The 72,089-nt window shown below is 32.0% G+C and overlaps 2 protein-coding genes across 2 annotated transcripts in view; both read left to right on the top strand.

The window, feature by feature from the left end:
* The first annotated feature begins 23,424 nt into the window (after positions 1-23,424).
* Positions 23,425-41,037, top strand: LOC124355675 (cuticle protein). The gene is made up of 5 exons (XM_046806837.1): positions 23,425-23,489; positions 26,204-26,720; positions 32,132-32,220; positions 33,928-33,987; positions 40,395-41,037. Exons 1-5 carry the CDS (start codon positions 23,478-23,480, stop codon positions 40,896-40,898), a joined length of 1,182 nt encoding a protein of 393 aa, XP_046662793.1. The 5' UTR covers positions 23,425-23,477; the 3' UTR covers positions 40,899-41,037.
* A 29,636-nt stretch (positions 41,038-70,673) lies between these two features.
* The window catches only part of LOC124356276 (holotricin-3-like), a 2,956-nt gene continuing 1,540 nt past the window's right edge, over positions 70,674-72,089 (top strand). Inside the window, exon 1 of the mRNA XM_046807460.1 lies at positions 70,674-70,817. Within this exon, the coding sequence (XP_046663416.1) occupies positions 70,689-70,817 (129 nt within the window). The 5' untranslated portion in view covers positions 70,674-70,688. The remainder of the gene's footprint in view (positions 70,818-72,089) is intronic.

Below are 72,089 nucleotides of genomic sequence, written 5' to 3'. Positions count from 1 at the left end.
GTTTTTACACTTTATTCTACTGAAACAATGACAATGTTTGAGGTTGGCAAAAACCTTTAATTTTTCAGATTTGTTAAGGTAATGAAAAACTACTTACTTACGGATGAATTGAAGTATAGCAACTTTATTTTGTGCAGTATAACAAAAAATATTTTTAGTTTGTAGTAAGATTTAATTATTTGAGTTTATGGATACAATGGTTCATGGATTATGAAGTTAGTAAGCTACATTTATTTACAAAAAAAGCACATGTAAGGGTTATTAAAGTCGGATATGATTAATGCGAATTTGAAGTTTTTTTTATTTGTTGGAGGGGAGTGTACATGATATATACTCTTATCTAAATCGATACACCAGATGATTGACCAGCTAAGCGGTTACCGGTATTACCACCTAAGGACAGGAAAAGATGTTAGCCTTCATCTACAAGTTAGCGTATCAGTTTCCTGATGGGGTCATTATTAGTCTACCCAACATCCTATGTATGAAGAGGGAAGTGCCAGGATGTAAAGGACCAGGATTTAGAAGCTGTATGTGAAATTTGCGGAGCTTTATTTAAATTTTTTACAGATGTCCACAGTAACTCAAATTGTGCTACACTATTTCATTGAATATAGCAATATTCGTTCGTAGTGATATTCCTCAAGGTAAAATTATTAATGGTTATTTTTTCTAAACTTACTGCACGACATACTAAAGGTTGAGATACTAACTTTGTCTTTGGTATTTGCATTACAGAATAATATTTGCTAAAGATTTCAGTTAAAGGTATATATTTACTAATACCTATAATTTTTTATTTTCCTAGTCAGTGCTGAACACCAGTCGCAGAAAAGGTTGAACTGTTGTAACATCAAGCTTACTATTTGATTTCAAAATTATAAATTTAACAAATTGAAACTACTGATTAAATGAATTAAACATATTGTTGTTCTGTCATAAAACTATGTTTTCACAGAACAGTTTATTATATTTAAGAAGCTGTTTTAATTAATAGTTTGGTGTGATGCACCAAGATGACATTTTCCGCGGGGGTTGGAATTTAGAGTACTATAGGGGCGTTGCCCGGAGGGATTTTCGTAATAGGAATAGGCTTATATGTTAACCAGGGACCCTAAAAATGTCCATGTAAAATTCCAGTACAGTCAGTCAAGCAGTTTTTATGTGATTGAGTAACACAAACACGAACACAGACAGATGGAATTGATTTGCAAAGTGCATAGGCGTGTTGTCTTTACCGGTCTTAAGGTGAAATTACATTTCCAGACGAAGAGATGGAGGACTGAAGCGAGCGAGCTGATTAGGAGTTCGCCTGTACATGTCTAAACACGTTCACTTATTGAGAGTAATTAGAGGGAATACACACGTCTGTGTTGTTAGAACTGCAAGGGAAGCCCTATGTACTCACTGCCCTAGTTACCACCCCGCCTCCTCTCTAGTACATCAGATTGTTGCAAGGTGGACAACTGAACGGCCTGGATATTTCAACCTTGATGTGACCTCTACTCTCTAGTCTCTGCCCGCAGTCTAACCGCACTGAACAGCCTATGACACTTGATATCTCACCCCACCTTGGTGAATTACTAGGGGAACACTCATTCTTCCTGTCATAGGTTGAGTGTCCTTATTAATTATACACTGGAACTTCATAAGAGAGATCCATGTAAAACTGTACAGGTTTAAATACTTTTGTTACGGTAGTCAAAACTTTAATTTTTTGTTATCAATTTGATAAAAAAAACACACATTTAAACGGTTAAAACGGTTTATATCCAGTAGTGAATTTTGCATAGATCGTGTAGTATGGACCCTATTAACACGAAAAATAAAAAAATAAATAAATAAATAAATATATATATATATATATATATATATATATGAAATATGTATAATATTAATTTTATCCTTCTATGGAAATTTTATCAAAGGCATGAATATAGTGATTATTTTAATTAGGAACAAATGTTATTAAATTAATATATTTATGAATCTTTGGGTATCATCAATGTAATAATAACACAAAAACAAAATCTAGAAGTCACAGTTTCAAATAAATTATCATCTTTAGATTTTTGTATTATACATGCACATCCTTTTACCAAATAGATATCCATAATTTTGTATTTTTTCCTTCATCTAATAACATCATGAGATGGAAAATCCCAGTTGGTAGATATTTACGACGTTGAAGTTTTAGTAAATTTAGTGCAAAAAGTATATTTATAGTACAATTACTAGAAATAAGCATAGTTCCGTCAGGTAAATAATTTACAAAAATACAAATATAGCTATGTACAATTTAGAAAGGATTTAAGAAGTAATAATTTTACTGTGCATATTTCATAGAAATATCATTTAGGCATATTATGTATATTTATATATATATTAAAAAAGGATATACTGTATATTAGGATGTTTTGAATTTTCCTTAACCAAAATTACATTCGATTTATTTATAACTTATCTTTAGAAATATGCCCCAAAATTCAGGATAATTAAAAGTTTTTGGTACAACCCCTGGTCAAATTTTGAAAAATCATCATTTGGATTAACGAACACTTTCAATCCCAAAAATATGCCATGTTATACCTTAAATATAACGTATTTTTACACTGGATAACTTTTAAATTTAATGGTTTCCATACCCCAAACAGTTTCAAAATGGAGACCAGTAACTATTCTTTTCTGCCAAACAGAATTTTTAAGATTGGTAGTAATTTTCCAACTGCAAAGCTTTTCAGTTTAATCTGTTCTTTAATTTTTGGAGGAAACAGAAAAAACTATTAACCTTTGTTTACCTTTAACTTTTGCGAGATTCGAACCCGTGACCCTCTATTTCAAGAACTTGATAGCTTATCCTGTTTGTTTAAAAAATATCTTGGTGGTTCTAGCTCATACCGTTCTGCTGAATAAATATTGAACGGGTGGTCTGGGACACTCTGTACGACACGTTTGGAAATGTTACACAGAAAGTTAGGAGAATTGACCAATTATCTAGTCAGTTGCCCATTAGCAACACAGTTCATTACCTAGTGAATCATATAAAAAAAATGTCGTGTACGCGTCAGCCTTGAGTGCCTGTAAAATAGCCGATTACTGTTGTCCTTTCCTACTGCTGTGTGAGAAATTTTCCTGTAGTTCTGAAAATTGTAGAGTAGAAATTACATTGGAGCCCGTTATTGACTCACAACCCGTTGAAGTTCCGGACTAGACGACCTCGTACTGGTGCGTTGGCTGTGTTTATCTCTATCAGTGAGCCCACTCACACCTTTGTTGTATATAAACTGCTAAGTTTATAAAAGGCTAACGTAATTCCGTTCTTGATTTTACCACCCCCAACTATATTAAAAGCTATATTTGAACTGGAGCGGATTTAGGATTTTACTTAAATTCAATGGCATTACGTCTACATGTCATGTCTGTTCCATAATTCCGGCCGAATTAGTTAGCTATTTCCGCTATTTCCTTAACAAGAATATATCCAACAAAATATCTGTACTTTATACCGCTTAAAATAAACTGGAATATGTAAAAGAAATTATACCGAACGACTCCTCTAACCCTTGAATTGAAGGTCTACTTCTAGTATACGGTGTACTTTTTACAATGTGGACTGCCTCAGCCACTTGATGACCTAATCACGTGAACTTTGTACATAATCATTTAATTTTTATCAGTTATGATAGATACTAAGCCGAGAACTTGTATAACACATTGTAACTTACCAATTATTTAAATAATTCTGTTGGATATTACAAGCGGAATCAATAGAACGTTAAGTTGCTCCCAATTTTTAATAGAGCAAATTATTATATGAGATGGAAACAGTCGCTCACTTTTAATAGATACATACAAAATTATTTGAGGTCCTGTTGCTATATTTAGTTCAATGAGGTTTTAATTAACAATATTTAATAAACAATCTCGAATAATTTTAAACACTCTTTAAAACTAAATAAATACGTAGGCTACGTATGAATGAAGGAAAGAGATCACACCACGAAAAGTTATTTATTTCGGTTTAAAATAAACTGTAACGTTCTTAAAAACTATGCAATCGTTTAGTGAGAATTTTCGTTTTTTCGTTCTTATTATAAATTTAATTCAGTTCAACAAAAATGTATTTGAAGGATCCTTAAACATTTCAGCTTTCAGAATCTGTTCGCTTACGAAAGCTATCATTACAGAGTGGCTAGGGTGAGAAGGATTTATTCTATGTGGATGCTGAGTTTAGCTTCAGTTCACCTTCCCATTAGTGCAGCGTCTTCTGTATGATAAGACGGTGACGAAGAAGTTACCTTACCTTACAGCCTTACCTTTTGTTTGTTATGTCTTTCCTTACATCCAAACAAAAAATACATTGAGTTCTTACCTTTTTATTTTTAATGATTAATGATGTTTGCACGTTCTTAACTCTTCTGGTGAAAAAGTTTTAATTTGATTTATTTTATGTATCGGCTAAAACTAATTATTGTGGAGTTACTCAGATGGATTCATATGTCAAGAATTTGTGGTCCAAACTTTATAAAATTTCAGCTATAACTTCTTCGTAGAACCAAATACTTAAGTAGCATATGATGCTCTGCGATGCTTAGGAAGGTCAGTAATCGTCCAGTTAATGGGGATGTTTTATTTCGAAATAACTGGGAGAAGTTTTTGATACCAGAGAAAAAGTGTTTAGGTTACGATTGTGTATTTATATATAAGAATGTAAGTTACTATTTCTTCCAGGAAAAGTGTCAGTATCAGGTATCAGTGTGTATAAATTACTAGTATAAGCCCTGAGAGCCTAAGATTTCTTTATTAGTGCACGCCCACTGTATAACGTTTTCCTGTTTACAAGCATTTTTAAAATCATGCAATATTTGATTGTAGTATACCTCTCTTTAAAAACGGTGATCTCCATCACTCGCTTCCCAGCTACTTATACTCCACCTAAATATTTAATGTATGTACTTAGCGTAGGTCGCAATCGTAATCAGTTATTATAAAAACTGACCAATTGGCAACAGATACTGCCATTTTCAATTATACCTGGAGTTCTCCGTACTTTAAACAAGTTATATATGATTTTGGTCTCTTGTGAATGTTATCATATACATAATGTTAAAAAATATAAGGATATATTTTGTAAAATGTTTAATTTGTGAAAAAGATTGTTTAACACTATGGTATGTTCCACTTTCTTTAGCGTATGTCTTTATATACTTCAAATAAAAACATTATAAGTATGAAACTGTTTGGGTTACGGAGTTGTAATTTTTCATTTCCTCACATTTTTTAATAGTCTGAATGTGGGAATGTTGTAATTAGTTCCAGTTCACCTTCCACTTAAAGCAGCGTCTGAAGTCTAATTACACTTAATTTCGTAATTCAGGTATCTCTGATGCCTTAACTATACAAATAGTTTGATTACTTCTTCGTCGCCGTCATATCATACTTGAGACGCTGCTCATAAGGAAGATAAACTAGAGGTAAACTCAACATTCACTTACAATCAACCCTTCCTACCATACCTACTCTGCAATGATAGCTTCCATAAGAGACCAGCAAATTTTTAAAGACCCTTTAAACAAATTTTCTTTGAACTTCAATACATTTAATATTAACTTATCTGAAAACATGTAGAGAGGTATAGTTTATTTTAAACCAAAATAAATGATATTTCGATGTCCAATTTGAAGTTTTCGGTGTTTTTTGGATTACACAACCAGATCCAATGTAAATATTCACAGAAAAGTCAAAACATGGCTGAGACGTCAGCGTAGGTTTAGAACCAGCAAGAAGAGCAAAGAACCAATGTGCAATGTTTAAGCACTAAGAATGGTTTTTACTTTTCTAAAAATTTGTAGATGTCAAAATGGAAGAGAGTTTAAAGTGTAATTTAAAAAAAAGATGACTTTGTTACGGACTATATATATCTTTTCTAGCTTATACATTTAGAATTGACAATCAAGCACATAAATAAAAATTATACTATTTCCAGAGAACTAGTTAACGAGTGTGAAAGTCGCTACATCAACTGTCCTCATATGGTTAGTTAAGGCTGATTCAATACGTAACACATTAGACGGTACGATTTAAGTGCGTTAAGCTAGGGAAAATTAGCGCGGCTGACGATATATTTCTTTCTTATAAAGAAGTCCTCCACCCATTTTACGAAAGAAAAACCAAATAGGTTGTGAGCTGATAAAATGCTAATTGCCTCTCGTTCCTGGACTAATAGCAATGACCTTAACATGATTATATGTTTATATTTAATGTTCAGTAGTGCATAAGGATCTTAATTTAGAATAATACCTCTTACAGATCGAGTCCACTGTCTAAATGACATCCGCAGTTATCAATTAAAATGTTGACATTTGGCATAAGCGAATTCAGGTCGACTCTAAGCCGGTTGCCAAGGCTGAGAGTTGACGGCTTGGGATTCAGAATTTAAACCTTATAATCAATGTCACAAAAACACTGGTTGATAATCATCTTGAGTTACAAAATTGAAAAGGTATTAGGGACTAGCAGTTAGTCGTAGACAATTTCGTAGGTTTTGTACGTGTGTAAGGACTTCTGATTTGGGTGAATTAATTTAAAACGCCATTTTTTAGTTTGCCTCGTTGCCACGATAAAGATAGTATAACAAAAATATGTAAGAATGTATATTTATGTATACACACAATCATACATAGGGTTTTATTAGACCACTTTTGTCAAAAGACAGCTAAAACAAGTAATGAGTTGTGTTATATTGATTTTTAATAACTTTAAAGTTATGTGTAATAAACTACTTCTACTTCTACAAAAATACGTTAGTGTCTACTTTATAACCGTACAAATCAGTTTGTAGCCCTTGCAAAGGTTTTCTCTTGAGTTTAGAATACATTTAATTATAATTTATAGTCACCATCCGTGATTAATATTAAATGCTATTACGAATTGCACTTTTTAGTAGATTGCGAGATTTGAAAGTGGCAAAGTATATATCTAGTTATCAGGTAGTTTCGTTAACGGATGAAAGAGGGGTCAATTATTTGGTATTACAGTCTGTTCTATAGGTCCTCTTTTATTGATATCATTACCCTCTTTCATTTCCGTTTAAGATGGTTGCAGAGGATAAGCGCATAAATGGTAACGTATGCGCAATAACATTAAGATCTGCAGGTTCATACCACGTTGAAACATTGCTTATTCAATTACAAATATTTCAAAATTACAATTACAATATGTCGCAATGTAAACCACAAAAACTTGTATGATAGTTGTTTATACCAGTCACGTAAGGCTAAAAACTAAGACTTACACAATCTTTGTATAATGGAATAACAATAAGGTACATTGTTCATCTATAAAAATACTTGTATACAATGTTATACGTATTACGCTGTGTAAAACTCCTACACCTTTGCACCCAATATTACTGTAACTCAATCCTCTTTACGCAATTTACCTCTCTATAATGTAATCAAAATATAACACTTTCCACAAAGTTCGACGTGTACAAATCTGTAAAAACTACCCGTAATTTTATTTAGGCTAGAATTCGTAGTTGTTTGAAAGATGAAGAATTTACTTCGCCATTACATGTTTGGAATCTTACACATTACAGTAACAGTATATTTATGAAATGCTTAAAGAGATTTTCGTTGAAAAGTGAGTTTGATTGATGTGGCAAAATAAGATGAACAAAAAATATTGAAAAGAGTAACTAAGGAAAAAAAGAAATATACTTTATATCCCTAGAATTGAATCCTTAAGTGTTCCGTTTCAGTTTTGAATGTAGGTAATATTGATTTATAAATATTTCATTTACATTTAACAATAAACGTATTGTGCAGCACTTTTACTTCCGTTGAGTCGAATATTATTTACGATACCCAATTTACTTTTCCATTACGCCCGTACATGGCTGCTTAGGTGGATTATTACGAAGAGGTAAGACCCGAGTAGTGAATGAATAATAGGATCACGTCAAGAATGATTTAATGTCAAAATATCACTGTGTAGTACGTATAACGCAATCGGTCACTCCAACGCCGCCCCGGCAAGGCTGAGGGCGTGGTGAGGCTGGGGCGTTTCTGGGTCATCTGCCGTAATATCCTCTTGGCTTAGCGACGACAGGATGCAATAGGACGGCAACTGTCAAATGTTAATCCACTTCGGTGTTACCTCATTTTTAGACATATAAGTAGGAATTATTTAGCACATTTCATTATAAACTGCAGTAAGTTTATGTTTCTATAACACACAGAAAACCCTGATTTTGTTTGACAATGTGATTGTGCATATCATGCAACTGAAGGAAACTTTGCATTAAGAATCCACAATGCATCTTGAATGGATACAACAATTAGCCAAATCCAACCAATCCAAGTATTTAGATCCCATTTTATAACCAATGTTTGCATATGTAACACAGCAATTAACCATGATAAAATTACAATTTCTTTGTGTTAGATCTCTAATTCTTTTGCGCCGTTAAACTAGAGATATAAAAAATACCTAAACCAAACACTAAGTCAAGTTAATTTCATAATTGTTACATTTAATGTTCAGTAGTGTATAAGGATCTTAGTGTCGAATAATACCTCATACAGATCGAGTCCACTGTCTAAATGACATCCGCAGTTATCAATTAAAATGTTGACATTGGCATAAACGAATTCAGGTCGCCTCTAACATTTGCCTAATTTAGATATGTTTCTTTAGATCTACACATCTACAACGATGCAAAATCTACTGATTGAAACTAAAAGGAAATTGTACAATATACTGGTAAGAATAGAACAGTTATTTATGTTATGACTATATATAATAAAACACATCTTTATGAACTATAATTTTCTGTACAACATTTATAAAAAAGAGAACGGATTTATTATTTTACAAGGTGAAAAATGTTTTACTTATGTGCTTTAATGTACACATATTGCGTATTATTTAAGGATGTTTGCCTTTAAAATATGTAAAACTATGAAAAAATAAATCTATAATGTAATATCGTAACATAACAGCCACATTTAGTAACCACCTGTTTTAAACTAACCATAAATATTCTCCATTATATTACAAGATCCATGCCAATTTGAGTTTAAAAAACGCGTAGTGGTCTGGCTTTTCTTGAAAACGATAGAAATACTTCCTCTAAGGAAGAAATTAATCGTCTGCCACACTAGATTTGGCGTTGGTTGAAATGAGATGGTATATCAAATTTTTAAAAATATGGAATGATATTTTTTTCTAAAATAATATTTTTCACAGTTTGATACACTTAAAAACATTGGTCAAAATAATAAATGTTAATTAACATCAGATAACCATATTCAGATCTTTAAGTGGTGAATTTTATTTTCTTGACTTACTGATTGTTAATATAGCTAATATTTATGTAGAACGGTAGGTCTAATTACATCAAGGTTAAAAAAATATAATTTGCTAAACAAGTTCTTGTTTAATATATTTACCTTTTTTATAACCTACCGTTTCGTCTTTTGCCCTATTTCGTGCTGCTCATTGTTGTTTTTCTCAGGAAAAATGTTTTTCTATCAATTAAAACACAGATTGTGTTTGTGTAAATTAGGTTTGTTTTGAAAACTACAAGATTAATATTGTAACTTAAGAGCCCGTGAGAAAGAGATTTATAGTCGGATACATTTCAAATCTAAAAAGGCACATATTTCACAGGGCAAATGTAAGAGCTTTCGAATGATACCGAATATAAGACAATAGTTTTTATAACTGAAATTATAGCACAAATTCAAGAATATTTTTAAAAAGAGTAGGTTATGATTTGACCTGTGTCTGTTTGTTCTTTATGCATATATTCCGATGTTTTTCTCAGAACGGAATCGATTTTCATGAGTCTTTTTTACGTAGCAAAAAAGGTTACTGTACATAAAATTTGATCTAAATAATTAAAATTGCAGCCTTACTAGGGAGATTTTGTGATTTATATCCCAGTTATGAACGTATTTATATGTTGAAAAAGACTTACTGTCGTGGACGATTGAATTCAGCAATGCAAGAAAAGAATTTAAGTTCCTCCATATTTCGAGATGACGCTTCAGTTATAGTGCATGTGGAGAATTTTCATGAAGCAATGTAACGGTATGAAGTACATATATGACGAGTCTCAATGACCACATACCTCAGGCATGGTATGGAATGTATTTCACTTTGTTATGGCTGAAAGCGCTGATCCATTAGAGATTCTGTTTGATATAACATGAAACTGCAGTATGAAACAAGGTTTATTGTCTTGGCGCATTTTCTTTAAAAATAGCATACAATTTGCTAAACAGTTATTAAAAGTTAAATTTGAGGATGATGTACACAAAATTAACAGGTAAAAATATAATTTAAATAAAAATATACCGACTTCTAAACCCAATGAACTGAAAAGTAAAATCTTGAAGAAAAATTTTAATCTGAGAAATCAAAATTGAATCAAAGCCAATACCACACTAGTTTTGAAAATGGTACGAAATATTAAACAGACTAAATGTAATAAAAAATATATATTCTATGAAATTTTAAGGTAGAATGCGTTTATGTAAAACAAGTTGAAAAGAGTAAAGTTTTCTTAGACAGTAGTTTTATGAATTACATGCTCTCAAAATTACTTCGCTGGTAAAGTAGATTAAATACCTGCATTTTGATTCTTACTTTCATAAATGGCACTACCTCTCATTTTATGTATACACATAGTGTAGTAGTGAATGCATTGGTTCATTCTCTACATAACGGCTAATGTTGTGTATCTATTTGTAGTATCAAATTCGATGGTGACTAGACACCTAGTCTAGACAAAATTTTCAGTATTTTTGATATATATTCTTTAATAATATTATGAACGGAATAAAAGAAAATTTACATATTCTAGGTTTAAACGAACATTGTGAACATTCTGGTTCTAGGTTAAAACATTCTGTGAAGATTGGTATTAGAGATAATGCCTCCATGCGTGAGTCAAGGACTTGGCTATAAAATAAAATCGTCCTAGTAGAATGGATTCCACCCAAGGTCATTAAGACAAGAAGTGAACAGCCGGCCTGAGTATCGGCTCAAGGACCTCGCCCTTTCTGGTTTTCTGCGTGTTTTAAAGCCAATTTGAGTAAACGCACTAATTACGGTAGGGACAAAGCTTAAATGCTTGCAATGAGAATTTAATTTGAACTTTTTATGCCTACATTTCCAAGGTTACTCTAATCTCTTCATAAGTAAAACGTGTTAGAGGAGAAACGCCAGCTAGTTCTAAGCCAATAGAGTGAGTGCTGTTATAATTAAATTAATTGTACCAACACACTCAACATCATTTTATAGTGACTTGGTGTTAGACCTTTATAATTTTAACGCAGATATAAAAGCCAATTTGGAGAAGAAATTTTGAATGCATCATGTGCCAAGATATTTTGAAAAAGATTTCATCCATAGATTTTAAATTTTACATAAAACTTCATTTTTACGTGGAAAAGAATAAAGCTTTGAAACTTTAGAACTTCTTGATATAGGGTTTCTTGTGCCTTCTGCAGCAAGCATCCAAATCACCTTTGGTTGGCGATTGCGTGGAATCAGTACTGGATACTGGAATCATACATGTCTACCATATAATGTAAGCTAGATCGGAGTCACCATGGTTGAAATCAACATAAAACTGTCTTTTCAGACGATTAACTCAAAAAAGTGAAAAATTATTAATTGGTTGATTGCTACCGAAGTCTATCACTCATGTGGCTAGAAACATCTGTTTCTGTCTCTCTATCTGTTCGTCTGTGCGCACGATATCTATACGACGAATTTATCTGTGGTATATCTATATAGACAACAATCAGTTTGATAATGGTGCGTGTTACTTAAAGACATTTAGCTGAGTATTAGCAAATATTTTCACATTGGAGTTATGAGTAACCACAAACACAACGAATAAATAACAGAATAAATAAATTTTTAAGCAATGTGAGAACACCAGGACAATTAGATTAGCTTGAAACATTAACGCATTAGCTTGTGTTAATGTAACAATTAACATTAACCTGTGAAACATTAACGCAAGTAGCTTATTCATGCAGTAAATGAAAAAAAATAATATAGTAGTGAATGTTATAAGTCGGTGATAAGATTTTATTTCAACGCACTCTTGCGTTATAGTATCCTCCCTACCGTTATAGTACCTCACTGGAACATTTATTATTTAAAAACTCGAATTGAACCTAAACCAAACAAAATTTGAATGTGTCATTTGGCAAGGTATCTCGATAAATATTACCTGTAGGCTGTATTTGTACATTTGATAAGAATGAGTTGGTGCATGTCAAACTAGGAATTCGGTTGAGTGTCATTAAAGAGTATAAATTATTAGAAAAAACACAATTTCCCTTTTGTCTGCCGGGAGATATTAAAACTTCTTTTCTCTATGATTTCTGCTTGTCTATCTGTCTGCAGGACATTTTGAATAAATGATGATTGAAAACTTGTTACGCGATACTTTATGTTGTACTACATTGTCTTAACAAATGGTAAATTATATTTTAATACTTCTTTCATTGTATTCACTACACTCATTCATATTCTCCTTAAGTAGCCTACTTTGCAAATGTAAGTAGCCAAGTTTAGGGTAGTGAATGTTGTATTTCCATTACCATCTCATAAAATAAAATATCTGGCTCAATACACCAAAATAGTTTTGATGGAGATATAGTATTGCAATATTAATTCTAATTATTGGTTGTCAGGGTAAGAACATAGTTAATTAATAGTAATATTTTACTTTTTTAAACCATGATTTGTTTATTTTTTATATCCGTTACTATGCGGCCCTCAAGGTCGAACAAAAACGGCCTTTTGACTTAAAAACTGTCGGCCTCTGGTCTAGTGGGACAGCGGACAACTGAGTTTATTACGTATCGACGAGCGTCGACTGCTCTAGGGATGAGTGACCGCTGGGAGATTCCGACAGGCAGGCTCCTAGACCTTTGTGATTGTTAGGATTTTATGAAATCTTTATGCCGTTGGTCAATATGTTAAATTTTAGCTAAAAAATATAGTTTTAGTTATCTCAGCTTCTTTTGCAGAAATTCACTTTAGTTCATTCGTCTTAAAAGTACTGTATTATTAAAATTGCAAGTAGAAATATTTTGAAGGTTTACGGTTGCATTTTGTTTAACAACATATATTTGAACATTTTTATCAAAATCTAGACAAAAGTAAGCGTCTAAAGGGTATACAAAGACTAATATTTTTACTGTGAAGTTTTTTAAATATTTATTTTAAATATTGAAGTTAAACCAAAATCACTGTTCACATGTGACTCCAGCCAAGATATGAGGCTAATCAACTATGCTAATAAATAATACACAACTAGGCCAAGGGCTGAGGCAGGTGTAGCTATTGCTACAATTGATAAGTGACTATAGCTGTGGGAAAGTTCCTCATGACTGTCAGTAGCTCGTATATTAACTTGTTACTGCTCCCGTAGAGCGTAGAGTCGAAGGTTGCAGCTACACCTTTCCGTCTTGTGCTGCTTAACTTCTCTCAAAATAGATTTACTGTTTAGATTATAACACTATGGTTTACCCGAAAATTTAGTCAAAAACTCAATTCATTTCAACCTGATTACGCTCTTTTGGGTTGAATCTCATTCGAAATATAATGAGAAAATTGAGTTGGAAAGTATTGGCCATTAAGATGATTGTGGCAACTCAGTTCTTGGAGAGGCTCAGATCTAGGACTGTCAGTAAACAGTGAACAGCCTTTGGCAGATTTTATCGCTGAGGAAGGCTGTCGCAGTATATCTCGAAAGTACGGTAATTATTGGGTGTGACTAGCACAGTCACGATTGTCCGGTGGCGACGTTTGTGGCGGCTATTATCTGGTAGTAACCGGCACGAAATGGTACCGGCACGTGTCTCCATGTCTGGTGCCCATTTTTGGTTCATGGAATCGGGTTAAAGTTAGTTTTTCCTTCAGAGAAAGTGAGAGCATCAGTGATTAAGATCTGTAGTTGTTTTTCATATGGACTACTACAAGGTTTATGCCCACACCCCGCCAATTTTCCTTCATGTCAAGGCTCTATGATCGTTTCTACCGATCGTTTTGTATCGATCGTTTCTACCCTACATGCATTTCATAAACCATTAAATATTTCTCGTTATATTCTTAATATGGTTAGTAATACTGTACGTTTTTTTTAAACCATCAGGAAAAATGAGTAAAAAAAATTTCGTTCAGCATTTCATATAGTCCATTGTAATAAACATGAATGTTTTAAGTATTATCTTGACACCTTTTGAAATCAGTAATATGTATGTATTAATGCGACTCATATATTATCAGCACTAGGGTCACTACGAAAAAAAAAATTATAATAAACCGTATAATTATTTTATGAAAAATAGTGGTATATAGCTGTGACTCTTCCCTCCACATAAAGTCCCATAATACAGTATACTGCGAAATTCCTCCTTCTGAAGAAAGGACATAATATTATATAAACTAAAATGTTAATAATATCACTAATGTATAGGCAAATAATATCAGGGGCACTTTTATTCCTGCATGGATATTGAATGTCATTCTTGCCCAAGACTAAGTAATGTCTTTCTTGTATGACTGTAAGTAAACTGATATTAGTCCAATAAGGAGTTTAATGACTCCTATCCCAATGTCTAACGCACAGCAGACAGTGGCGTAACGGCATTCAAAGAATCATAAACATATGGCAAGCCGTTATAAAGTAACCAATTACAGTAGAACTGGATCTAAGGCGGGCGACAAGCACGGGGTTGCCGATGTCGTAGCCTTGTATTGTCGGTTACTCAACAGCCGAAGGTAAGTAAGAACTGTGCAGTGTTGGAAACATTTCACACCTGGCTACACCGCGGCACCTCCCTATTCTACCGCCAATTAATTTACAGCATAGATAATGAATGGGTTTATTACTTGGCTGCGTAGTGATGGAAAATATGAAATAGAAAATATAAAAAATACAGTCGTGAGTTGGGGTTTTTTTAATAGATCAAATTAATGTTTTAAATACCAATGTCTTATTATACGTACTTTTCGGATGACCGATGAGTTTTATTTAATACAGATAGGCACTTGGAAAATTTAGATATCGAAAGGAAAAGATAAAAATTCAAACAAACAAGAAGAATTAAATATCTATCTAAATTATAATAAAGATCGACATACAATTTTAAATAGTAATTTGAAAAGTAAGACAAACCCAATAAAGAAATTCAAATATTAAATACAGGTTACTAATCAAAATTACAACTGTGTCATTTAAATTTTACATATTTTTTTATGATCCACATGTATATATTTAATTGCTTATTATTTATTTAAAGTTTAATGGACACTGATGATGGTTGAATACCGAAACACGTGTATGGCAATAAGAACATTAAAAAACTTTTAGTTAGGGTTTTAGTTAACTTTTCATTATCTATATATATAAAAATGAATGTTTGTATGTTTGTCCTTTATGGAATCGTGAACTATTGGACCGATCATGATGAAAATTTGTACGTATATGTATTTTTCCACGGAGAAGGTTTATAAGCTATGCCCATCCCTTTCCCGATTCAGGATTCCGCCCCACTGGTTACAGAAATACCCATAAGAAATGCATTTGCAGCAAACATATGTTAACGTCTTTTCAAATTTTTAATCAGCTGTTCTTTGTAAACATATATTACACTTATAGTTTTAAAGCATAGAGTAAGCTTAAGAGAAACGACAAATTTTGTTTAAACTGTTTTTGCAATCACTGTTAAACATAGACTTTACTATCCAGATAATACAATTCAAATTTGACGTAAAAATTCACCTTTAACTGCAATATTTATTTAATATAAACCATGCTCATGCTTGATCAGAAGAGTAATGCAGATATCATAATTACTATCTTACGTTGGCTACAAATATAAAGAATGTTATAAAATCAACCTTAGTTGTTTTTTTTTGGCAGAAGTATGGTTCTCAAAACTCCGTGTGTACATATTCTCTCGATCGAGACAACAAAGCAAGCTCAATCGTGGCATCGGAGATATAACTAATTTAATCTAAAATTTATTATAGTAAAAAAAAATTTACTAAGTAATATAAGGACTTCGGTTCTTAAGATTTGCGTGCGAAGCCGTGGGTAACAGCTAGATAGAGGCAGGAATATGGTACATACCTTCATAATACACCCAAGAGGCTCACGATGGAACGACTATCAATTATCTCAGCAATGTTTAGAATGTGATAGAAAAAGAATAAGTGAATATAGTGTACTGTTTTCAACGGGAAATTGCGTGCGAAGCCGCGGGCAACTTTTGCAAAAAATTATTGAAATGCGCAGCAAAGCGCGCCGGGCCCGCTAGTACTAATATAACGATAACCCTGTAATGTGGAGTTAATTACATAACAGATACCCACTGATATGGATATTTCTTTTCTTGACTTTACTTTTTGAACTCTATCGTGTGCTTATAGTTCTTTCATACGTGTAATAACAATACCAAAAAGTACCACAAATCTCACAGAGTATATATTTTATTTCGGAAATGTTTCAGAACACCAAAAATAAATATGTTTGTCAAAAAGTGAATCAAATATGATAACATCATGATACGTCATTGTATTAATGTCATATATTTTCCATTGTATTAATTCATATTAATACAATGGAAAATAGATAGAGCTTTTTTTATAAAACTAAATTTTTAGGCAAAAGTTTCATTTTTAGTATTGGTTACATTGTTTGTTGTCACAGAATGAATTTGTTAATTGTATTACATAAAGGTTGGATGTTATTTTCTTAAAATTCCATGTACATTGACACACAACAATATATTATCAAAACCCAATTTTTGGATTGATATTATATTAAGACAGATATTAAAAAGGGCTGTTTGTCATGTAATCCACACAACTAAATTACCCTTTCATAGTTGTTAATGGATTAAGATTGATATATATTTTATTTCGGAATTTTTTTACCATTAAGGTTTAATAACGCAATTTTTCAGTACACCAAAAATAAACATGTTTGTGCAAAGAGTGAACCAAATATAATAACCCCGTTAAGTTTGTAATTCATATTAATACAATGGAAAATAAATAAAGCCTTTTTATAAAACTCACTTTTTAGGCAAAAGCTTGGTTATTAGTATTGGTTACATTGTTTGTTGTTACAGAAGGAATTTGTTAAATGTAATGCATAACGGTTGAAAACAGAGGTTAAAAAGGGCTACATCTCATTTAATCCATACAATCTAAATTACTCTGTTATAATTGGAAATGGATTAAAATCTGCAAATCATGTTAAAAGCCAAAAAGGCATTTAAAGAGCAACACCTTGGAATATTCCTGACAGCACGGATCCGTTGATACTTACATGACACTGACGCTGACGTTGGCTAGGAAACAAAGTCTAGGCACAATCGAAGGCATTGCAACAGTCGGGCCAACATGGTTCTGTCCAGTACACTTACATCAGACTAGCTCTGACTTGCAAATGTTCGCAGAGAAATTCTCTTTCATGACAGGAATAACCAATCATTATTGCGCTCCGAATTTCTAAGGATAATTAGAAAAGCATTCCTCCCATCTATGCTAAAAGTTTATTTGCGAGAAATCGCTGAGATATTTAATATATTATCTTTATTTTATTTCTCTTTCAGTTCTTTCTCAGCCAGGTAGAGTATTCCTCATACTCTTTAGAAATAGGAACAAACTTTACGACTTATCTAGTTCCCATGAAGGGCACGTGTACTATAGTAGTCTAGGAGCGGAGAGCCAATTTCGACTGTATTAGCACATAACCTGGTTTTTCTTGAAATCGGCAGATAAAGTTTTTGAAAGAAAGAAATTTAAGCCACACTAGTTTTGGTGGATGTGAAAATGAGAGGGTGTCGAAGAGTTAAAACATAAAATGATAAATGTTTTCTCAGATTTATACATTTTGTAGCAGTTGTGTCACCGTCAAAAAGCTTGATGCAAATTTTGAAAGCAACCTCTGTACGAGTCTGTAGTTATCTGATGCTGATGTAACATTTATTTATGTTTTATACGGTTGGTGTTAAGTGTGGAAAGCTAAGAAAAATATGATCTTATAAAAAATTATCATTTCTACTATTGACCCTTTTAATATCCTTTCTATTTTGACCTTTTCACAAATTAGTGTGCCTGTCCTATTTATATATTTCTTACGGAGTTTTTCAACATTGGTTGAAAAATTGTTTAAAAAAACCCCGGCCTTTTGCTTATGAAATGAAAACTATCTCTCAGTTTCTTGAATATTACCTGTCATGTACTTGCGGTTTGTTGGTGTTTTTGCAAATTCTGATAAAAAAATATGGTCATACAAGTTAAGCCCATTATCAAGTTTAGAGTTAGTGGTTGTATTATTATTATCCACATACCTTTTAAGCTTAACCACATTGAAATCGTAACCATATGATTATTTTCACCTGAAGAAAAGATACCAATTTTTAAATACCGTCTTTATTGATTTTTTTTTCTACGTATCGATAGCTAATGTGCATTATTCTTTAAAATTATACACCAAATTAAGGATGAACTTAGTAAGTCTTGTTTATGTCTAGTGGTTATGGAATATGTGCGAACATTGATATAAACCCCGTATCTAAGCAGGTTTGATGGCCGGCTCAACCTACAGAGCGTTGCCCAGATAGAAGTAGCGTATCTTAGCCTTCACCCTGGCTATTGTTGTATCTGATAGACCATTGTCGGCTCAGCATGGTCTGGAGCCATGGGATTGTAGGCATATCCGTCACACTCAGACAATAGCGGTCATTCATCGACCTTTTGTTGCAGAAATTCTTGAACAATGCCACCTCAACTACACAGATTGTATCATAGTATTAGACGATCTTGATGAGCTTATGAGGAAAAGGTCCTCGCAGTAAATCAAAAGAATCAAGGAATGAAAACCATTACAGCAGAATAAACAAAAAAACCTAAAACTTCAACTTCCAAAATTTATGGCCAGTTTAGTAAAATATGAAATAAACAACTTGTCCGACAAGAATGTTATTCTTAAAAGATGTTTATTTTATTTTACCAAATCAAAAGAATTAAGGAATGATACCCATGAAAGGAAAATAAATGAAAACATAAAATTTGAGCTTCCGCAATTTTATTGCCTGTTTAGTAAAATGTAAAAAATTAAATAACCAACTTGACTGACAAGAATCTTATTATCATTCCTTACTCGATATTACTCAACGTGTTGTAAATGCATTAACACATTTGCTTCCAGAGCTTACGCAAGTTGACTATGGAACTCAGTTTAAGATTGGACACAATATCGCTTGGGAGCCGAAGTGAACATTGGATACTACAACCAGAATAGTGTTGATATTTAAAAACATTTCAAGGCTGTGTAATATATATTACACTAAGTGTAACTCTCTAAAGCAAATATACATTTGTAAAGAGCATTTACAAGTGATACGCTCGTACCACTGCATTCTTTGCCGTTTTTCTGTAAATAAATAATATAAGATTTTGAGTACTACCTCCTTATTAGTTCTATAATTGAAATAGGATATATATATATATATATGGGGAAAATCTGTACAGTTTTTCACATGTGTCAATACAATATCCTTTGAATTCTGACACCAATACGACTGTCTCTGTCGCAATTTTGCAAATCTTAGAACTGCTTAATTTTTAGAATAAACATTCTTGAAAGGTTTGCGTTTGAGCAATCTTCCTACAAAGCAAATCAATAGGACGTTAGATTGCTTGTTAGTACGCCGTTATCATCACTTCAGTCGGACATCACATTAGATAATCTCCTCAAAACCTGCCTGAGGATAACTTAAAAGAAACACTGTCTAAGTGACAATCCCAAGTTAATCCTCGATCGAGGTGTATTCCGAGAAACTTTATTGAGGCTCCTTCGATCTTAGTTTCATCTAACATTACTGTTCGACTATAGTCTGAATACGTGAGTCGCTACAAAATTTAATGATTGTTGACTCATTGATTCATTGTAGTTGTCTTGACATTGAACTCATTAAAATGTTAAATTGAATTCTTGAGCTCCACGAGTCATCTTTTCGAGTTCCCTTTATAATTACACATTCAAACAGAGAGTCGTATCATCAACGTGATGGACATGTCACCCTTTGTCTACTGATGAATCAACGTTGTTGACGTCTATTAGAAAGAGTAGAGGACTATGTATGCAGCCCTAGTGGACCCCATAATTCATCCCCCCCCCGAGTTAACTTCCGAAAATCTGTGCAAATTTTATTCTACTCGTATTTCAAAGGTACGATTTGAAAACCACCTGATTGGTACTGTTTGTATCCCTAATATTATAGTTTTAAAATTAAAATTTGGTATTACCCAATCCAAAAATGCTTTAAGTGTATCTTCAGCCTTCGATACTTTCTACTATTGTATAGACCAGCCACACGACTGCATCAATTTTTGACTTTCCACTTAAGAATCAAAATTGGTTTGTTGATAGTAGACTATATTTTCCTAAAAAAAGTCTCATATAGACTGGTAAGAAAAGTAGTTATTTGGGGATCAATAAATATATTAAATACAAACCAGAGAAATAATTACTGTATATTAATATTATATAGTTTGGCATGACAGCGTATTGTTAGGAAGAGGGCATATCAGTAATCATAGTTAGTATTTTGGATAGTTTTCATGACAATACCTTAGTGCACCTTAATAATGTAGGAATATCCCAATATCCCAATCGGAATGTATTTACATTCAACGGTACAGATTTCCACTATCCTGTAACATGGCGATAGCCCGAAGTATAAGATAGTAAAGGCTACTTTTTATTTGCTGCTCTTCTCCTTACATGTTATAATGATAATCTCTACAAGGAGAACATCATTATTTTGTTTGATTGCAATTTTCGACCACGTAACCAATTATATCTGGCACCTGTATAACCTCACTAGCTCCTTTATCCTAACAGCTCTGCTATTCAATGTAAAGGTTTTCGTTAGCTGAAATTGCATTTATGACATACGGAACATTCCATCATTAGATGTAAGTTCGTTACCCCTGACATCCTTATACTTGAGCTTAGTTTTAATTCGTTTTTATTGCTTTCATTTCCTTTTATATTCTCTTATAGACTTCCTCAGATCTAAACTGACATCGTATGACAGTACAACAATTATTAGTTTCTTCCTCACAAACCTCAATGCTATAAAACCAGCTTCCTTGAGAGAATTACTTCTTACCCTCTTGTCTGCCCATCTTCGTTTTCCTCTTTAAGTATTATTCCGTTCCTGATGGTATTTATTCCCTTTAGCTTCAGTCACACATCTGTAATGGCTGTATCGATCTCTTTAACATCCATGTGCAAACAGACTGGGATTTGCCAGTGGCTTAAGGTAGCTAAAAGTCCGGTCTAACAAGGGCCTGACACAGGATCAAACCTTTTAGAGGTCTAGAACTGCTGGAGGCCTATCTGAAGTACGTGATATGCTGTCCGGGAGTCACCAAAAACTGGTATCTGTGCCAGAAACTGCGAGTACTTATTGACTGGGACCTACCAAAACCCAAGACCTACCTAAAATTAAGATTTTATAAGGAGCCCGGAGCTACAGCAGACCAGGAATTGCTGGAGACTCCTAGTGACTGACAGCTCTTAGGTTATGGGGTATATTGTACATGAAAACAAAGCATAATGATTTCCTTAAGTACATTACTAAACATATAATACATAAACACATAATCAAAGATAATATTTAATTAAAAAATAAGCACATTCTGCAGTTAAAGCTCCTGAAAAGCTTCGTGTTCTGTGGGTTTTTTCGAAAAAAATCATACCTATAAAGTTATAGCTTTAAAATAGTGCCTGTTTCTGTAACAAAAGAACATAATTCAGCCATACTATTTCATTAAAATACGAAAATACGTATAGACAAATTTAAATATTCACCATTTATACATGAGCAACCTTTCTTATTTTAGGGAAAAGGGGGAAAATCTTAAAAAGTATAATGTAAATATTTTTAATTTAAGTATTGTATAAATATTCATTCGTGTTTTGTCAATCTAACGTGTATGAAGAAGAAATTATATACATTTATCTTATTTAGTTTATAAAGTGGAATTCTCACTTTAAAATAACTTTAAATCGACCTTAATTTTTTTAAGGTAAGATACAGTTTTTTGACCATTGGATTTTGTTTTTGTTACCTTTTTATTGTTCCAACTATACTGGTTATTGTTTGAGTTTAAATTTATCGTGAAACTTTTAAAATTAATAAATAATCATCGTAATTCAACGGTTACGGAATTCCCAAAAACAGTATGTTTTAAAGGCACAGAGAACTTGAGGCCAACGTTTTAAAAAAGAAAGGCAACCAGGTTACTGACCTCTCCGCGCAGCCGTCTGCTCTTTGGAGTCTGATACACGTATATTAATGTTCGTACATCAATATTCATTTAAACCCGTTTAATTTAAAGAAAGAAACACTTCTTTATTGAGACTAAATAATAGTAATAATAACAATAATTTTTTATATAATAATTTATTATTATTATTATGATTATGTTCTTAATTTGAGAACATATTAATTATGAGAAAATTAATTAATGCAGTCAAAATCTTATAAAGCAACTCTGCATAGCATTTTTCACTAGAAAGTATTACCACATGTACTTGACTGTACCACCAACCACCCCATGGCTTCAGCCAGCTCAAACTCCTTCCCTCTTCTACCGAACTAGTCTCTGTATTACCCTGGATGTGTGACTATACCCAAGATTTTCGTCCACATTTCCTAGTTCAGTCTGCTTTTCGCAAACTGGGTATGTCTATGTTACAATAGATGATAAGGTATTCAATTTTAGCATGGCTTCCAATTTCCCTAAGAATAAATTATATATTCTTAATTATATATTTCCGCAGAGCATCTGGGGAATGAAATGAGCTATACACATGACACTTGTGTTGTAACGTACTCCTACCGTGTTATATTACTCATACGACTTGGACACAAATACTGCGAAATTACAGTACGTTTCTACTCATGAAACGTGTAATAAAAATATTCTTTTTAGCCTTACAAGAACATACCAAACCAAAAGCTTATATCTTGTTATGTAAACGCTCCGATATAATTAACAAATAATATTATAAAGGTTAACAACATTTTATTTGGACATTGCTAATAAAAATTAGCACTATTAGTCATTAAGGGACGCCAGATTAAAATTTAAATCGCATTTATCTTCCTTTAAGTCAAACAAATCTCAAGCAGTAGGAGTTCAACCAGATCAGATCAAACTAGTATCATGTTCAACAGAAGTATCAGTGACCTACGCAACTGTAGGGCATCCGAACCTCGTTGTCAGGGGAAGGATGGGGGACCGGTCTCGCAGAGATGGGCGTGGGCCCACTGACCCCGGCCAGTGGTATATAACTCCAGCAGCGCTCTAGTTGCTATATTGTCACACGCACCCCTCGCTCCGACAACATGTACAAGCTCGTAAGTACCTGATCAAACTATAATGTTCAATTTTGTGTTAAGTGGTGATAAATAACTTTTATAACTTAGCAATATCTTTTAAAGAAATAAACTAACTGTTTTAAAGTGAAAATCACACAAAAGACAGTAATTACTGTATTAAGAAAAAGTAAATAAGTATTAATATATTTACACATTGTTGGCGTAATAAAACCGAAAAGTATTCATTTTTATCACACACAAAAATGACAATTCCATACCCAATAGTAGAAAATAACACATTGATTCCAACGACGCTTGGAATGAACAATACAGTTCTTTAAACCTAACTAAACTGCTTAAGCTCTATCATTGGTAAAAGATAAAACGCTTTGATATAACAAACCAATAGTATTTAAATATTTTTCGTTTATGTGCATAATCTAAAATAAAGCATAGGCGTTTATTCCATTGGCATTAATCAACTTCAGTAGGTAAATGCGAATGAAAATTTTGCTTGGATTTTTTATTTTTCTTTTAATAGTAAACAATGACTAATAATATATTATTAAGAAAAAATTAAGAAAAAATGTAGCATAAGACATTAATACAACTGACTTCATCTTGAAGGAAGTTAACAAATTTACAAAGAAACACTACTCTTGAGCATCCTGCTATTTTATTACTGATGTCACATCTTTTCTTTTTCCTATTAAAATCTTTCTGAAATGGTTAACTTATAATAGTTTGTTTCAAAAACTTTAAAAACTGTAATAAATGTAGAATATTCAAAACAATTAAACTTTTTAGTGATAATAATCACAGCTGGAGTTATAATATAATATATCAAGAATTTTGATACTTTTGACATGTCCTTAATGAAACAAGGCTAGATTCTAGTATAGAGTACAAAGGTTAATTTCGTGAAGTATTTCATAATTTGGATGAAATACTAACTTGTTTTTAAGGTAACATTATTTGTATCGATTACTTTTTAGCCTTCTTTACTTCTGAGCGTCATGACTTGTACAGTAGGTTATTTGGCAAAGATTAGAATTTTGGCTATATGTTCATTATAATATTAAAACTTTCCCTACTTGGAAATCAGTATTTATTTTTCGCAACAATTTAGAATTATATTTATTCAGACCGGTAGGGAAGACAATCTGCGTTATTAATGATTAGACAAACAATCAACATCAAAATCGCTATTAGTCTGCATGTTTACCATTGAATGAATAGAGGGGTTTTCTGTAACGTAGGAATTGCAATGTTTTACTTAGGAAAGTAAAAATGCCCACAAAACAAATACAACTTTTTGTTTATACAACTTCTGACTTCACAGAACACTATACGGTACCACGTGTGACGATAGGGAAAAATCATTTAAATCTAAATAAAATATATATTTGATATGACACAGTTTTATGTAATAAAGTTCTTGTATTAATATAAACTATATGTTTTATTTTTTTTATTTTACACTGAAAATACAAATTTAATTAAGTGAGTGCTAGAGCGTAGTATAGAAACAAATTTAGTACTGTTTCATAAAGTAATACTTTGTATTAACTATGTTCTCATTTATCTGTATTTATAATGTAACTTAAAATAACAATCTATGTAATTGCTTTTTAACTAACCAGAGCAATAGAACGGTTTACAACATTGCGTACACTTTTTTAAAACTATGGCCTGCAGAGTTAATCGAAACATGTCATGGACAAAAAGGTTTTGAGAAGTCACCACGCCAAAAACTACACAACTTATACACAATATACCACGTGTTTGCACTAATGGCTATACAATTCTCAAGAAAAGAAAAAATTAGATATGGTATGAAACAAAAATATTCGAAATATATTAAGATATTTTTTTGTTTAACTGAAATAAATAAATTCAGTTTTGCAATACCATTTTCTCAGAAAATCGTGTATATGATAATAATATAGTAAAACTGACGTGTAGGGGGGAGGAGTCAGTGGGCGAGCTCGGCAAGTACAGTGGCGAGAGTGCCGCTGACGCAACAGTAACAGCTGATCCATATTATGTGATGCTTGGCGAGAAGCCAGTCAGCTGTGAATACTGACCAATTCGTCTTTCAGCCCCTATTATAAACATAAATTTGACACTCCAATCAAACGTAATGCCATATATATTGTATCTGACACATTATGTTTCTCACTGTTATCAAACATTCTTAGGCTTATAATTAATTACACACAATGGAGTAAATCGAGGGAGCCGTTAACTATACGCAAGGTACCTTTACCACAATATTGTACATTAGAGGTTACCCGCGATTTCACAAGAATTTTAATTTTTTTAACCAGGGAAGCTGTGAAAAAATTATTTTTAAATAGAGTTCATAGATAAGTGATAGTTACTGAAAGATATTACCATCTTCGGAAAGTGAAATTGTTTTTATAGTTCTTTTTTTTAATGGAAATACTTTTTCAATAGCGATTTGTTAGAGCAGTAAAACATAATTCGAGGAGAAATATAATCGTTTCAGCAAATTCAACGGTTTTAAAGAATATGACTATGTTTATACCACCAAGCAATCACAATCCTAAATAAAAGGCCAATTGCATAAAAATTAGCAATATTGATTAATTACTTAAAAGTTATTATTACTTTTGGAAATATTTATCAGTATCGGATTTTCTGATTCATTAATCTAATTAAATAGTTTCAATTACTTTTTCATTCTTTTTTTTGCCTTTGGGTTACCTGAAAATTGTTATTTTTTTCAGATCCTCCTGCCCCTCTTCTTCGCCGCCGTCTCGGCTGGCTATGCTGTTGCCCCTGTCTCCTACGCCGCTCCCGCAGTGAGCTACGCCGCCCCCGCTGTTAGCTACGCTGCCCCCGCCTTAAGCTACGCTGCCCCCGCCGTCAGCTACGCCGCCCCTGTTGTCAAGAGCTACGCCGCCCCCGCCTACGCTGCTCCTGCTGTATACGCTGCTCACGCCCCCGTGGCTTATGCCGCCCCCGCTGTCAGATCCTATGCTGCCCCAGCTGTTGCATACGCTGCTCCCGCTCCCGTCGTGAAGGTTGCTGCTCCCGTTGCATACGCCGCTCCCGCAGCCACCTCCTACGCTAACACCTACAAGGTCTCCAACACTGTCAGGGCTGTCGCTCCCGTTGCCTATGCCGCCCCCGCTCACGTAGCTTACGCCGCCCCTGTTGTCAAGAGTTACGCCGCCCCTGCCTACGCTGCCCCCGCCTACGCCGCCCCCGCCTACGCCTACGGTGCTGCCTACGGTTACCACTGAAAAACCTACTAATTTATTATTATGTTGTACATATGCATGTAAATAGCCCTTATTTATCATGCTATAAAGTTAAAGTTACCATCTAATCAAGTGTATTTCCTTTACCTGATAAGACCACTTTTATTAAGAATTCGTTAAAGTAAAAGTTTGAACAAATATACTCTATAAAAAATTAAGGTAACTATGCAATATATAGTTATGTATTGCTGTACTAAATTGTGAGCATCGTTTAAAGTTATAAGACTTAATAACGTCCAATTCTACCAAATGTTCAATGACCAAATACTCTGCTTCTATCGTTTTCCCAACCTACCATGTGATAGTGAGGACTCCAATAATCACCATCACCAATATTGTCACACTTTTGACGATAGCAGAGGCACAAAAATAAATGTCTGACTGTAACAATGTATCGATCTCCTTTCATTCTCAAGACGCAAGTACTTTTTACGGTGGTTTACACACTAGACTAGGTCACATGAACAATCTTAAGTAGTCAGGGCGTGGTCTCTCGCAGCACAGACCTCTAGTAGTTTCACTAAGGTGGACTGATAAATAAGGGAATAAATTTTCTAAACGATGACAAGACCAAAAGATATTCCCAAACCTGTACAGTTCAGTAAACCATATTGGATGACTTGATGCTAAACGACCTCTGCGGGTATATACCCTCTACTATGGGCAATCCTAAAGTTGTTATAGGCAGTCATACCGCATATTTCCTGTATCTTCTCAAACAATTTCGTCTGTTCTTGTATATGCATAAAGAGGTATTGGCTGATGATTTGTTGTGTCGTCGGTCAAGGTTGAGAATTTTATATAATTGATATTAATTATATATGCATTATACCAAAGTTGCAGATGGTTATCATTGCACTCAATCTAATTTGTTTTACTCAGAAGTGTATGACATCCTTTACTCACTAATTCATCAAAGTAACAGATTTTAACTAGCTTTAAGCTTTAAGTATGTAAAATTAATGAGTAAGCAGATTTAAACCTTCCACAAGGAATTATAGGCGTTTATAGTTATCATTTTGGGTGATTTTTTAACCCGATCCAAGTAAAAGTTACTGACAATTTTGATAATACAATGTAGGGGTACACCACGTGTAGCTGAGATCGCATGTAAAATTGAACCTGTATAGTTTATTTTATTCTTGAGTTTCCTTCGGATAGATAGATAGACAGACAATCACAAAGAAAAGAAAATCTTAAATCGTCCTGCCATACAAAAGAGAAATTGTATCTACTGAGTGATAAGAATCAATGACATTCAGCCTAATTCCATTGTTGGACATGCAGAGAAAGTACTGCAACACAAGAGTGCTCTGAAATCACATCTCGTCACTCTCTTTTACATTTTCCACTATATTATTTGAAGAATGTAAAAGAGCCATAACGACACGACCACTTTCACTCTATATAGAACGGGCTTAACTTAACTTAAGTACAGGATATGTTATTTAAATGAGTCAGCTCATGCGCCGAAGTCTTGCCGGCACCAACAAGCGTTTTCTCATCATCCACCTCAAGTAGTAAGCCTTTTGTGGCATCTCAACTCTATGAATAAAATTCTTACATTTAATAAACTCATATGAGTGTCCATGTTTTGTGTACAAATTTATATAATTCTGCTAATTTTCCGTTGCCGCCATGATTAGCTATTAGATCAATATAAAAATGTTTGCTAACGCTGAAAAAAATCCTACGGTATGAAATGCAACATTCGAAGGTCGTATGACAGCATCGAACTTTATATACAATTTATATATAAATGAACCTCCATATAAATTTCAAGTCTATAGGTCAATTCTTTTTGTAGATATCGTGCGGACAGACAAACATTTTACTTTTTAATCTAAAAAGGTTGGGCACCTCGTCTTGTTCATTAACAGCCTGCACTGTGTGCCTCTGGCCGCTGCGAGGTTAAACACGTTATCATAATACGAATAGAACAGAGGTACTGTCCATAATATGCTTTTTATGATTATATTTATAAAATAAAATATATACCACCAATTTTATTTATTTATTTGTGCTGTATATGTTGTTATTCTATCTGTTTTTGTTTCCAAAATCAGTGATCCTGTCCTATATGTTTTTTGTGTTGTGTCTTCTGTGTTTATTATATGTGTTATATAAGGTTTCTCGTGTTGTTTACAAGTGTTTTTGAGTGTTACTTTACAATTCTTACGTTTATGAAAGGCTAGATTTATTGTATTGTATTGTGGCCGACTTCAGCTTAAAGTAGGCAGATTCCATTCATGTTGGGTTTGAGACGTTCTTAGGACTATTAACCATAACCATCTGTCTAATCAAATTAATCAGTTGCTACAAGATAAGTAATACTTATTTTCAATCATTAAAAATGAAATGAAAAGTAATTAGGTTTGATAGCTCAAAAGAGGTTCTTTCAATGAAACTCTGAATTTTCATACTAAGTTCTAATGGCAATTTATTAAGCAGCCTTGTTATTCTGTATTCCAAAGTTGATGTCCCATAGTTGTTAACTTGTCTATTAACTTTGAATTGCCTTCTTCTCAGATTATAGTCTATATTTTGTTTAATTCTATAGTTTGCCTTAAAATAATTTATAATCTGTATAAATTGCTAATGAATCAAATTTTATGATAGCTAGTAAAGAAGATTAGTTTCCATGAACTTTAAAAATTCTGTTCAAAATATTTTTAACGGGTACAATATATACTGAATTACAACATAATATACTTGTATACTATAACTAAACATGGACTGTACCAAAGTGAAATAAATTAATCTTTTAATAGTTAATGGAAATATGCACTGAGCCTATTGCATTTTTAAATGACTATCTTTAACACATTTTATAGGTATGTTAAATGTGAGTAAAATAGTATGATGCTGTCAAATATAATACAGAAATGTATTCTATTTTCTTGGAAAATCAGTGCTTGACACCTACAATTACCAGGATCAATGAAACAGCTAAATGAATGACAATTAGGCTTAAGGGTTGTTCTTGGTTAAAATTTACTCTTGGGTCTTTATGCCAAGAATTATGCTTTGGGTTTCTGTACATCTATTTCAATTTAAAAATTATCCAAACATTAGGTTTAGTTCCTGGGTATGTCTCAGAGATATATATGTACATCCTTGTGTACCGTTTAAAATATATTATTATCGGCATTTTTACTATTAAAGTTTAGGCTCGTTTATATAAAGTTTGAAGAGCCTAAACTATAAAATACTTTCTTGAATTAAGCCATAATTGTAACCATAATATTCACTTACTTATGTTATGTCTTAAAAATAGTTTTAAAAAACATTTAGTAATGGATCACCTATACCAATTTTTACTAACTTTCCCAACATTATTAGGTAATCAACCAAATCAAAAGCCTTGTTGGATCTGTTGCTATCACTAATACATATTTATTATAATTTAAGGCACTGTATATATCATTACTCAAGACTTCTAATAAATATATAGTTGATTTCCTAGGCATCCGTATTATTTTCTATTTACAATTTCGTTTTCCAATCAATACTTTTTAGTTGTTCACTTATGTAATGTTCTAGTAATTTTGGTATTACCGAAATTAATCCAATCGGCCTACATATTTAATGCCCTACTAACTAAATTTATACTAATATTTTTTATCCCATAATTTCCTACCTTTATATCGTTAATTTCAAACGGATCTCCACACACAGACATTTCAGTTTTTACTTAAAAGCGTCTTTGAATTGATTGGCCTGAAGTACAATTTCTGTTTCATTTTTCTGTTTCAAATTAACTTTTACGCTTTCTAGTACAGGTCTTTTTTCTTGTTAATAAAGTAATTAATTATATGCTATATTTCCTTGTGTCTTTAATGTTCCTATACGTAATTTATTCAAATAATTTTTTTAGGCTGATCTAAGTTTACTAGTTAAATTATTTCTGATGTTTTTAAATAGATGCCAATACTGAAAATTATATTTATCTCTTTTCCATTACCTCCATAATGAGTGTTTATACATCTATTAATGCTTTCTAATTATTATTACACCACTTAATTGGTTCCTTTTTAGTTATAGGCCTCTTACGTATTTGAATTCTACTATTCTTATGCATATTTTCAAAGCTACAGACTGGGTTATTATAAATATCGTCAGGATCATGTACACCTAATATAGGAAGCCAGGTTGTCTCATTTAGGTTTGTATTTATCTTCTTATTACTTAGTACTGTTTGTGTAGTACCCATTGTTCTACCCTCCGTCCTAGTGTAATATCTGCTTAACTGTAGGAATATACCCTGTCCTACTTAATTACTTAAACTTTTATTTTTGTGAGGCCTTTTTATAGCAAGGCTATAATCATCAGACACATCATTATGTAGTTCTGGTATGTCCCAGTACTACGTGAGGTTATCATATGAAACAAAAGCGTATATATATATATATATATATATATATATATATATATATATATATATATATATACATACATACATACACAGAATAAGGAAGCCTACTTCTGACAAAAAACAACTAAGGTGGGTTTTGTAGCAGACTTTAAATGTATAGTAAAAGTTAGATAGTAACCCGATCTTTCATATCTAAAATACAGTATTGACTACGTAACATTTGTAAAAATGTACAGCTAAAAATATTTTTTACTTAAACTTTAGATTTTATTATCTGGATATTTTTTATTCTACGCTAAACAGAGTTTGAAGGAAGGTCGGTATAAGAAGTCAAGTTACTCAATGCTTTAAATGAAAATAAATTAATAATTGTGGTTAAACTAAGTAAACATATGGTTGTACTGTCATTAGCCTATGTTTACACAGAAAAGTTGATTACATCTAAGAGGCTCTTCCAATTAATAATATTTGTTTTCTGTAATGTAACTTTTGTTATCAAGATGGGGTTTCTCGTAACTTTACATATCAGTGGGGCGTAGCTCAGAGGGATTTTTTAAGTAAGATTAGGCTTATACCTTAAACAGTAACCTAAAGGTTAGCCAGTAACTTTTTTGGTTAGGCCTATAAGAATAGGGTTAAGCAGGAACCTTAAGTATGTCCATGTAAAATTTCAGTACAATTGTTTGAATGGTTTACGCTTGAAAGCGTAATGAATAAACTCACTTTTTCGCATTTATAATATTAGTTAGAATGTAGGTTTCAGAAACTCACTTCAGTCAAAAAGATTCTGCTTCTGGCTATTGCGATCTCTTTTCCATTATTTCCAGTGCCATTGTGTAGTTCGTCTTAGTGTCCCAAAGAATAAAATATACATATATACTTAGAACTGAGAAGCCTACTAAGTTAAATGACATCTACTTCTTATTTAAAGTGGAAATAGTTACTAATAGTATACAACATTTCAAAATAATCATATAAAATATGTTTTGTGTTATAGAAATCTTGTTGTTTTTCAGACCTAGAGTTGAGAAAGAATGGCTCGATGAGGGATATTAGTGTTCACACGGAAGCCAACCAGTGTTTATCACCTTATCTGCAAAGATTCGTATCCATTAAAATGGGTTTTATAACATCATTTTAATAATATTAAATAATTTATAAGAAAAGCATTTCCTATGCCTGAAATGTTATTGATTCTTCATGAGCGCTAACTGGAACGAAACGTATTGGGTAACATAGTCGCTGTTATCTGCATTCCACTACTTATGTACTTAATATATTACAAAATTAAAATTTCAAGGAATGTCTCAGCCTCTTGGACGAACTTCAGCTGAAACATCAAAGAATATTTCAACAACTGTTTAATTTCACTTAAATTGTATCGTGAAACATAAATATTATCATTATTTTTCAAATTCTAAAGTGTTCCAGGGAAATTTTTTCTCACATTCGCAATTCTTAAAACAGAAGAGTGTAGACTTCTAAGTAAAAGCATTTATGATGTAATATAATGGAGCATCACATTTCCAAAGTTACCGCGGTCAAAAAGTAAGTTCCGACCGTTAAAAATAACTTCCGGTCGAATTTTTTTACGGTTCCACAATTTATGTTGTCCCGATCGAAACTATATGCTGTATACTAGTTTTCAAGATCTACTTTGGTTCATAACTGTCTAGTACCAGTACTTGCTATCTAGTGCCGTACTAGGGTTTGCATTTTTGTCCCAAAGAAGAAAATAAATTGTACGACTAAAAAGTTACTGCGGTCAAATATGTTAGTTCCGGCAGATAAATTTCACCCCCGGTCTAATTTATTTATGGATCCACAGTTGAGTTTATGCTGTTCCATTTACCAAGAAAATAAATACACGTTTGGAATTTGGGATCCAACTTTGATAAAAAATAATGTACTCCCATTGCTTCTATTCTGTTTCCGTTTTAAGGAGATGATTTTGCCATCCCTCTTTTTGTTCCCTTAGGACAAGAAACTTATAAATTGCACTTAGTTATGTAAGAACCTTTGCGCTGCTACCGGAGTGACAATATATTCAGGATGGGTAAGGTTAGGGAGTAGGGGCCGCCTCCTATCGAGATCCATGAAGAAGAATTAGGGGACTACATCTCAAAGTCATGTCTTCCCAGAAGAAGGGGAGGGTAGCTCTGAACCAGCCTCTCCAGTCGAAGTAGGTAGGGGGTGGTACACCTTTGTTGAGGCTAGCAAGAACCTCTGAGGTTATGCCATCCCTTAGGCTACAGTAAAAATGCCATACACAATGTCAAGGGAATCAATCAGTTTCAAATACCTTACATTATATTTCTGTTAATAAAATTACCTTACCTAACATTTACAGCTGTTGTTATTAAATTGTTTCATAACAGCGTTTAAATAGTACTCCTAATGCATTAGCTGGTTAATTCGTCACTGATGCTAAAAAAATAATATAGTAACTCAGTCTTTAAAATTTGCATTACACTACTGACTAACAATTGTTTTTCTAATATCTTTCAAAATTTTAATGTAAACAAATGTCTCTGCCTTTTTAATGAACTTCAAATAAAAGCGTCAATAGCTGTTAAGTGTCTCAGTTCACTTTGGATTACATGGCGTAAATATTTTAATTATTTTCCAGAACTCTCAAATACATGGAGCATCTCGTTATAAACCTTCCTCGGTCTTTACAGCTACGCCACTGACCCATGGCTTTATAGAACATTGAAACCCAGTGGCAGTGGCTGGGGGAAGGATGGAGGACGGTCCACGCCGGTAGATGGGCGTGGGCCCACTGACCCCGGCCAGTGGTATATAACTCCAGCAGTGCTCTAGTTGCTATATTGTCACACGCACCCCTCGCTCCGACAACATGTACAAGCTCGTAAGTACCTGATCAACTTCACTCAATGCCTTTCTAATCATTTAATAATTTTCGTATCTTACCAACTTTTAAAATTTGCAACTTACATATAGTTTGATACTACATCATTCTTAGTTATTTTAATACTTCTGCCGATAAAACAAATCCCTTGCCATTACCAACTAAAAAGAATTTAAATAAACTTATTCATTTTTTATAAATAGCTTACACGAATGTTTTTTTTGTTATTTAAGCTCGAAAATCAAAAGCACGTAAATACGTATATTGATTATGATGTGGTTGTATGAAATTAGATTCTTGTGTTTGAATAAGTGCAATTACTAAAGACATACTTTTTTTATATTCAAAGTTTGTTTATTCAAAGCGGTATTTAAGGCGTAAGTGAACATCTCGAGTCACTCTTTACTCCCTATGTGCACTAAAAGAATTAAAAAAAAAAGATAATCGAGACGGTTTTAAGATAATGTTTTATTATAACGTATAACTTGCTCATGAATTTTTAATCAATAGTTTAGAAGAAGTTTGGAGAATAACTCAAACTGTTCAGTAATTTTAAAATTTTATATCTCGGTGTGAATCCATCAACTTTCAAATGATATAAGGACCATTCCAGGAAGAGAATGTACAGTTATTAACATAATATTAATATTAAACATTACTTTTAAAACAACAAAGAAGACAAAAATTTTTTGAAATAACTAACCTATTAACCTCTTCTAAGTAAAAAATGAAATGCAAACATAATCTTTTCTACTAAGAAAAAATTAAGAATTTGCTTGAAAACGCGAAAGTAAAACCATTAAAATACAGCCAAAATCATAATTTTATATAAAAATGAAATTGTAATAATATGAAATAAACTATAAAAGTGCGATAGGATTTGCATGGGCAAACATTAAAAAGAGATTTAGGACGATGTATAGACAAATTAAGTGTATGTATATTAGTAATAATTCCCGATTAAGTGTTTTTAATTACATTTTATGATATATATCGTTGCTTGTGCAGTCGATAGTTGTCCTATAAACTCAAACAATCTGTAAATTTCTGTCATTCTTGTAACATTTTCTAATTTATTTGTTATACTTGTTTATGCATCTCAAACGGATTTCGAGATATTGAGTACATGTAAACCCTATCAGAATAAATTATTGATATATTAGTTGTCACAAAATCTACCTATTTATTCGTACTAGTTTTAATACTACCCATATTGATAGTTTTAATCAACTGAAAATGCAACATTGTACTTTGGTATGGCAGCTAAACAATTATCAAATATGAGTAAAAAAAACCCTACTGTGTCAAATAAATAATAATAATTGGTAATTTTGAGTAGGAACATTATTTTACTTGAACTAATATGTACCTACACTGTAATAGCTAAAACATTTTTGTGAAAATCATTTCCCAAATAAAATATATATATATATGTATATATATATATATATATAATATATATATATATATATACATACATATATATATACATATATATATATATATATAAGCACCTATTTATAGAATATAAACATTTTTCTTTATATCATATAACACTTTTTGTATCTAAAATTCAAATATCTCAATTTTATTCTATTATATATTATTTTTGATATCGCATTCTCTTAAACCATTTATAAACTACATACCATATCTCTCAACGTAATCAGTTATCCCACCAGTTATTGAGGACGCGTTACTTTAGTTTTATATATCAGAATATCAAAAAAGATTTACTTTCAAATAATGTTCTATCAAATAATTTTTCATTTTAAAACTAGTTCATGATGTTTATTACATTTCACAGTAAATAGACACCCAATATCTGGCGTAAAGCTAATTCAATACCTTCAGACAGAAAACAAACATGCACAGTACAATTTGTTACGGATAACAATATTCATAATTGAAAAAAGCAATAGTAGAGTATTTTTGATGCTATATATTTGCTTAATTTCAACAAACTATTTGCTTTAAATTCAGTTCACAATGAAATTTAATATTACTGCAAAAATAACTGTCTGCTGATTCTCCGAAAATATAAAATGATACGACCTACTCAGATTAAATATTGAAATTCAATAATATTTGAATAGTATTTGTTTGGTTCATCGAAACTCATGTTACATTTATGAGTTGATTTAATTGTATGTTTTAAAAAACTGCCAATGTTAAATTTTAATTTAATTTCTAAATTACGAAAATTCTAATGGTTTTTTTTTTCAAATACAATACCGTAAATATTTTGGCGTGGCTTGTTTTGAAATACTAAGTGATAAACAGTATACATTGAATTAACAAAACATTAAGTTATCAAGTACGGCACTTAATTTTGTTAAATGAATCCTATTAGTTCTCTTAGGGTCAAGTTATTAAATTATAAATGTATGCATACGTTTGTCAAAAACAATAATGTATCGGAAGTAACCACGTGCAAAGTTTGTGTACTTACCTAGACTCACAGAATTTTGTCTTCAATCCATGTACTTATCGTTGACTGTCAAGTACAGACCAATATCACCCACTGCTGTGTACTTTGGTATTGGGTGACTTTATCATTTCCGACATAGTTAACAATTTCAAAAACTACGAAAAATGTACTACTTGAACTCACACAGAACCTTTCCAAAGAGTATACACAGTTAAGATTACCAAGACTGAAATTATACTAATTAGTTGATTTCACCACTGAAGTCGTCACTTCTCGCCAGATTGCACCATCGGTAAGGATATCTGTGACAAACGATTTTTCAATTTATTAATTAACATTTTTTACATAAGGCATAACTCATATTGTAATTATTTTGTAGGATGAAGGTTATAGTATAATATTTTAAGTCAAGATTCTGCCTTATATCCTGTTTTTCTCTTCCCTTAACATTTTACATTCGAATATGCCCACATTATAAAATTTATTCATTTATAATAGATGTGAGTTCCACAAATGACGTGCAGGAATATTGAAAGTTTATTATATACAGCTGCCTGATGAAGTAGAATTGATAATAAAGATGCATCCCCTACTAGTACTTCTAGCACTAATTTCAGACATACAAACTAAATACCTTGGACAAACATAGGACTGATGCATGCAATGTAACAGATTAAGCAGGTGGAAGTATCAAATTTGTTTGGATTTTATAAGTAATAATTGCTCAAAATAAGCAATTACGTCCTTAGTTGAAGATCAGATTAAAACGATCAAAATTCTAGTTATTAATCACCACGTCACAGTAATTGAATTTTCACCAGCACTATTCCTACATCGAGCGGCAAGTATTGAGCAAACCGCTTGAGAGCACGGACGAAGGTAACCCTCTGCTGCACATCAGAGACAACTGGTCAATTACCCTTTTTAGTTTTTTTATAATTACTGCCAAATGTGTTTCTTTTCTCACTGTAAACTATCTCTTTGTTATCCAGTATCAGTATTACAAAAGTACAGATTTCAAGTATGGTAATATACCTCTTACAGCCCATTACAGATACTGTCGGTTTTGGTTTTATTCAGTTTTACTCCATGCCCTATAAGGAGTTCATTAGTAGTACACAATTATCAATGCCACTAAGTGTAATGTGGTATAAAATTTTAATTGTCAACTTACACGTGGAACTTTAGGTGTTGGTTGAAAATAGTTGTCACCAATGCAGAGTAAAAGTTTGTATGGATTTCAGCAATAAAAGAAACTAAAAAACCGTTTGTGGTAAAACAATATGACATATATCATGATTGGACTACAATGTGAAATGTAGTGGGAGGAGTCAGTGGGTTTGTTCCGCAAGTACAGTAGCGAGAGTACCGCTGACGTAACAAAAGTAACAGCTGATCCATATTGTGTGATCCTTGGCGGGAAGCCAGTCAGCTGTGAACTCCCGCCAGTCCGTCTTCCGACAGCCTCGCCATTGTTAACCTCAATTCGATAGCCAAATAAAACCTGATGTCATTTGTAGTCCGTAGCACGTAGTCCTGATAGTTGTCAAACACGTTCACATTTCCACTTGTGGAACAAACACGTACAATGAGGAAGTCACTAACAGGTGACAAGTCACGCATAATTTGACGTTGCGTATTCTATTATCCCCACCGTAAAATGTGCATCTGTATGTCTATAGCAAATGTTGAAATAGCTAATCTTAATCTGAAATATATCTCTAAAGTCACGCAGATCACCAAACTTTTACCCAACATTATATTAGTATGGTGAGATGCAAAGAGAGATTATAATGTATGACAGTAGCATATGCTGTAGTGTATTTCGTAATAGTATAATACGCTATGGTGGAGCTCATTTTTATTGATTATTTTATCAGGCTATACGTGTTGCTAAGCCACATGGTAAAATATCATATAATTGTACCAATTTGTGGACAAGTGTATTTATTCTGTGATTTACTGATTGATATCATAGTTAACCACAAGAATAATGTAAAAATGTCACTAATGCTCAACCATATCTCATCGTGTGACATGCACCATCGTCGAAAGTGAGATTGCCTATATAGAAATATGTAAATAGTCAAAATTTCAAGCCTATATATGTATCAGTTATTTCACTAGATATTGTGCAAACAGACACACAAATATACATACAGACAGACATGAATTAAATATTTAAACCTTTCAAGTAATACGCTTCACTAACACTCAGTCCATACACAAGGTATTCCAAAATATTATCCAAAACTAATAGAAGTTATTAGGCGGATTAGTGTAAATTCCATTTTTCGTCACTATACAGTGTGACCCACAACGAGATTTACACGATAAAGACTCAATAACATGCTAAATTACTAACCGTTAATTTTAAAACTTCAAATTCTTTTCAGTTGCAATATAAAAATTGCTATGTTAAATATTTCTTCTCCAGGAATATTCGGAAAGAGAATTGAAGTCCGAATATTCCGATTGAATAACATTTCTAAAATTAAACGAACGCATAATAATTAATAAATCAGGCAATGAATTCCATCTATAGAACTATAGAACTATAGAACTAACGCTCATATTTTAGTTCTCTCTTATTCTCCAAAAAAGTTTACAACAAAAAATGAAAGGTATATCACTATACAATTAAACATATTAGTTATTCAATCTCTGATATTTCTTTTAAGTACGTGTAACGATTTAAAAAACGGGCTCTATGCCACATTTATGACAGAAATGTAGGAATTAACTTCGCATTTATATGTGTAATTGAAAATCTTCACTATAATATTTAATTTAAAATAATTACATTTTTTTATTTAAATACGAATGATACATGTAATTTAACTTTACATTCAGATCAACTTGGACGGAGACTTTTTATATTTTTCCTATCAGTCTCATCTATCTTCCTATACTTATGATGCATTATTAAATACTTATGATAAATAAACAGACTACAATGTTCTTTATAAATAATAATATCGTACAAGATAGTATAGCTTTGTGTAAATATTGTTCTGTGTATATGTTTCATTTTAGTTTCAAATTAAAAGTCTTAAGTTTTATATTTAAATTGTAATATATATATATATATATATATAATATATATATTACAATTTAAATATAAAACGTAAAAATTTTAATTTGTAACTAAAATGGAACAACATAGGCCTATACAGCTATTCAACATCTACAGATTACATACTAAGCTTATATAATCTGTAGATGTCGAATAGCTCGTCCGTCAAACGTAAGTATTATTGTTTTAGAAAACATAATTTTAATTTTAGATAATTTTAAATCTAATTAAATAAATAAATTCTGGAAATTCATAAGACATATTTAGTCTAATTTAACACTTTCAATCGAGTTTGAACAAATGCTACAGTTTATTTTGAACTTGTTCTAAATTATATATAAATTATATTATTATTTTTATTTATTGCTGGAATACCGTGACGAATTAAGCTGCAGAACAATACATTTGTATACCCAAACATTAAAATCAATGTCATAAAAAACAAAACACTGAAAATATACGATTGAATGGAATTTCGAATTATAAATTGAAATCATGTGTTGATTAATTTTATTTAATCATTGGTTAATTATTTGTAGTTATAATTTAAAACTGTAATTTGAATATTTATAAACATAAACCGTACAAAATAAAGAGACAGTTAAAAAAACCTGAAGAAAGGGTTAATTAACAAATTCGTTCTACAGAATTCTGTGTATGATAATGTATTGATTTACGTAATATCAATACGTATATTATACGTATATTATATACGTATATTATACGTATATTATATACGTATATTATACGTATATTATATACGTATAATATACGTATATTACGTATATTATAACTCCTAACGACTTTATTAATACTCCTAGTTAATTAATTAAATTTTTAGTTTAATGCTACCTTTTAAAGTTGAACTCGTTTCTTACAATGATTGTAACTGCTTTTCAGATCCTCCTGCCCCTCTTCTTCGCCGCCGTCTCGGCTGGCTATGCTGTTGCCCCTGTCTCCTACGCTGCTCCTGCAGTGAGCTACGCCGCCCCCGCTGTTAGCTACGCTGCCCCCGCTGTTAGCTACGCTGCCCCCGCCGTCAGCTACGCCGCCCCTGTTGTCAAGAGCTACGCCGCCCCCGCCTACGCTGCTCCTGCTGTATACGCTGCTCACGCCCCCGTGGCCTACGCCGCCCCCGCTGTCAGATCCTATGCTGCCCCCGCTGTTGCCTACGCTGCTCCCGCTCCCGTCGTCAAGGTCGCCACTCCCGTGGCATACGCCGCTCCCGCAGCCACCTCCTACGCAAACACCTACAAGGTCTCCAGCTCTGTTAGGGCTGTCGCTCCTGTTGCCTACGCCGCCCCCGCACCCCTAGCTTACGCTGCTCCTGTTGTCAAGAGTTACGCCGCCCCTGCCTACGCTGCCCCCGCCTACGCCTACGGTGCTGCCTACGGTTACCACTGATCAAACCATTAATATATATATATATATATATATATATATATATATATATATATATATATATATATATATATATGAAGTTGTACCTATGCATGTAAATAGCCTTTATTTATTATGCTATAAAGTTAAAGTTACTAAGTAATGAAGTGTATTTCCTTTACCTGGTAAGAAAAAGTAACTTTTCTTGGGAATTCATTAACGAACCTTTTACCTGATCAAAGAAACATGCTTCAGGAAAGAATTTAATATTCTGCTATTAACTCCAGTACAGCATTTCGGTAACATACTGATAGTTGTTATAAGAAAATCTCTGAATGAGTGCATGTGTATGGGCGAGCGTTCTTATGGACACCACTTTGACAACTTGGAAAAGTTTTGACGATATTAACGTTCTTTTGAGTGTAAATTTTCATAAACCGCAGTTTGCAGTCATAAAAATGGGGTCGAGAGTAATCTCTACTTCTATTATGATCTGGGATAGTATCATGGTATATTTAGAAGCACGACACAATACATAGTTTCAATATTTCGACTCTCTAAATTTCAACTATGCCTTTATGTGATTTGTTTGTTTTGGCAGCTTAGCAGCTTAGAATCCCTGATGTTCCCTCAACTTCCCCATGACACGTAGTTGATATGGCAATAAATTAACCCATAACATACCATTATCGGAAGCTGAATAAGGCAGTATTTGGCTAAATGCTTTAACGTATAAGTGACTGAGAGCTCTTGGAGCAAATGTGATCCACATGGTATTTCTAGGCCAACTTCCAATCAAGGTATATTTCCAGGAAATTGGTGCAGTGTGCTTTCTTCTATAATGTTTGTTGGCCCATCATTCTTACATACAGTTACAAAGAAAAACGTAAAACATATTCGTCAAGATTGGGCCTATTGAAGTGGTAATGTTTATGGTATCTACAAAGGTGTAATGTTTCTAGTGAAACAGAGTCATGGTATTAGAATACTGCACACGTCTTCTGTGTAAAAGTAATGATCCTTTGTCGTTGAGAAGGATCAATATGCAATATGAGAAGCAAGCATCAATATGAGAAAATTGAACACTGAATGACACAATATATCAGATAAATTTGTTAAGAGTGTTTGGAAAAGGTTATAAATAGATAGCCATTACGGAGAGACGTCTCGTACCTCACAGGATTCCAGTCAAGCTGTTTACCGTGGTCAATGTATTCAAATGGATTTGATATGTCGAGGAACAAATGTAATGTATATTCTACTGGTCTTACCCTTTTCTACAACCATATTGACTATACTTACGACAGTATGTTTTGTTGAGTTAATATTGATGTAGCCATACTCGTCGTCAGAAAATTAGTAATACTTGTACAGAAACTAAAGTATTCTGACTAAGAGATGTATTTGAAGTATTGTGATCAAAGCTCTCTTCTTTAGACGGCCCTGTAATCTGTGTAGAGTAGAGGTCGTCTTCCCTTAAAAAATGGACATACTTTTGTGCTTTTTGGAGGCGAGACAAGAATTCATTGATCAAGAGATGCTTTTTTAGTTGAACTAATGGCATAATTATTTGCATTGATAATTGTTTATGAACCAAACAGATAAGACACTTATATTGTTTGATTTTTTCGGCTAAATATTTCTTACCAGCTCTTTCCCAAAGAGTGGTGACAGTGACATTGCAGCAGTTGTGCACTCTCTCCTCCAGCGTTTATTTCCGGGTGTAATGGGTAAATTCCTTTCTCACAAAAATTACACGCGAGGAACTTGTTCACAATCCTTATTCCACAATCTACACTTTTTTACAAATTTTGGTTTCAAAATTGAAACACACTATTTGAAAAGTTCAAATACCTTAGCAGTTTGAATGACTCAATAAAATCGATGTATTTCTCTAGAAATCAAAATTTCTATCCGATTAATTTATTGATTACTTTTCTTGCACAAACCTAGATTGTTTTGCAGGGAAACACATCTTAACATAAATATTTTGATTAGGCGATGGTAATAATCTATCATTAATCATGTTAGAATGGTCTTTTACATATTAGAATAATTCAAGGACAACCCAATTTTGTGAAGCGTCGAAGACAGCAATGTGTATTCATACTGTTTTTGTTATTTTGGCCTTCGATTTTTGCTTTCTTAATAACCATCTGCCTCTTGGCCATATTGATTTTATGAAAAAATAAATACGCATACAAGGCATTTAAATTTGGAAGTCATTATTTATATGAAAGTATAAAAATAATATAAGTAGTTTAAGGCAAAGTTGTTTAAAACAACTTTATAAATCTGTTACGTAAAAAAATTTGGTAAACAATTGATCTATAAAGCGTTGATAAACGCCTATCGACTCATATTAAGAACGTAATATTTTAATTTTGATGTTTCGTATTTTACCTTTCCTAATTTACTGAACTAATCCTATCTTTCATTAATATTAAATATTCATAACCAGTCATTTATTGGATACTAACAAGTAATGATGAAGAATACCGTAAAGTAACATCCCAGGAAAATTTACAAATGACGTTCATTGCTCTCACCGAGGCGCGCCTTATCATTACAAAACTATAATGGTGTATTTAAATTTAACTTTAGTGTTGTGAAATTTTCTGATCTTCTCAAGCATATTTGAGTTTCCAATTTAAAGATTCACATATTAAGTTTGTAGGGACGTGGTTCTTCTTTCATTTGAAATTTAAGTAAGCCATGTTGTGAAAGTTTAACATAGTAAAACTAAGTACATAATGAATTTGTAGTTAGCTATAAACGCCCGTAATAGACCGTAGTACAGTATCGTATAAAATTATGTGTGTATGCATTAATGAAAGCGCATAAATAACCGTGTTGACGTTGTTGTAGTTGTGGTCCGGCGGATTTATTACTAAACGTGTATATAACTTTGATAGACAAAAGAATGATAGTAGATAATATTTGTAATAGATTGTTATTTTAATTAAACTATAAAGCCGTTACATTGTGCCACCTCAACTCAATGAATCAGTCCTGTTTAAATTAATTTTATTGATTCATTGCTTTACGATGGCATCACACAAACCGACGTAGTAGGTTGTTGGATTTGTTTTATTTTTTATTTATATGTTATTACATGAAATAACTATGAATACTTCATATACATAAACTATGATAACAGCCTTGTAGGTACCCTTGCGTTCAATGATTTTTACACAGTTTAGTGTGTAATCGACGTGCTCTCTTTGCTCACAGAGAGATGCTTTGCTCCGATATCGTTCATTTACTTAACAAAGTGAGCAGTTAACGTCATCGTGTTGATGTTTACCATGTTAATGTTACACATCTGTTAATAAAGAAAAGGGACATAAATGTCCAATAATAATATATAGAAATATATTTTATAATCAGGAATGGATAAAAGACCAATTTCTTTTCGTATTTCATTATAAAATGTAATATAATTTATACCAATATTTGTATTTGGAAATAAATCTTTGGGACCAGCAAAACCGTAAATATTCCTTATAAAATTGTCTGTAATTGTTTGACAAAATTTCATTTGTCCTAATCTTAGAGCTGGAACTGGTACATTAGTTCAAAAGCACAGTCTAGCGAAAATAAAATTGTACAGTTTCAAACTATAAATACTAACTGAGGTTTTTCTTAGAGAGTTTTTAAAATTGTGTGGGTAAAAAGCGTTTGTTTCGTCAGAAACATTTATTGTTTAAAATCACTGCACCATATTTAGTGTATTTGTGTTATTATAGACCTTAAAAAAGACACAATATAAATCTGTATAACAGTAATTTTCATAAAGGTTTAAAATATAGAATTTTACTTTGAGGCACAGTAGAAGGTTTCTTAACTGGCCTGCAAGATCGTGGATTTAAAACTTGTGACTACATTCTCTGGGGATGTTTACGGTTAGCGGGGCTTTTTGTGGTAAGGTTGTTTGGGATGACGGGGGGGGGGGGGGGATGGCAAGCCTTGCTGAGGTATTGTCCGTCTGTCGATTTTACCTCTTCTCTTCCGTCCGTCCACCGATAAGAATGTTAACTTATCGTGTCACTTTAACCTTACTAGTAGTTTCGAACGCTATTTCGTATGTTTAGCTGCAGTACGAGCTCTTCTGGTTGGATGTGAATTATATTTCTGGCAATTTTGAAATTGTATTGTAGCCACGTTAAAGAAAATACGTCAAAAGTGTACATTTATGACCTTTGTAATTTACTTCGATCTCAGTATTTTTTGCTCTATTTTTTATTTTCCCTTGTTTCCCTTGTTAAGAAAATATATATCACAGATTAAAGAAGCCTATTTCTACCAAAAAGACAACTAAGATCGGTTCTATAGTAAAAGTTAGATAGTAAATTTGAGTTTTATATCTAATACTTCATATTTATTACAAACATACAGTTAAAAGTACATTAACAATGGCACCATTTACGAGTTTTAAAGAACTAAATAATATTTTTAATATTTTAGAGCATTTAGAGCTGGAATTGTAAATTAGTTTAAAAGAGCTGTCCAGCGAACTTTTTCATCTAGCATAGTTCTTACCGACTACTTCAAAGCAAGTTTTCGGAGCAAAATTCTGACCTTCTTATGATTAGGAATATTAGTATATTTCTAAGGTAGTGTACTTACATAGTAGCTGAAATCTAAGAACGGCGTGAAAACTAATGGTTACTCCTTAAAAAATTAACAAATGTAAAGAAATTTAAAATAGTTGTTAAATTAATGTGTCGTTGTGATGCCATAAAACAATGTTTACACAGAACAGTTGATTATATTAAAAAACCTCTTTCAATCAATATGTCACAACTTTAGAGACCAAGATGGAATTTTTCACTAAGATGTTTATGTCTCTTTTCTTTATTTTTATAACAACAGATTTATAACATCAACATGCTAAACATCAACACGATGAAGTTAGTTGCTCACTTTGTGCAGTAAATGAACAATATTAATAAAAAGCATTTCCCTGTGCTTAAAACAAGCAAGTAGTTTACAGATTAAACCGGGTGAGAATTGTTTTTTAACTTACGTGCCAAGCTTATAAAGCTTATAATTTACTAGAGAAGTGTGCATGACAGCGTTATATTAACACTTTTTTCAAGAACCTAGAAAGATTCCTTAAATATTCAGCACTTTAACACGCTCTGCTTGTCTATAACATTTAAACGCAAGTGTGTCCTACACAGCTGTTATAAAAGTTTTATCACGTATTCATACTCATTTCATGTAATATATATATATATATCATGCATACAAGTGTATATAAAGCTAACACAATCCAACAACCTGCAACGTCCGTTTTCTCCATAACATCGTAAAGCAAAAAACAAATAGAATTAATTGAAAATAATCTTATTTATTGATTTGAAGTGGTGCAATATGACGGTTTTATAATTTATTTAAAATCACGATCTATTACCAATTGTTTGTCTATAGAAGGTAAATATATGTTTGGTAATAAATACCAGAACTCAACTTCAACAACGTCAACACGGTTATTAATGCGCCTTCATTAATGCATACACATAATTTTATACGCAACTGTACAACGTAATGCATCGGTCGATTGCGGGCGTTTATAGTTAACTACAAATTTATTTTGTTTTTAGTTTTACTATCTTGAACTTTCACTAGATGGCATATTTAAAATCCAAATGAAAGAAGAACCACTTTCCTACAAACTTAAAACAAGAATCTTTAATTTGGAAACAAATATATTTTAGAAACTCAAACATTTCACAACACTAAAATTATGTAAAATACCGAATAATGAAAGATACACAGTGAGATAGATCATTACGTTGGCTGCGGTAAATGTTGCTAATTGTAGTTTTGTAATGACACGGCGTGCCTCTGTGAGAGCAATCAGCGTTGTTTGGATTTGTCCTATGGATGTTACTTTCCGGTATTCTTCATTATTACTTGTTAGTTTGGAGTAATTGATCTTACAATCATAAATCCACGCATCATTCAACTCTGGGGTCTAGAACGCAAATCAACATATAATTATGTCAAAAGGATTATAGGAATAACACTTGTGAATTATTTAGGCAACTATCAGTTATGAAACGGTCGTTCTTCCATAGAAAATTATTGGCTGACCGTTAACGAATCTATTATTTTAAAGGGGTGAAAAATTTTAATTTCTCCCTCCCTTACAAATAAATAACTGGTTATCAATATTTAATATTAAATTAGGACATGTGACTAACGAAAAATCAAAAACAAAATGGTAAGTCCTTAATATGAGTTGATAGCCAATTTTCTAAGCTCTATGGTTCGTTTAACCTAACCAGTTCTTTTACTTATTTTGTTACGTAATAGGTTTATAAAGTTGTTTTGAAAAACTTAACCTTTAGTTACTTATATGTTTATCCCTTCATATAAATACTGGCTTCCAAATTTAAATCACTTGTATGCGCATTCTTTTTTGCATATCGAATAGTGCTGTATAGTCATTATGGCATCATTGCTGTCTTCAACGCTTTGTAAAAATGGGTTTCCCTGAATTATTCCAGCATGTAGAACACCAACATTCTTACATGTTTAATGATAGATTATTAACATAGCCTAATCAAAATATTTCTGTTAAGATGTATTGCTCTAGAAGACAATCCAGGTTAGTTCAAGTAAGGCAAAGCAATAAAGGAATGACGATAAGTGAATCGAATAAGAAGTTTAGATTCCAGAGAAATATATGGTTTAAAGAAATATATTACCGATAGTGAATTTAAGTTGATTTACTAAAATATATTTTAAAATACCACTGATTCAAGATGCTGAAGTATATGTTGTTTCCAAATAGTACTTCAATTTCAAATGTTTCTGATACTGTATGGAGCATCATAATCATTAAACAATAGAACCAAATCAATTCAAAGGGTTGGAAAAAACTATAGAAGGTGAGATGAGGATTGCGAATTAGTTTAATACATTTTCCCCACATATTGCTTGTAAGAAAGGTATTTGCTCATTTCACCCGCATTTAAACCCTGGACGAGACAGTACACAACTGTATCAATGTCACTGACACCACTCTTTGAGACGAGCAAGTTGGAAATATTTAGAAGGTCCCAGCTAACAAATGGGTGTTTTTATATTTTGTTTAGTAATTTCTACCCTGTTTTAGAACTAAAATAACTGACAGTTTAAGGAGGAATGTACTTCATTTTATATTCTAAACATATTTTAAATAACATTTGAATTTGTGTGAAGATAGTGATTGGCAGGATACCATAAAACATTGGCGTTTTATTGGCTTTAACACTGCTGTAACCAATAACTTGATTCACTATCAAGTTTGTTCTAATATATGTTCAAAATTGTAACATATAATCCGAATAACAAACTTCCTTCAATCTTTAGATACTATTGGGGTTTGAGAAAACAATAATAGTCAAACAAATATTTACTGTGGAGTATGTAGCGCTCTTTTATAAAGTTTACACACATGACAAATTCAGTCAGGCTACCCTAATATGTTTCTAGGTTTAGTCACAAAACTGATTTTACTGTTGCTTTAGTATAAGGAATTAATTAAAATCTTGTTGAGTTCAAATTAAAAAGTCTAAATGTGTCTTCAATCCAAAATTACGGTACATTCACAATTTTGCAAGGCTTTTTAGCTGATTCCACACTCTGTTCCGAATTCCATATATTTATCTCGTTGGAGGGGGGGGGGCGTAAATAAGCCAGAAAATAAATAGACTAATTTCCAATTCTATTTACCTCTGTCATGAAAACCAGAAACCTTGAGGTATTACAACCTTGTTTAAAAAGTGATATCTGAGATATGCATTGGGTGATTATCATCGGTTGACCTTTCACGGAACTAATCACTGTCATATCACTAATCAATCCGGCTTGTTGACTGATGGGCAATTTACGTTTGGCACCACTCTGACCGATACGCAGATATTCCAAGTGGTTTAACAAATCTGATGTGCGGTCAGGGAAAGTATCAATTAAACAGATTTTACCATGGTTGTTGATGACCACCCATTATACAAAAATTATAGAAACTCATTAATATTATAATTGTAATTATTGGTTATTATTATAACTCAGAATTAAATATTTTTAAAACATAAATTATCGTCTAAAGTTTGTGGAATCAGAAGATACATAATTTGCCAATAACATAGATGCCAAATCTTTTTTTTACATTTTAGTCGTTAACTAATTAACGTTGATGTCAGTACACATTATTCTTAACACATTTTCTTGGCCATCATCTGTCTGCACCAACATAACCAGCAAAACTATAGAACTTACGATTAATGATATGTTTAAATTAAATTAAAACACAGTGTAAACCATAAAAGCTACGAAGATAATGAAATTGACTATAGAAAAAAGAACTCGCCTTCCAAATCAAAAGCACTAACATGATTGGAGTGTCATCTGAAACGTAAGTTAGTTACCCAAAAAAATATATTTGTATTATCAACAATTTCGTGACATTGGGATAAACTACTCATGTGTTTTTAATTAGCATTAAGTGTTTCAAATAACATCATGTATTAGGTCTCATCCATGCTATTTTTATGTCTAAAATATTTTATATTTGATGCTGATTATATCTGGAAATAAATGGAGTGCGTCATTCATAAATAGTCATTTCCCTGATCGGTCACCACTAAATACGTGTTATGGATGTACGAGTAAATATTGCACCCTCTATTCCCTTATGGAAAGGCACTAATAGCAAGAATAAAAGTACCTAAAGCAATAAGATTAAAGCATTTCATAGTAAGTTTAGCATACTGTACAAGTATTATAGTAATACTGAATCTCACCGAAATTATAAATCATGCCAATCATTTCTTGACCAATTTTGATTTCCTTTGATATAGTTAGTTGACCTTTCAGACATGACTGAGTTCAGATTTTATATGAAAGCTAAAGTCAGTACCATGGCTTAATATTACCACTATTGAAGAATATCACTGTCTTGATATCTCTCTGTCTTGGATTACAGTAAAGAAAATTCATAGCATGTTTCAGTAAGAGTCGTAATTTTCTCATGTCATGAGTCATGAGTGAAAAATAAGTCAATTGCATTTTCGACCAAATGAAAGGTCAAAATAATTCCAAAACAAGGGTTACTGTAACTTAAAACCGGTAAGAGTATTAGATCGCGAGTAGTTTCCGCTACCTTTCAATTATTGCTTCACTTCAGTAGCACTTGGTTTTCTTTTGTCTTACACTGTAATCTTACACTCTTCTGTAGTAACACGCTGTTTTTGATATTAAAACGTGTAATAATTTACAGAGAAATTTCACAGTTCTTACTAAATTTAAAACAACGAACAATCCCGTGAATCAGTAAAATAGAGTCCGAGAGCTGAGAAATATTTCTTTCTTTAATTGTATTTGAAAATTAAATAGTGAAAAATGCTTAAAAACGATGATTTTGTACATAAATTTCCCAGAATCATCATTTTCCCCTATCGAATCACTCCGGTAAATTAGCCGGATACATATCTTAATTTATTTTTAATCCTCACATTCTTACTTTTGTTGTGTTTAATGCCTATGAAATAAACACCTATGATGTATTTTAAATGATGCACGGTAACTAAAAATATATATATACACACACATATACCGTTGAAAACATTGTACTAATTGCTAACTAGTGATTTTCTTGTCAACTTTTAAAACTATACTGATTATTTTATAATTTGACTTTAAACATTGTCAACAGGCGCCATTTGGTTTGTAAACAGAAAATCATACTAGTATTTTATAATTTTCCTTTTATACACTACTACCTACTTTTAAATTTTTGTATATTTACCTTTACTAATTATAGAGATATTAATTTGTTTTATAGAAGTACAAAATGGTAACTGGCGACTAAAAAATATAAAATATTTTATACATTTGTCTTTGTAAACAAACCTTCTTGTTGGAGTAAAACATCTATTGTAATGAATATAAAAATAAATGTTAGAAAGAGGAAGGAAATAAATATTTCTTATTTAGGCTACACGTGTCATTGTTAACTGTGATTGCTTTTGCGCTGTTTGATATTTTAACCTATAAATAGGTCTATTCAAATAAGTTATTTAAAGGTAGTCGACGTGGAAATATTGAATAAACTATTGCTACAAGGGTGAGCCTCTTTAATAAAACATTATTATATACACGTTAGGAGCTTCTACATTTGACTAAAAGTTTTAACAATGTTACTACGCCTGTAAAGTTTATTTCTATTTCAATGAAGTAAACCTAATATTGAAGATTCATTTACCTTTAAACCTCTGTTATAATGTTATATAAACATTATTTTATTAAGTACTGTTATTCGTTAACATTTTTCGACATCTCTCAAAGCTTTAAGAGATCGGCCATTAAAAGTTTGGAAAAATAATGATTATATATAAGCTATAGTGAAAAAGCTATTGTTTCAGAATTATCGGTTTATTTACGACAATGTTAGTTTTTGTGTTTTTTTTCGTAAGATTTTAAGATAGAGGGGACACAGAGTTTTAAGTAAAATACAACATTGCGAGAATGACTGAGAACTCAATAATTGTCATAGTTCATAATAGATTCAGACTAGACGTGTACAAAGACAGTATTCATACGTTACTTGGTTGAGTTCGTTAGACAGTTTAATCAATAAAACTTTCAAGATTGCGGTTTCTTGGAAGTAAAAAAAAAAAAGTAAAGAATGTCTTATTTTACCAGGCGAAGTTAGGGCTAAGAAGCCCTCTCTAACACTTAACCTGGGGACCAACGGCTTAAAGGTGACTTCCGAACCACCACCAATGGCCGGGCAGGCGGGCCGCTTGCAAGGACAGGATCGCTCAGCGGTCACCTGTCCAAGCAGCAGGCACGCTCGGCGTTGCTTGATCTGGTTATCTTGCGATAACCGCCGTACCCACTACACTGCGCCATTGGCAAATCTGCGAAGTAGGCAGAATTGTATATCCTGCATTTCAAATAAAAATAGAGCCTTTCCATAAATTACCAAGCAGTGTCAAGCAATATTTATTATTGTGTATTTGATGATAACTCTCACAGTTTCAATATGGCTGTTAAGTTTTTATTTTTTATCTTGATGATATTGCCGTCAGTGGACCTACGTGCTACCCCCTGAGTGAATAAGCCTTACTATTTTTATATATGACCTTACTCTGGGGCCGGACAGACAAAGATTACAGTTACTCTAGTACGTATCATATTCTCCCTCATGCCCATATAATAATAGATTATCCTAGCAGAGGTTATAGCAGTAATGGATTAAATTCATAGTATTTTCCTCCCCTTGTGATTTTATACAACAAAACTTTATTACTGTGAATGAATAGTTAATCCTGTCAAATACACTGTGGCTACCACGAGGTTTTATATCGCTCTCTTGTATTGTACTATTTGATATAAGCATATAAACATATGAGCAATATTTATGTCACAGTACACTGGTGTTTAACTTTACCCCATTACTTATTCAAAGGACACTTAATGCTAATTTGCTGATTCCGTATTATCTAATCTATATATTTTATTTGAAAGTTTCAGTCCGGATTGTGCCCAATTATCTTTACTAAATTCAAGTTTACCAGCTTTATTTAAGGTATTTAAAAGCGTATTATTAAATACGCTTTCTTTAAAAAACACAAACTAGGTAATTGTATCTTAAAGTCGAAAAATAACGTTTGAAGCTGAAAAAATCTAGGTAGTTAATGATTTAATAACGTAGATGTATTAGTTAGTACATTTAATGTATTTTTCTTAGAATTATAATCTACCTTATTTCTGTATTAATCTAATGTAATGCAAATAATGATTTAAATTAAGGCTCGAGCTATCTTTGCAATTTATAAGTTTTTTAACGGAGTAAATCTCAAATATATATATATATATATATATATATATATATATATATATATATATATATATATACTTTAATAATGTTTATAAGCATAATTACTGTTTCTTTACAAGGGCTTACTCTGTATATAAGTGAAATTATGTTTAGTATGCATTATTTCATAGGTCTCAATTGTTTCCAAAATTAGGTTATTTTTTTAAAATTTAATATCAATCAGCATTTCGATGCTAATTTCTTTTACATAAACACTTATACTAAATGGACGTTTTTTTTTATTAAAAACAAGTAATCACAAATTTAACATCTTTTTTCATTTGTTTAAAATCGTGTTGCTTTTGGAAATGTCACTATGACTTACTGAAATCAATCTTATAAAATGTATGTAGTCTTGAATAAATGTAACAACAGATTTTAATATAAAACGTGTTATAGGTCATATTTTATTTAGTTAAGTTCTGTTATGATTTTCTTACGTAGATCTCAAAAGCCCCATTGTAATGTATTTGTACGTAAAGCTCTTAATATATTTAATCTTCCATGTTTTTTGTAATATATAACCGTTTATGACAAATATTAGAGTTTTTACATTATAGATTTGCTAACGCTGAGCTAATAATTCACCAGGAAATAACGACTGCTTCATAACTGAAAGATGCAAGAAAAGTTTTATTAATATAAACCTGTTGACATAAATATACTGTTGATTTTTGTTATAAAATTCACAGTTGAATGATGCAGGGGATTGTAAGGATCATTCCGCACTATCGAGTAATGATGAAACACACCGGGAAGTAACTTCCCTAGGAAAATTTCAAAATTACATTCATAGCGCGCCGTATCATAAAATAATAATTGAACACCATTTGGCATAATAAAACCGGTGATCTACCTCTTCTTTCAGTATTGTTTTAAAATAAAACTTTAGCATTGTAAAATATCTGAGTTTTCTAAAGTCTATCTGCGTTTCCAATTTAAAAACTCATACTTTAAGTTGGTTGGGAAGTGTCACTCTTCTTACATTTGGAATTTACGTAAGCCATCTTATGAAAATTTCAGATAGTAAAACTAAGTACAAAATCAAGTTTGCAGTTAACTACAAACGCCCGCAATATGTCCAAGCATTGCGTAGTACAGTAGCGTATAAAATAGAGTGTATGCATTATTGAAGGCGCATAAATAACCGTGTTGACGTTGTTGTAGTTGTGTTTTTGGCAGATATATTACCAAACACACCTTTACGTTTGATATATAGAAGTAAAGGTTGCTAATAGATAATATTTTTAACGTATCGTGATTTTAGTTTAATCATAAAGCCGTCATATTGTACTACTTGAAATAAATAAATCAGTTCAGTTTCGATTAATTTATTGTACGAGTATTTATTGCTATATTGTGGCGTGACTAAAACAGTTTTGTTGAAACTTTGTTAGCTTTACTATTTTTCTTTGAGTACATGAAAAAAACTATGAATAACCGACGATATACAATATTTGACAACAGTTGTGTCTGCCACAATTGCCTTAAAATCTCAGAGACAAGCGGAGAGTGCTTAAGTTCTGAATATCTAAGTATTTTTCAAGCTTCATTAGAGAAAATGTTACTATAACACAATGTTGCTTCCTTGTGGACTTTATAAGCTTGGTACGGATATGTAAAAATTAATTTCAACTCTGTCCAGAAAGTCGCGGTCATCAACGTGCTCGCTTTTCGTGCAGTGAGGTTTTTTGTCAATAGCGTTCATTTACTTCACAAAGTGAGCAACTAATGTTATCATGTTGATGGCACAAGTAAACTTTCGTCCAAATCTGTTATGTTGGTCAATGATTTTAAATTGTTCATAACGACTTTGAGAAGACTAATCCAAGCAGTTACAGTTCCTAGATTAATACTATAATACTTAACATTAATACATAGCTAATGTTAATAGTGATAAAACATAGCAGTAAAACGTGATTCACCTTCAACATGAATTTAACGTAATGTACCACTTCATAATCTTTTTATGAATTACGATTATTTAAATGTTATCCTAAATGTAACTACTTTTAGAGATAGCGATTTTTTGTTGCATATATTGACTGGATCGCTGGATGTTAGGGGTTTCAGAACTATTATTTTACTATCAAAGACTTAAAAAGTAACCAAAGATATTTTTATAAGCAAATAATAAATTAGTCATGTTTGGTCCAATATTTTTAATATTTAAGTATTTGTTGGAAATATTTTGACAAAACGATTCTTTTTAAGCAAATCTTATTCCATATTACCATGAGACGAGACAAATATATATATGTATACACTTTTGAAAATGTAATAATTGTTATATATGTACTGATTGCCTTATAGTTTGAAGAATTAAAACACTTTATTGAGCCTTCAATTTAAACTATCCAAGGCCAGACAAATGTATAAATTTTAAAACATTCTGTCTCAAGTATCTTTAAAATTAGCTACTATATAACTTACACTTTGCATCTCTTTTCAGTTTCACGCATTGCAATCCCTTTAAGTTGTTTCTTATTGTAGGAAGGCAAATTACTTGTTTAAGTAACATATTATTTAAAATAAAAATCAATAAAATTGAAAATATTCTAGTTTTTTAAACTTATTTTTAAAGTTTTAAAAATGTAATAATACCCTTTACGAAAGTATAATTTGCTTATGTTTTATTTGCCGTTTACAGAGTTAAAAAACGATGTGTCTGACATGATTACGTTTGGAATTTTCAGATTTTAACCTCTACATTTGGCACAAACTTTACATAAAATATTATTGAAAATTTTAAAATAGATTCCCTGTTAACACAGTTTAAGAGCGATTATTTTTTTCTTTGTTAAAGTTCCAGTTGTTGTGTTTAATATACATTTAGGGCAAATGTTTACACACACTCTGTATAACAAACATATGTTTACAATAATATTATAATGTTTTATTTACTAAAACAGATGGCTAGTCTTTCTTAATTTATAACGTATTTCTCATGTCGGTATGATGTTTCATAAGACGTAGTTTGATTATTTCATGTAGTTTACAGAAATCTTCACTAGAAATTCTAAAATACTGGTAATATTTGGCAATATATTTCTAAGTCTGACGTCAACTCTTGGCAAAGATACTCTCCACATGTCTGAAACAACACGTAACCGACATTATTTACTGTATTAGTTAAAACTGTATAACGGTAATAACTTAACATATTTTATAAGTTAATTTTCTGCGTACTCTTAGACAATGTTTTGTGACATAAAAACAATTATTTACGTTATAACAAACTTCACTTATGTATTATAACATTTGATTATTGTAAATTTATGTAATATTTTATTTTAAAGCGAGTCTTTAGACGTCAACATAAGACCAAAAAACTTATTTTTCTTATCATTAAATCTATACCTCTTCAGTGGAAGGTAATATCCACAATAAATATAGTGTCATGATTTTATCGCATCGGTAATAAGTTTTTTAGACATTTTAATTTGTTAAGACTAAATTAATTTCAACTGTAACAATTTTCACGTATTCCTTTGCTTGAATACATAATTAGGTAACGTTGCATTGTGGTGAAATGTGTAGATTTTATTATTGTTTATTATAAGGTAACTTTATCGCTACAATTTCCATGCTTCCATTGCTTGATCAAATAATGTAATGTGTATTATTAAGCCAAAACGTTTATATTCATAATTTATTCATGCTAAATGAAATTTGCCGCTAATTTTATAATTTGCCGTTTGCTAGGCAAGATACTAATATAATGTCCTATTGTGTTGAAATGTATAGATATCATGATTTTTTCATTCGAAAATAATTTAAGGTTAGTGGTGTTCATGTATTTTTTTGTTATAACAAAAATAGGCATTACACCTTTAGTAAACAGAGCTGCTCCCAATGTCGAGGTCGAGGCGGCTAACAGAACTGGTCATTGAGTTACTGTTTGTGAGTCATTAAGAAAAAATTATAATACAGTTTATAAAATATTGATTTTTTAAAGCTAGTTAGGCTTAAATAACAGTTAAATTTACTATTGTAATTAATTAAGCCTCTTAAAAATTTTATATTTACTTAATGTATGTAAAATTTAAAATCACACAAATAAAAAAAGAATAATTCAATTAAAATATATTTGGAAAGTATAGTCTTAAACTGAAGTTATAAATATTGTCAATCATTACTTTTCAATTATTGTGGGTATTAATAGTATAAAGGCTTTAAATTCAAGCCCATTTTGAGAATCTAAACCACGTAAGGGTCGACTAGATAAATTGATAAGTTTTATAGAAGCCATGAAAGAATTTCATACGGATGCCAGTTTGCTTCTAATAGTGATCAAAATGTATTAGTGGTACACAAAGTAGAGCTGTTTTAATTTCTAACGTTAAGCCTTTGCCTACACCTAGATTGTAGAATTAAGGCAATGGTAGTTCATAACGTGTTTAATAAATCTTAATTATTTATTTCATTAATATTTATTTCAAAATGTCAGTTTAGGGAACTGACAAGTTCTGATGACACTCAAATAATGAATTGCCAAACAATTTTTATTTCAGTGGTAGTGTTGTAGTACGAGACATATCATTGCAGGATTGCCATTATTATTTATTAATAATGCGACGCGTGATCTCAATTGATAACTTTTATATTATTTTTATTGCATGGAACTAATCCTTAAACAAGGACTCTAAACTCTCGTGCCTATTTCGTGCTTTAAAGAATAGTTTATTTGCCACGACCCAAGCGTCATTGTATGTGCACTATGACAAGTCTCCAACTTCAATTGCCAGTGGATTAATAAAATAAAGGCCAATACCGTACAGTCGTTCATTCGAAACAAGAAATGCGTCGACGTAGGCCTTGAGTATAAATAGTATCTTTTTCAATAACTAGAAAGTTCCATTTATAACGAAACAGAGTTCCATAACAAGCGGAAATTAGAGTGGGCCTGGACAAGGGAAGTGAAGGTATACTCGTACAACCCTAATACTGTCACCAATAATTCTTGGTCGATAAGACTTTAAGACTTTTATTACACATTTTCCGTTTCTATGATACTCCGTTATATCAGATTATTTGTATGTACGCAAGATAAAGATGGTGCATGTCCCTCCATGGGATTTGACTGTAAATTAGCATAGTCCATAACTCAGTGAGATATCTTAAACTTAAGTTGACCTATACACATCCAACTGTGCATATTTTGCTTAGCTATCATTAAAAGCTCTGTCAAAAGTACTCTTATGTATGCCTATTTATCTATGAGTATGTTTCCGCTGAATTTTTTAGAACGAACTGAGATATGGATTTGAAACGTACGTAACGTACTTCAAACACGTACACGTGTTTGTGGGAACGTATGTACGTTCTATTTAGACAATGTAGTGCTTGATTATGGTGTACAGGTCCGTGTTTGGGTTTTGGTTGAGCCTTTACATACACCTAACGATCCGGAGGATATCTTGACAATGTTTTCATAATGTAGACTCATCCTTGTTCAAGAATGCTTGCTGTCCATTCATATGCTTTGAATGAGCATCAATGAAGTCTATCACTCAGTTTAAAAATATGCCTATATTTTCTGTTCTGTCTTCCTGGGAATAGTAAACTTTTTCTTTTCTGTCTGATTGTCTCTGTCCGTTGGAAATCTCGTGAATGAGGTGAACTCTAGACTGAACATTTTGCATGCAACTTAGAGAAGCCTGTTACGTGACACATGGTGACTCACTCATATTGTATACCAATTTAGACGTCAAAGTGTTAATAACGAATACATCTAATACATATAAGGTAACAGGCTCCGCATATGCACCGATATAGCCGGTTTAGCAGATCAATGCTTGTAAAAGCAAGGACACTCTCCACAGGCTGACAAAATAGAGTAAAACTGTCCACATCTGCTACAAGATCACATCTTTCTAGATTTAATGCCAATAATGTATAAATCCATAATGTCATTGACATGAGATATCCATAAGGTTCTTTTATCATATTATGTGAGTCGCCGAATTATTTTATTTTGAACAAGCGGTGCATATCTGAAGCAGATTTTAATCAATTGCTAGTTTTCATTTTCATTTACACAAACACCGTTTTACAAGATACGTGGTACTTTCCCATTATACTACATAAGCATAAAAAGCCTGTTACATGTTGTATTTTTATTGTTTCTTTATCTTGGAACTTTCTCATTAAAATGTCATATAATATTCAGGCATAATTATAAAATGTTTGTTTTTAATGGTTTTTTTTAGTTTTAGGTCAAAACATTGCGTTTACTTAGCAGTACTTGTTTACATAGCACAAGTTTTACATGAAGCGTTTATGTAGTGTTTATTTTGGCTAAACTGTTACTGATGCTAAAGGACATCTGAATATTGTGGTTTTATACTAACCTAAATATTTTGTTTAAGAGATAAGAAATGGAGTTCTTTATATTACTTGGAGTCAAAAATTCAATAGCAGGTAAGAACAGTATGATGGACGCTGCTTTACTGAAACCAAAGGAATTAAATTATGGAGCAATAAAGAAGAAACAAAAGTGTAAGTTATATTAAAAGTTTTGTTTGGCAGTAAATACTGTACAGCAATGTGTACAAACTCCGTTGTGATATAATGCAATTGTATAGTTGAAAAAACAGAACAGATATGAACTAATGTCTTTTTTCTACAAGACATATTTTCACTATCCAGAAGACATAAAGCTATTAAATGAACCATTTTTTATATTTAGCTGGCCCTTGATTACGAAAGATTTAAAACCAAAACGCGTCTTCAACGTAATTTGTGTTTCTCCAAGAGGCAAATTGTGTTGTAAATCTGGAACGTGCGTTACGGTTCTAATTTTGGTGTTGTTTTTTTTTTTTTCTTTTAAGTAATGGAAATATAGGAAATTATTTTAAGACTCTGTTTCGGGTTGGGATTGATCCAGATACATAGCCGTGATGAAGAAACAATAAACACTACATGACTTACCTTAATGTAAGAAATTAAAATAAATCTTGAGGATACCTATGAGGACGTGAAAGTAGCTTGACCACTACATTGGGCAGGGTTGTATTAATTTAGTAGGAATATAAAAATACCTTATTTTATTTGTGTTATATGACAAATATATTTTTTAAATCTATGTTCCTTTCTTTCAGGTTCTGTAACATATAAGTAATAAAATATTCTGTTCTCATTTAACATACCCAACTAAATTACAGAAACTTCTAAATATCAAGTATAAATTTTATGAACAAATAAGAAATATACGTAAATTGTGAAAATCTTAAATAAAAAGCTTTTTAAATTTCATAAAAACTGATTTTTTAACACAATCATGGACGAAACTTAAATTTATGAATGCAATTTTGATATTTTGAGACAAAAACAAAATTAAAACATCTTTTACATAACCGAGAAAGAGGTGTATACTTTAGAGAGACAGGATGATCTACTACTTTTAAGTTAGGTTAGTTTTACACTCAGAAGACATATTTGGTGTGGCTAAAAAATACATGCCACCCAATATTTTTACAATACACGCAGCTTACTATGTCACAAGTGAGAACTTTTAAGGTGAATTCCTATTACAACGTTTTAGGGATAATTTATGTCACAGTAGAGATTTATCTTGTTTTATTGTTGTGCTCGGTTAATTATTCAGTAGTAAAGCTATGTTGCACTGTATAAGGACAATACCTTGTTTTTTCTTAAAATTGATAGAAGTATATCCTCCAGGAGAGAAATAGTTTATCAGCTACACTAATTTTGGTAACGGTAATATTTGGGTTGCATGTATGAAATGACAGTTTTATTTCAGATCATATTTTTCTTATCTTGACAAACTTAAAAATAACCATCAGACACACACACACAAATAAAGTTTAAATCAACGTCAAATAACCTTATGCAAAGTGATAACGTCGAGACTCTTTATCTAGTTGTATTACAATGATATAACTACTATTTTTGTGTCACACAGTCGACTTTAAGTGTATTCAGTCATGACAAATATGATCAGAAAGAAAATTTATCATTATTTCATACCCTCCCATTTCGACCTCCACTAGAATTAGTGCAGATGGCGTTGATCTCTTCCTTAAGGAAAATTTTTATATCGATTTCAAGAAAAACCCTTTTTTGTGCTTATTAATGCAAATTGACTCTTGGAAAAATTACCAACTATAAACGTACTCGACGACGTGGCGAGGACATCGATATTGCGTATTCAAGTACATACTTTAGAAAACGATATAGCTTAAATTGGCATATTGTGTCGTAAAATAAATTAGTTTTAGATCACTGCCTACACATGTCAGACCTAAACGTACGCATAATTAATTATTTCCCACATTTAAAGTCTACACACCAGATAGAGATTGTACACGCGTAAAAAGCAGTCCAGCCTACATGGACAGTAGGTCAGTGGCAAGAGAGTGTCTGGTCAGTAATTGCTGTTATGTGGCTAGCCGGCTCCGCGTGAGCCCGTGTCTGACCGGCGTTTTATCAAATAAAACCTTTATTACCTCTGCAGATATATACAGTTATATATTTCATGCATATGTATACATTAGAAAGAAAACAAACAACTTCTTATTAATATCCTTTAATATTTAGAAGTTTCGTTTAAAAATGAGTACTTTTTTATTTTAATGTTAACACGTGTCAAAAAATCCAAGTGAAAAAGAGGAATTTTTAAAAAACCTTGTAATATTTAAAAATTCTGTTAAAGAATAATATTTATTAAATAATGTGATTATGAGCCAATTCCTGTTCTCTTTAGGATGGATTCAATATGATTAGTAAAAGTAACAAAAAAGTTAGTTTTTAATACACTTATGATATATACCTTTAAAATTATTTATATATATATATATATATATATATATATATATATATATATATATATATTCATATATATTTATATATGAATAATTATGTATATATATACATAAGTAATAATGTATAAGTTGCAAATAAGTGTACGAAAGCTCTACTTTATAAGTTTAATAAATCATTTTGTAATATTGAACATATTCTGAAGCGTAATATGAAACATTTCCTACTAAGACCAGTTTTACATTTTGACATTTTGATTGCTAAATTCAAATTTAAGAAACATTTCTTATGGTAAATGTTAATCCTGTTTACATCCATTACCGTTAGTCCGGCTGAAGTGACGCAAAGTTGTGTAACTGAACTATATAAAAATATTGAATTAAAAAACTTCATTTTCATTTTGCTAACTGCAAATTTTAAGCTTCAACTTTAGAGATATTGTTAATAAGTACGGGTACACTTTTTGTAGGTTTCTTGGAAAGTGTGTTTTTAATATTCAAAGGGTGAGTAAATATTTTTTCTTGAAATACTAATAGAAATCTAAAAGAATATGTTTGGATGTGTATTAATTATGTCTCTAAAATGAGACATTTATATCTCTTCCATAACTTGCTGATTAAAAATAAGGGTGGCAAAGTGCTTAAGAGGGATAAAATAAATTGGTCGCGAATATCACCACTGGTGAATATGGTTCAGAGTTTGCAGTAATTTAGGTTTTAAGCCCAGAAATATACTGAAATTCACAAAGATTTCCTTTCAGAAAGGAAAGGACTCTGAAGTAATCATTGAACAATTTGTTTTAAAGTCGTCAATGACACATTTTACTGCCATACACTGTGGGTTTTACTGCTCTCCTTGGCTCACCTAAAATGGAAATGGGAAGTCCTAGTTTTCAGTTCCAATCACGTAGCGCTGATTTCAAATCCTACCAATCAAATATGCAGCGAATTGTCTATGCTGATATCTTTTACCTCCACGCATTACATTCGTTGTACAAGTAGTTTATACATATTTATTCTATTAGTGTTCAGTTTAGTTAAGTTTTATGATATATAAAATTTTGTGTCAACATCTCTACATTAAAGGAAAAGCCCTCACTCTCTCACTTACTGATCACCAATTATCTAACATCCCGATATCCAAGGAAGTGTAAACTTGGCACACGTATTCCTCTTGATTTAAAAATAAAAAAATAAATTATTTTCATAAGGATGAAGCATCAATAGGAGTTGAAATGGGGTTGCAACCCCTAAAAACTATCTTTATTTTCTCAGCTTCTCGATGCCCTGTAAAGATGACATTTGATTCACACGAACCTAGAGTCGGACAAAATAATTACATGCAGATTAACTACCCAATTTAAGTGTTAATATACGTTTTTAATCGAAGAAGCTTTTTAGACCTGTATATGAATATTTTTTGGTCCGTAATGAATGCAAACGCTACTATGGCACCGAAAATGCCTTAAACTGGAAGTAGATTACAGTGGCAGGAAATGGTCACTTTCATACTGAAGTAGTCATTTCAAACCAAAATATATACTTTCTTTATCGGGACAACATAGCAAACGTTACCAAGGCATCGGGAGTAACTTTGACCGGGGGAAGATTATAAGGGCCGGAATTAAACATTTTTTGACTAAATAGGCTTCTCAGACCGATGTGTTTTGTTCGTAGACCTAAGTAAAACTACTAGGCTATATTGCGTGGTGTCATCTAATGTATCCCAATCAGAAACGCTTTATCACACACTAATATGTTTATAAGAGCGACAGGAAATTTTAATTACCTTTTGAATTTGTTAGCGATGACTACTGAAATAATACGCGCCGTAAAGAAGTCTACTTCCTACTCAAAACTACGATAAACTCCATTGTATTAATCTAAAAGTGTTTCCACTAATATTAGGTCCAGCTTAGAGGACGATGTATTCCTCTAAGCTGGCCATACAAATTCCAAGTATTACTGAAATTGAAGATATTCATTCAAATATTATAAAATTTTGCAGATAAATTTGTGTAAATACACATTTCAATGGTACTCATAAAAATTGTTTCACTCTCCTTCTTTAGTGCCTGAACACATTGATTTTTAAACTTAAACTTTAGTTCTTCTGGATCAAGAGGTTTTAATATCTTCCATTGTTAAAATTAGATCAATAATGTTTAGGAGTGTTTATTATGGTATTATAAAAATGCACATGATGTACCTGATATTCAAGAAATTTCGTTCAAAGCTGATAGTATATAATATAACACGCTAGTGGTTTACTGACAACAAGTATAAGTCGTGAATAGTATCCATTCCTATTTAGATAATGATATTGCTTTCTTAACTAAAACGATATATCTTAATATAAAACGATAGCCATAATCAGTTTAGGTACCTTGACTGGCGCTCCATTTAGATAGATAATTTAAAATTCGTAATATTTTTTAGTTACCAAATCTCTGTATATCTACAATTACGGCCGCAGTTCGTAACTGGTACAGCAAAAGAAGCAAACAAAATCTTGCCACTCAAAACTAATAACACTCACAACGAAAAATATTCGTTTTGTTATTAACTAAATTAATAAAAACACAAGTATGAACAAATATTATTTGTGCTGACATTCAGAGCTAATCATAGAAAAATTACAGAATGACCCATGTAGAGTTAATAAAATTTTGCAAATGTTACAGTAATTAGAAATTGATGTTGGTAGTTAAGTTTGATTTTAGAAACATGACTTATGACAACCTTATCAGGATCACATAATTTATTTAATTACCATATTGTTGACGGTTAATAGGGTTCTTAGTTAGATTTGGAATTGAACTAACATTGACCAAATTTTGAATATTGCATCACTAGCTGTTCGAGCTCTAATAATTGCTTTCAAAGCTTTGTTATATTTGTTAAGTTATGACCCAAAGACGTCAGGTTGGGAAGGATGAGAACTGCCCTTCTTATAGTCATCAGTGAAATAGGCCGGTCACTGCTATCCCTGGAAGCGTCGTTCAACTTATGTCTGCTACAAATACTTGGCTGTATGCCAGGGCGAGCAAACCTCGGACCCGAGTCAAGGTAGTCCTTTCACCACACTTCGCTGTTTTCCTGTACAACTCATCAATTTTTTGCCTGTCTGTTGAAGACTGATTTATTCTGGAGCAGTGCATCCGTTACCAGACTTACTCAGTCGCTTTACTGTCCAAATCTCTCCCTGAAGGTTCTGAGATAGTCGCCGTCGGTTATCTTCTGTAGTTGAATCCAACCAGATAGACTGGTGAATGCTGCATCGAGTCTTATCGGTTTGATTCTCTGAGTTCACATGTGCATCAGTTTCAGTTAGGTTGGTAGGGAGGGTGAACAGGGTAGGTCAGCCAGATAGTTGGTAATTTTTAGATTTATACAATTTAATTAATAAAATCACACATATATGAGCAATGTGCTCACTTTATTTATCTTTCATGATCTTTATTTATGTAAACAAAGGCCCTAAAAAAAGACGCGTGGCATCAAAGAGAATTTACAAATTTTTCAAAATTGCTCCCGATCACTTTCAGGACAGTCTTTTATTCATCATACCAATAAAATTGCTGTGAAAATTGTAGAAAACATCCCAAATAATGAAGTAATAAACGAGTAGAAAGACAGGAAGATTGTGGTTAGGGATTGCCTCTTACTAGTACGAGTGATCATTACAATATTTTTAATAACTCTCACTTTAGGTTGAGAAATATTAGAAGCTGAGTGAATGCTACAGAAAAACATGAAGAATGTCTCTAAATACTTGAGAAGAGTAATTCTTTTAGTAGTTTTTCAAAAGTTAAAGAACTGTTCACAAACATAGGGATGTACTAACCATTTTATAAGAGAGCCCTAGTGAATGTCTTTGGTATCATATAGATATAGGCAGGGCCGTACTCAGCTTTGCCGGACCCCGGAAAAGATTCGGCCGGGCCCACTCATGTACTCCCCTTCGCGGCATGGGACTATCATGGCAATAAATTAAAATAATATTTCAGTTAAAATCTAACTACTTCTTCCGAGTGAGCCTATTGAAACTAATTATTTAAAATAAATACAATTTCAAATACGCAAATCTCTAAGTAATTTTTTGTTGTAAACATTATAAAATACTTCAATGTTAGTATGTATTGTATCAGACTAACACATTTTAAGTAATAAGCTTTCCTTTACTAAAAATAATTTAAATTTTAATACATCTAAGATCATTTTAATATATCCTAAAATGAACAGTAATGAAAAACTAAGTATCTTTAGACGTGTGCTTAGGAAACAAATTTCTTGTGTCTTTCTGACGACCCTAGTTTGTCATGTTAAATTTCAGACTGTGAGAGGTTTATATATGTAGCTGCAGTAAGTGTTTTCATGACTTAAAAACCATATTGTACTATCAAAAACAGTCAACTTCGTCATTACATATGAGTTACGTAGATATGCGACGTAACAATTTACGTTACATACGATTATGTTACGTGATTGGAGCTGTTATAACAGCACTTTTAATTGAACGCATAACTTAATTTAGTACAATTCTATAACGGTTAATGATTTTGAATAGTTTTTTAATTGTTATTTTACTTTACGATCAAGAATATTTTCCATTGTTTGTGACAAATATAAACGAAAATTTACAGTTTTTCCATTGTTTCCGGTCACCTATAAGATTAACGGGGAAAACGGTAGATCCAAATCGGCTATTGCGTTAGGTCCGTAATGCCATTCTAAACGTTGTACGCAGGAGTTTAGTGGAACCATTGCGATTATTATCTGTCTTAAAACATAGGTCTTTGAAATTGTGTTGATAATGAGCATTTGCTAGTTGCTTGGTCCAGTGGTTTTGTTCGTTATGAACTGTTTACTAAGGCTGGTGTCCCAGTTTTGAATAGAATTTAATTACGCTTAGCCATTGTACGAATAGCTAATGCGATTGATCTACCAAGCGCATGTCCTCGCACACAGCAAATCCAATAAACTAACCTTTCTGAAAAACGTACAGGCCACAACAAACTCATTGCCTGCAATATCCCGCTAGTTGCCGTGTTCTCGCCAGCTAATTATGCTACTGGTTAGGAGTTTATTGACGTGTTGGACCGTTCACCGTATATCATTACCTGGTCCATTGTTGACACGTCTCGACACGTCGCGGTTATGTTGTAATGAGTTATCTGATGTTATTAAACACTGATGTTGTAACAACGGATACCAATATACTAGTAGCTTTGATGCTCACGTAATTAACTACACCGGAACGTCAGATATGTGTCCGCTTCATATGTTAGCGCCGAGATTTAATGAAATGTTACTTTCCAGTAATTCTGTAACAGATTAGTATATTAGCATACTGTTGGATTTTAATCGACCAATGTATAAATAAATAAATGCATACTACTTCCATTAAAAGCGTTTATAAAGTATGCTTTACAATATCATTGTACAATAAATTGTATTAATTCTTGAAAAATACATTATTTGCCGTTCAATCAGTTCATTGAATTATAATCTCCATAAACATTAAGACATGCTTGAATTTTATTATGATTATATAAGTTAAATTCTAGTGATCAATAAAATTTTAATTTTAAAAATTTAACTGTAAATAAAAGGAGATGTCCTTATCAGAAATGCGCATGTATCAAAATTCCATTCTTTAATTTAATTTTACTTCATTGTAACAATATACAGAAGGTGTACCACTTTTTGGGCAAGCAAACTAACATATGATCGGAAGACCAAATACCTGTCAAACGACTTTTATTTACATTAAATTGTATAAATGGCAATAGCCTTATTTAATTTCAATAAACATTGAATCACATTGTGATTAAGTAATAAAAGTCGTTTAGTTTAGTCGTCCGATCATATGTTAGTTTGTTTATTTAAACGCATATGTGACAGATACGTCCAAAATACAAAATAATTGAATCGGAAAAAGTAAGCGCTCTGTGGTGTAATGGTAGCACATTCACCCGGCAAGTGAAACATCCGGGTTCGACTCCCGGCGGAGCAAGTACTTTTTGTGATTCAATGTTTATTGAAATTAAAGAAGGCTATTGCCATTTATACAATTTAATGTAAATAAAAGTCGTTTGACAGGTATTTGGTCTTCCGATCATATGATAGTTTGCTTATTTAAACGCATATGTGACAGATACGTCCAAAATACAAAATAATTGAATCGGAAAAAGTAAGCGCTCTGTGGTGTAATGGTAGCACATTCACCCGGCAAGTGAGAGATCACGGGTTCGACTCCCGGCGGAGCAAGTAATTTTTGTGATTCAATGTTTATTGAAATTAAAGAAGGCTATTGCCATTTATACAATTTAATGTAAATAGAAGTCGTTTGACAGGTATTTGGTCTTCCGATCATATGTTAGTTTGCTTATTTAAACACATATGTGACAGATACGGCTAAAATACAAAATAATTGAATCGGAAAAAGTAAGCGCTCTGTGGTGTAATGGTAAAACATTCACCCGGCAAGTGAGAGATCCGGGTTCGACTCCCGGTGGAGCAAGTACTTTTTGTGATTCAATGTTAATTGAAATTAAAGAAGGCTATTGCCATTTATACTATTTAATGTAAATAAAAGTCGTTTGACAGGTATTTGGTCTTCCGATCATATGTTAGTTTGCTTATTTAAACGCATATGTGACATATACGGCCAAAATACAAAATAATTGAATCGGAAAAAGTAAGCGCTCTGTGGTGTAATGGTAGCACATTCACCCGGCAAGTGAGAGATCCGGGTTCGACTCCCGGCGGAGCAAGTGCTTTTTGTGATTCTATGTTTATTGAAATTATATATATATATATATATATATATATATATATATATATATATATTCACTTCGGTTGTATAATGCAGAATTGCTCTATTATAACAAATTAGACTTCTTAGTTTAAATTTCCTTTAATATTTCGGCTTTGCCGTTTTCAAAAAGGTATAATAAAAAGTATAAAACAAACATAACACAGCAACAAAATTTACACAAGTATATATGTTTTATATATATATATATAAGTCTAATTTAATTTCAATAAACACTGATTCGCAAAAAGTACTTGCTCCGCCGGGAGTCGAACCCGGATCTCTCACTTGCCGGGTGAATGTGCTACCATTACACCACAGAGCGCTTACTTTTTCCGATTCAATTATTTTGTATTTGGCCGTATCTGTCACATATGAGTCAGATACGGCCAAATACAAAATAATTGAATCGGAAAAAGTAAGCGCTCTGTGGTGTAATGGTAGCACATTCACCCGGCAAGTGAGAGATCCGGGTTCGACTCCCGGCGGAGCAAGTACTTTTTGCGAATCAGTGTTTATTGAAATTAAATAAGGCTATTGCCATTTATACAATTTAATGTAAATATAAGTCTAATTTGTTATATATATATATATATATATATATATATATATATATATAAAATTTCAGAGATTGAAGAAAAGTGTTTCTATTGTCGTTCTACACTACAATATTATAGAGGTCACGTGGAATAAATAGCAATATAAGCATTACGCTCTATCTCAATGATTATTTAAGATTCCATTTGGCCCTCAAAATGGTTTCACCTAAAACCCTGTTAAAATGAAATGCAAATTTAACAAATATTTACCGTATAAATACCGCCCAGAACTATAGAATACATAACATTCTTTCTTTAAATTCTTGATGGACTTTTTTGCTTATGGTCTAGAAGAAACCCCACCTCTACACCCCATGCCATCTCACTGCACTTGACAGAATACATTTGTACTCTGACAAGGATCCTATCGGGAACTGTAAAACAGCGAATTAATTCTTTCCGTTCGTAAGGTAAACTATCATACAATACCACAATCTACATCTCTGCATTTAATCCACCACTGCTATTTTAGGATGATTATTTTTAGTAATTGTCTATCAGGAAGCCTTGAAACATATCGTAGCTTTGGAATTGTTTCCTGCTATTCATAAATTAAACTTCAAATTTCTTTATTCACACAATAGAACTCTGAGCAGTATTTCCCAACAAACGTATATCAGACGAACTTAATAGTAACTTGAAGAAACTTTCACCTCTTTTTTCTATCCTTGCAAGTATTGTTGCTTCAATAATACAGCTGAACTAAAAAAACGAGATCATAACGGAACGATAACATAAGCATCCACATGTACCCTAGTATTCTGTAGGTAAGTGAATATATCAGTAAGGAATCCTGATCCCAGCATACTATCCTGTCTCGCAGCTTCTGGGCGGAATACACTTGATCTCCAAGAGGCCTTCTGAAGCCAAAAAATAAAGACAAAATAAATACGATTAATAACAAAAGAGGCAATCCTGAATATAAATATCCATGTACACTTTAACAAGCTCGGAAACTGCACAGCTGACAATCAATTCCTCGGTTAGTAGGGCAATTTATGAAAAACTGTGTATTATGAAGATAATATAAGATGTTTAAATAATAATCATATAAACATAAAATTATCTGTATTCTTATTGACTATTGACATTTTTAAAGTATAAACCCTGTATTTGAATCAAATGAATAGGGCTATAATCCAATAGTGATATTTTTATTGGGAATCACAACTGACGTATACTTTTATTATGTCATATAAAATATAGTGAAATATATACTTATCTTGCTTACAGTCATTTCCTACATGGTTCTTTTCACATATGTTTATGTTGCACAGTTAAACAATGTGCTTTAAATGGAAATTAAAAATTAAAGCACTCTTTAAAATAAAACGATTAATTTTCATGTAGAATTAAGCATTTGGTTAATAAAGAAGTAATACAACACCGACTTTTTATACTATTTTTAAGTTATAATACCTGACAGTTAATTAAATATTCAGAGTAATATCAAGAATATTTTTTTTCTAAATACCCATATTTCTATAAGGAATTAGTGGCCGTCTGCTTTAAATTACAAAGGTTGCTACTTTAAACAATACAAATGTCAAGGGAAAAGTCATTGCTAAACCATATTGCAGCCTAATTATGTTAGAACGTTAAAGAATGTTTTTCGACTCCTCTCTCACGCAACGAATTTCGAATGCTTTATGACCATTTGTTTGTTTTTGTGTGCAAGTTTTTATCTGGTGCACCAAAACCTGTCACCGACTCGGCCCCGGCCCCGGCCAGATAATGACTGTGAAGCTGAAAGTTGTAGGGCGGCGCAGGCCGTGTGTGGGGCGCTATATAAGCTATCCACTGCCATCACTCGTCAGTTATACTCAGTATAATCCATCAACAACTATCAACATGATCAAGATCGTGAGTATAAGTGCTTTTGTCAAACATTTTATTTTTAAAAATGTACTTCAACACTTCAAACTACTATTTCATTGTGTGTTGTCAATAATTATATTTGATCTTAGTATTCAAAGAAATTCTAATTCAAATTCGGTGGCATTTAAAGTATTTTCGGAGGAGATTTAATTCTTTGAACTGATGGAAAAATGTTTATTTTCAGGATTTTAAACCCTTTAGGAGACCATAAGCCCCACTGCCATTCGTTTTCTAACATTCTCATCTTAGAAATATGTTTAATATGTTTTCTTATGTCGAAAACTGAATAAAAATTAAAACATATCTCGATTTATTGATCATATTTACGGATCGGTGATAAAAAATGTGATGTACTGAAAAAGATAAATAAATTGGTTTACATAAAAGTCTATGGTACTGTGTTCTGTAATAAAATCATAACAGATAAACACATTTGCTACTTACAACAAACTTTTGCTTTGGGTGACTTGTTTGTTTAATTAGTCAGAAATAATTTTTTAAAGGAACACAGAGATTACAGTGAAAATTAAATATGATATATTAGTTTCTTTTTAAAACTTTTGGATATAAGATTTGTTACAATACTTGAATTAATTGCAATCAAACTAACTCAGACGTATTGTTATAGATATTACTACCGCTGTGATTGGAGTTTGTCATGCTATATTTGTTAGAGACATCAGTAAACCCTGATGTTTAAAATGTCCATTTTGCTTATAGTCCCAGGGTAGGTTTCTTTTTAATGCATTAGTCTACGACTATTCACATTAATGACTTGGGTCTGCGAACTCCAATGTCAGGTCACGGTCCTAATTCCTATTCCAAATGTTTGATTCACGAAGCTCTTAAATAATGTGTTATTCGTTAGCTAGCGTTAACCAGAGCTAACTCTAACTAAAGGGTTGGGCATAAAGTAAAATTATTGTCCACAAAGTTGCTATAATGATAAAATAATAATAATAATAAATAAAGAAGAACATTTTAAATCTCTCTATTTAACTTTCTTTACAACTTTTCATAACTTTTCTTAAATATTACTAAAAACGAAATAAACAAAGTTATGTAGAAGTGTAAAAGCACCGTATTAAATCTGTTTTAGATAATTAATAGGCTTGTTTATTTGTTTTTAATTCTAAACATTCTGTTTGAACATTATAACAACGCTGAGTGTTTTAAAACCTGTCGAAAAGATCTTTCATAAATTCTATAACCATTCAAGTTTTTCCAATGCTATGTACAGCTTGCAACATAAATATA

Source organism: Homalodisca vitripennis, chromosome 2 (assembly GCF_021130785.1).
Source record: "Homalodisca vitripennis isolate AUS2020 chromosome 2, UT_GWSS_2.1, whole genome shotgun sequence".
NCBI lineage: Eukaryota > Metazoa > Arthropoda > Insecta > Hemiptera > Cicadellidae > Homalodisca > Homalodisca vitripennis.
The sequence above is the reverse complement of the archived record's forward strand: the minus strand, read 5'-3'. Positions and strand labels throughout refer to the sequence as shown.

Bases quoted from the DNA above. Each gene is read 5' to 3' on its own strand.
- LOC124355675 (XM_046806837.1), top strand. The intron at 26,721-32,131 runs GAAAAACCTACT...GTTGTTTTTCAG, and splicing joins TGCTGCCTACGGTTACCACT to ACCTAGAGTTGAGAAAGAAT. The intron at 33,988-40,394 runs GTAAGTACCTGA...ACTGCTTTTCAG, and splicing joins CCGACAACATGTACAAGCTC to ATCCTCCTGCCCCTCTTCTT.